Here is a 72,089-nt window from a genome sequence, read left to right as displayed (position 1 = left end):
ACTATAAAGTTTGACGGACTTGGTAAAGGATAAACAGATACTGCCCCCGAATCAAACAGAGTTTATCAAAGGCCTAGGAACCTCAACAAATACACTGATCCTATCTGTATTAATGGATAAGGCACTTTTAGCTAAACAGCCTTTGTATATTTGTTTCATTGACTTCAAATCGGCTTTCGATTGTGTGAACAGACACCGCCTGTGGAGAAAACTTAAAGACCAAGGTATCCCAATTTCTCTACTAAATATGATACAACTTCTGTACACCGAAACGTGGACCAGGGTAAGAATCGGTGATGGTCAAACACTAACCGACGAAATACCTACGACTGGAGGACTAAAACAAAGGTGCGTTCTCGCCCCACTGCTATTTAATTTATTTTTGGCAGATCTTTCTACTGCATTAAACGAGGTAAATGCGCACTAGCCCAGGTTAGCTAATAAGCAAATATCTAACCTGTTGTACGCAGATGATGTTATACTGTTAAGCAAAACTAAAGTTGAGTTGCAAATGTTAATTGATCGTATTTCAATTTATGCAAAAAAAATTCATATTCAAGGATCACTCTTTCTCCTTTTCTAGACTTCTTTCCTGAAGACAGCTTTCAATCTGAAAGGCTAGTTGGATGAGGTCCTGAAGTCTAGGTGGTATGTTGAATCTTACTAATTCATCTTTTATCTCATCTCTTAGTCCCTTTAGAAAGAGCGTAAATAGGGTGGAATCAGTCAAATCAATTTAATTTTCCTGACGACTCCCTTCAATCTCGAGACATATGTGTGCAGGTCCATGGAACTTGGGAGAGTTCAAGAATCTCCTCTTCAGCGATGAACTTGTGGTCTTGATTGTCAAACCTCAGCTTAATCTCATTTACAAAAGGCAGAGAAATTATCTAAAAGGGTTCTTGACTCAGTGACTAAATGTACAGCCCAGGACAAGTCATTCACAAAGTTGTTACTACCAATGAAACCCATCCCAGTCCAGTCAGAGGGATAGAGGTGTGGTTAAAAGGTAAAATGAACTTGACAAGTGTCCAGGAAATTCTTAAGTGTTCTAGGATTTTCATCATCTGGCTGGCTAAGTGGGGCTCAAGGGTGCCTTTCTGAAAACAGCCTATGACTGACAAAGGGATGGATTCTCACAGGTCAGATTCTGAACTTGCAGCATTAGATTACTGACCGCAGCAAATACGTCTTGGATGTGAGGCGCTTCATGAGCTTGATCCATTTGTAAGGCATGGTGGTATAACAATCTGTCTGGTCTAGAGCTGATGATGACTTCCTCATATGAATGTATAATCAGTTATCTCCAGATGGAGGAGTGGACGCCAGATTGGAACAGGAGTGGATGCTCTGGGAAATACAGCCCAGCAAGAAGCAAAAACTGGGATCCAAAGTAAAGACCATTAGGCTGGTCGGTCTGGAAAACAAGAAATCGAAGTGAAAGCTGGAAATCAAAAGAAAGCAATAGGTAGAAAACAATTGGACTTCACAATGGAGCTCCTTCTATAGTGGAGCAACAGGAAGTGATCTAATTCAAAAAGGTTCAGCCATCTTGTATTGGGTCAATTTACTAAGTTAAGTTGCACATGTTAAAGAATATATGCAAATTTCTAATTTAGTTTTAATTCCTGCATGCAATGTATACCATAAACCGACATGCAGGAATTCACCCCTAACACCCTGCACATGTGAAATGCACTGAGAAGAAATATGGCGACGGGCCAGGTCGCAATGTGCCTCGGGTCGAAAGGAAACCACACCAGGATGATGCACCTCCATGTTGGCTTCATACATGTGCTCAGTGGCTTTCCTCTCTTCCACATGACCCTCTTTGCTCCAGCACCCCATGAGAGATTTTGTGGTTTCGCTTGCTAACTGTGTGCTCGCTGAGTACTTGGCCAAAGAACCTCTCCTTGGCCATGCATGCCAACTGCCGCTCATGCCATAGCGATGATTGGGTTCATATTTTTCACATCTACTTCAGTATTTTTCCCTGGTCCTGATGAGCAAGGATTCACCTCCATGTCTTGCTGAGAACCACTTTTCTGCGACTGTTGCTGTGAGCCGGTTTCTTTCCTACTGGTTCTTCCAGAACCCTGCAAGTGAGAGGTGGGTTGTTATATGCACATTTTGCCCCACCCCAGTACTGAGCCTCCTGTCAGTGTGCTGGTCTGGAAGCAGGGTAATGTTCACAGCTTGTTGAATGGTCAACCATAGTGCCTGATGTTGCAAAGCTCAACTGATTAGACTCAAGCTGTTCACCACTTTGAACCGGATGCTCCTGTTACCAGCTACTCCAGCAATGGCGTTCCATTCCCATTGCAACTTTGCACTTTGTTAGTGCTCCAGGAAAGCTAAAAAATCATTTATGAGCATTGGAAGTAGTACTACAGGAGTTCTCTTTTATGTACTATTACATCCCTTTGTAAATTGGCCATAAATGTCCAACTCCCTGTTAGTAAAAGTGCTATGAAAGCACATATTCTTTTTTATTTCTACCAATTTTAAATGAATAGTCCCTCAACATTCTAGTTTTTTTTTCCCATTTTAGATATATTGGTGGCAATTCATAAAGGCATATACGTGTACATAATCAGGTATTATAGTTTCCTACTTTAAATACTCCAAAATGCCTTTGTGGTTAGAGCACAAAGTGTTTCCTGCCACATTCTCTCTTTACGGAAAAGAAACACCACCACAAGAATTTCTGTTTCTGTGGACCTCATGAGTAAAGTCTGAGCCATCTTCTTCTATCCCTAGGATCCTGGTACTAGGCAAGGAGGATCAGGTCCTCTGGAAAATATGGTCCTGCAAGACCAAGGCAATCTATTTTAAGGGCACACAAAAACATGTCTGATCCAGAAAAGGATGCTTTGATGTCTTCTCAGGTAGGCACATTTTAATTGGACCTCTACACTCATCTCATACTGTCTTGCAAAAATCTTAAAAGGTTTACAAAAGTGACGGCAAAAGCAGTAAAACTGAATACGTCAGCTTAAGTTATTCTCCAAGAGACCCAAGTCATTTATGAGATGTTACAGTTCTAAGACTCTTTCTCCATGTTAAGATCTCTGGTCTGTGGCCCCATGGAACTGAAACTACAATGGTTTCTACTTCCGTAAAGCATTGAATATTAAAGAAAAAAAGGAATTGCTGTTTCTCTGATCGACTCAACCATATTGACTCAACCATAAGAAAAAGCAATATCTTGGTTGATTGTTTCTCTGCTTCTCTGGAAAAGGAAAGCTCTTGAATGTATAGCATACGTTTGTGATAGTAGAGAATTTCCAGTGGAAATTGGTGGACTGTACGGATGTATTTTATTCTTAGTAGCTAAGAGTAGATCTATTGTTAGTAGTGCATGAGTTAATTCAAATGGGTCTCATAGTTTCTTATTATGATTTCAGGCAAGGTTACAGAAGATTTATCTCATTATATACTTTAATAGTTTGACCATTCCAACATTCTCATGATTATGTTGTCAAATGATAACATTTGATGTGTAAGAAACAATCCCAAATTTGCTATTTTCAAAATTCTTCCACTGAAAGATTTAGGCAGCTGATGACATTGTTAGTCTTTGACTCTTCTGAAGATGTTCAGGCCAGTGGATTCCAGTCCCATTTTTTCTTCAGTGACAGCAGCAAGGAAGACACCAAAGTCCAGGAATTTTAAAAAACAGTCTAGGTATCAAAAAGGGAGAGAGGGCCTCTCAGCTGCAGTGGGGAAGGCCACCAACTGTTCACAACCAAACACTAACAAGCTTTTTCCCATGGGTGAGCAGCAATTAAGGGGGAAATCACCAAAAATAATGCAGTGCTCATAATGTGCAGAATATGTTTGTTTTCAGATTAAATATCTAGCCGCAAGCATTCTAAGAATACAGACAAAAGCCACTGTAGACAAAAATACAATTGCCAGGCTAAATGCTCAAATTCAGCGCAATGCAAGGAAGGTTCAAGAAGAATATATGAAACAAGAATGGCAAGAGATTGATGATAACAATCAGAGAGGCAGAACAAGAGACCTCCTGAGGAAGATGAAGGAGATAAAGGAAAAAATCTGCTCACTTATTGAAACATTGAAGGGCAAAGAAGCAAAAAATCTCTTGAACGTAGAAGACATAAAAAGACAATGGAAAGAATAAACAGAAGAACTACACAAGCACTGTGAAATCATGGCAGATGTTTGAAGATCAAGCAAGGCTAAATGGACATTTAAAGCAAAAAGCAGCTAGAACAGATGCAACACCAATTGTATTGTTTGAAATATTGACGGACAACTCAACCAAAGTAATGATGTCTGTTCGTCAGCAGATATGGAAGCGGATGAATGGCCGAAGGGTTGGAAGATATCCATATTTGTACCTTTCACAAGAAAGGGAATGCAAACAATTTCTCAAATGACCTCACAATTGCCTTAATATCCCATGCCAGTAAGATCATACTGAGGTTCACACATGCAAGATTACAACCATAATGGAGCACAAATGGCCAAATGAACAAGTTGAATTCAGAAAAGGAGGAGGAACCCGTGACCATATATCTAATATGCAACAATTAATAGAAAAAGCCAGAGAATTTCAGAAAAAGTTTTTTTCTTCTTTATAGACTATACCAAACGCCTTCGACTGCATTGATCATGGAAAATTGTGAAATGTATTAATAGACATGGGTATGCCAACCCACCTGGTCAGCCTCATGAGTAATCTATACACCAACCAAGAAGCATCAGTGAGGAGGATGAGGGCTACAGTTTCTCCTTTGTCCAGTAAGGTGCGGATGTCGTCTGTTGCGGCGAGGAGGGCGGTTTCCGTACTGTGGTTTTTTCGGAAGCCGGATTGGGAGGAGTCGAGGATGTTGTGTTCTTCAATGAATGTGGCGAGTTGGCTGTTGATGGCTTTCTCGATGACTTTCGCTGGGAACGGGAGCAGGGAGATGGGTCTGTAGTTTTTGAGGTCGGTGGGGTCCACTGAGGGTTTCTTTAGGAGTGGGTTGACCTCGGCGTGTTTCCAGTCGTCGGGGAACGAGGCGGTCGCCAGGGAGCGGTTGATGGTTTGGCGGAGCATGGGTGCGATGGTGTTGGCGGCTCTGTTGAAGATGTGGTGGGGGCAGGGGTCCTTGGGGGCCCCTGAGTGGATTGACTTTATTGTCTTCAGTGTGTCTTCGGTGGTGAGGGCTGTCCAGTCATCAATCACTGGTTTCCGGGTGTCGGGGGTGGTTGGTGAGGGTTCAGTGTGTTGGTTGTCTTCATCGAAGTTGTCGTAGATGCTCTTGATTTTGTGGTGGAAAAAGATGCTGAGTTTGTCGCAGAGGTCTTGTGAGGGAGAGATGTCGGTAGACTCGCTGGTGGGTTGGGCGAACTCCTTGATGATGCTGAAGAGTTCCTTGCTGTTGTGTGCGTGGGTGGAGATTCTGTCTTCAATCGCTTTTTTCCTCATTTCTCTGATGAGTTGATGGTGGGCGTTGGTGGCGGCTCTGAAGTTGTTGTGGGCTTCTGTGGATTTGGTGTTTCTCCAGGCCTTTTCGAGGTGGCGGCATGTGCGCCTGGATTCTCGAAGTTCGGTGGTAAACCATCTGGCTTTCTTGGCACGGGTATTGTTGTTTTTCTTGAGGGGGCTACGGTGTTGGTGCTGTCCGAGATCCATCTATGCAGGGTTCGGGCTGCGGTGTTGGCGTCGTCGTTTTCCGCGATGGTTGGGGTGGAGTTGTTGAGTGAGGAGGTGAGCTGGTCATCGGTGATTTTGGTCCAGTTTCTTTGTGGAAGCAGGTGCTGGTGTCTGTGGATGGTGGGTGTTCTGAAGGTGAAGTGGACGCAACGATGGTCGGTCCATGGGAGTTCGGTGGTGTGGCTGAAGGTGATGGACTTTCCTGTAGTGAAGAGGGGTCGAGGGTGTGTCCTGCTGAGTGCGTGGGCTCGGTCATGATCTGGCAGAGTCCAATGTTGTGGAGGTTGCCAGGAGGCATGTGGTGTTGGGGTCCAGTTGATTGTTGAGGTGGAAGTTGAGGTCTCCCAGCAGGGTGTAGTTGGTGGATGGGATGGCCTGTGGGGAGATAATGTCCGTGATGGAGTTGGCGAAGGGTCCGCGGGGTCCAGGGGGTCGGTAGATGAGGGTTCCTCGGAGGGCGGCGATGGGGCTGGCCAGTATCTTGAAGTGAAGGTGTTCCTGTTCCATCAGTTCTGTGGACTTGTCAGGGAGTGTGCTCAGGCGGAGGCTGGATTTGTGGATGATGGCGATTCCTCCTCCTGGGTGGGTGGGGCGGTCCTTCCTGGAGATCTTGTATCCTTGGGGGATGGCGATGGCGATGTCTGGTCCCGAGGTGGTGTTGGTCCAGGTTTCGGTGAAGAAGGCTACGTCTGGAGTGGGCTGTCGAGGAGGTCCCAGATTTCTGTGGCGTGTTTGTGGAGGGATCGGACGTTGAGGAGGATGCATTGCAGGGTCTTCGGTTCGGTTGTGTTCTTGTGGGCGGGTTGTGCTGGATCTGTGTTCTTGGCAGTGCTGCAGATGTGCCGGCAGCGGTGACAGCTGAAGGGTCCATGGGTGTCGGCTGGTGATGCTAGCTTGCAGTTGTTGTTGCAGCCTGGGTTGAGTGCATCGAGTGCTGCTGGGTCGTAGCGTTGGCGGGCGGAGGTCCAGGGTTCCTGGTGCTGGTCGCTGACGGGTCGCAGACGGGCGCAGACGTGCTTGCCTTTGACGCGCCTTCGGTGCACCAGCGGCGCGCCCGCAGCCCGCGGCCGCGCAGTGGCCGCCATTAGGTAGGGGTCGGGGAGGGCTGAACAGCTGGGAGGCTGGAGCGGGGAGGGAAGCTGGATTGGGCCGGTCGCGCTTGGGGGGGAGGGGCCGCGGGGGCAGCAGCGGCAGGGAAAGGTAAAGGGAGGAAAAAAGGGATAAAGAAAAAAGGGAAAATAAGCAGAAATAAGGCACAAAAGAGCAGAGATGCAGAGAAGAGCAGAAAGGTGAAAGATAGAAAGGGTAGAAAAACGAGTGAAAACGAGTGAAGGAGCAGAGGGAGAGAAAGGGAAAATTGGCCGAAATAAGGCGCAAAAGAGCAGAGGTGCAGAAAGGAGAAAGATAGAAAGGGGAGAAAAACGAGTGAAGGAGCAGAAAGAAAGATAGGAGACAGAGGTCCACTGGACCACCAGGGGAGAGGCGCAGGGAAACCTGCTGGTGGAGGAGGGCCTCGATCACCAACACTCAAGAGTGCAGGGGCAGGGGCACCTCACTTAATGGTGGAGCTGCGAGGGTGGGAGAGCAATTTCACTGACAATGAGTCAGTGGTCTTGCTCACCTGTCCCGGCAGTGGCCGCCATTAAGTAGGGGTCGGGGAGGGCTGGACAGCTGGGAGGCGGGAGCGGGGAGGGGTGCTGAATTGGGCCGGTCGCGCTGAGGGGGGAGGGGCCGCGGGGGCAGCAGCGGTGGGGAAAGGTAAAGGGCGGAAAGAAGGGATAAAGAAAAAAGGGAAAATAAGCAGAAATAAGGCACAAAAGAGCAGGGATGCAGAAATGAGCAGAAAGGTGAAAGATAGAAAGGGTAGAAAAACGTGTGAAAACGAGTGAAGGAGCAGAGGGAGAGAAAGGGAAAATGGGCAGAAATAAAGCAAAAAAGAGCAGAGGTGCAGAAAGGTGAAAGATAGAAAGGGGAGAAAAACGAGTGAAAACGAGTAAAGGAGCAGTGGGAGAGAAAGGGGAAATGGGCAGAAATAAGGCGCAAAAGAGCAGAGGTGCAGAAAGGTGAAAGATAGAAAGGGGAGAAAAACGAGTGAAGGAGCAGAAAGAAAGAAAGGAGTAATTGTAATATCACCTCAGGGGCCTGAGGTTCACCTCCATCCCAAATTGAATGAAGGACTTTATCTTCCCATGGGAGACTGTCTGGTCAAGGGATGATTATCACACACAAAAATGGGAATCATAAATACACACTTGGCCCTCAAAAACACGAAAGCTAATAGCTGAAAAGTACTGTCCCATGATCATCCTCATTAAGAAAGTGGGTCAGAGACATTACTATTTGTGATAAGTTGATTCTATGAAGTTCCAAGTTAATACTACAGACTTGAAGAAACGAGTCGTCCCACTAATGCAGTCTATTAAACAGACCTACATAGAAATACTAAATACAGTGTACTCATTATTTGAGTGTAGAGGTAGCTGCAAAATAAGGGGTTACGGTGAGGGGGTACTTACACAAGCCCTGAAAAAAGTCAGTAACATTAAGAGGGATGAGCTACTGATCACTAAGAGTAAGGAAAAGAAAAGTGGCACGTTCCGGCTGATCACTACATTCTCTTGAAATGCAGGACAGCTTAAAAGGATATTACGGAAGAATTTGAATATCCTACTCACTGACACCATCATTAGGAAAGACTTGCCTACGAACCCCTTAGTCACTGTTAGGAAAGCGAGGGCACTTAAGGACCATCTAGTAAAAAGCCATCATGAGGGACATTCGGTCCAATCTACTCTGAAACCATTAAATGGATTCTATCCCTGTGGCCTGTGTACCTAGACGCATACAAAAATTCCTGACATGTTCTACATCCTATGCCGTTTACTGTTTAACATGTCCGTGTGGGCGAGATATATAGGTAGTACGACCCACCTAGTAAAGATACGCATTTTGGAGCATATGCGAGCCATCAATAATGTTGATGAGGCCTACCCCGTGGCAAGACACTTTGACAAGGTACACAAACGCAATAGGGATCTACTGTCTTACATCTGCCTAGATAGTGTTCCAGCCAGCATCAGAGGGGGGGATCAATTACAGAAATTGAGGCAATTAGAATAGCGCTATATTATAGATCTTCAGAGTAAAATGCCTAATGGACTCAACATTCATGAGGGATTGGCAGTACACTTGGGATGAGAGTCTTTGCCGACCCTTTCTCCCACTTTGATCCGTGAACTGAGTCTGGTGGCTATGCATGAAATTCATGAACCTGCTGTATTTATTTGATGAAATGTAATTTATGAGATATTTAGAAATAATGAAATACTGTAACTGAGATCGTTGAGATCGTTGAGAGAGAAAAAAAGCAAGTAAAACAGAAATATATCATGTTAGGACTAAAGAACCGTTATATGGCCCATATAGGGAGTCATTGAGACAAGAAGGCACCATTGGGGACGCATCAGCAAGGTTATGCCCATTTAGGGCTTTATTGTATAATAGATACCTATATATACAGGGTAATTCTTGATTATTATATAGACCTGCTTTTATTGTATAGAGCTTGGTATGTTATGTGTACGATATTTATCGTTATCAACTCGAAATTGCACGTTCCAATATGACGGCACTTTCTGTTATTGCTTTTGCGTCCTTTGTTGATGTCCATGAAATGATTACGTTTCGAGCGTCCCTACTTTTATTTTCCTTGCAATATTACATAGCGCAAACTCGACAACATATATATATGGTCTTTGAAACGCTCCTTGTACAGGGGGCTCGGCGATTTGGAGTCACGGGCATATATATATGCGATATATATATATACCGCTCCATTCTCCTGCACCTCCTCATGAAAAACAGCACTCTAAAGGTCTAGAGTTTCTCAATTACGGGGTACTTTAATCGGTAAGCAACAGACGCGTTTTGGCGTTAAGCCTTCGTCAGTGTCAATGACACTTCAACTCCTACAGACAAATAAAGCATTGCAAATTTCATGAAAACAGAGAAGGGACTCCACCCCTGTAGAGAATAAGGCGCCACCTTGTAATGTGTTCGAATACACTTATAGACATGTCATGTCTATCACAAATCGAAACCTTCTAATACAGAGGTATCATATTATGCAAATTAATACATTACACAGTATCTAGCCGTGGATCGGCTATTGTCCCTTGAATGTTCCACTGAGAAATTAAAGCTTTATAATAACGAATGAAACAGTAGTAATTTACAATCTTAAATCTTAGATTTACATCACCCTTTGTGAGAGCAGATAACCAATTTCTACTTATTTACAATTTCATTATTCATATCTAAATCCAAAGTATTTGATCCATCCCATGGCCCCATAAGCATGGAGCAAAAGGCGGAGATCACATACACTAAAAAAAAAAATTCTTTAAAATTATCTTCCATGTAGGAAGGTCACAAAGCTAGAGACCGAACATATTTACAGTTTGTTGTCAATTCATTTCCCTAAATGCACTGCCAATTCCTCCCCACTATTAAGACCTCTAGGGTGTTTGGTCGTTAAGTCGATGATATATCTAGATTTGAGCCTTCTCAATTGTCGTAGACGGTCCCCTCCCCTGACATTCATTGGTATAGTGTCAAGACCGAAAAATTGCAATTTATTTCTGTCCTTTCCATGTTGTTCTGAAAAATGTTGGGCCACCGGATACGCCGTATCGGCTTTGTTGCTGGTCTGAAGATGCTCCAATATGCGCATCTTTAATGGGTTGATAGTGCTCCCCACGTAGCGTAAGCCACATGGGCAGACTAGACAGTATACAGCGTAGGTAGTACTGCAAGTAATACATTTCTGTATCCTAACACATTTGCCTGTTTCTTGTATGTCATAGGTAAGGACCCTTCTGCTCGCTACACAGGCCTTGCATCGGCCACAAGGATAGAAACCCATCATCTCAGTCAAGGTGTTTGTCTTAATCCTGGGTTTTTCTAGATGGTTACTAACCAACTTATCCCTTAGTGATCTTGCTCTGTTGAAGGTCACCAGGGGATATGGAGGTATATCATCTTTAAGTGCATTTTCAGTAAGGAGGATATGCCAGTTTTTTCTTCGTCTAAATTTCCCTTCTTTGTTAAGCTCATTAGATAAAGATTTTTTCTTCAGAAGATCCTTTCTAGAGATTTTTCTCACCTTTTGAAGGGTGTTTTGTAGCAACCCATCATCATAACCCCTACGACTGAAACGTGAGAGACATTCCGAGGCAGCCGCCTCAAAATCCTGGTCTCTCGAACTGTTTCGACGTAGTCTAAGTAGTTCTCCATACGGTATGCTGTTGACCAACGGACGTGAATGGCTACTGCTGGCATACAGGATGGAATTGCCAGCAGTTTCTTTCCTAAATAGTGAAGTCTGGATATTCCCGTCATCAATGAACACCCTCAGGTCCAAATATTCTGCTGCCACCGGACTAATGGGCCCAGAGAGGTGTAAATTGTACTCATTTTCATTTAGGATTTCTACATACTTCTCTGCCGTACTCATTGCCCCCTGCCACACAATGAATAGGTCATCTATATAACAGTACCAGTGCAACACTCTACCACTATCCTGTCCTACACTGCAGCTCCTGGGCACCTGCTCCTCCCACCAGCCAACGAACAAGTTCGCGTAGCTGGGGGCAAAGCAGGTGCCCATCGCCGTATTACACATATTATATATATTTATATATGTATATATTTATATGTATATTGTTCACCAATATCCCCACAGGGAAAACATGGAGCACTCGGTGGTGTCCATACTGCAATTTATTGAGCCAGGCGCGTTTCAGCGGTTGGGCCTTTTTCAATGCCATTTTCACATAAATTAACAGTGCCCACGTTTTAACACTCCTGTCCAGGAATGCTAAAATGTCGGCAGTGTTAATTTATGTGAAAATGCATTCAAAAAGGCAAAACTCCGGAAACACGTCTGCCTCAATAAATTGAAGTATGGAAACCACATAGTGCTCCATGTTTTCTCTGTGGGGATATTGGTGAACAATACGTTCGGAAAGGTCACAATCACAAGGGAGGCACCTGCCTGTAAGTTTATCTGTCCGCCAGTGTCTTGAAGCAATTGTTGGATATATATATATATATATATATATTCACTGAAAAAACCATAGGTTTCACACCAGTTATAGTTAGCTGGAAATTTTACTGACATAAAACCATTGAAATTCCACATTATAGTTAGTTGGACTCACTATAACTTGCGCGTGTAATGCACTGCTGATGATGTCACATATTACATCACTCATGACATGGTCAGTGACAACACTCAATGGTTTTATGTCAGTTAAATTTCCAGCTAACTATAACTGGTGTGAAACCTTTGGTTTTTTCAGTGAATTTAATAGGTTTTTTAAATGCTAATTCCTAACTATAACTGGTGTGAAACCTATGGTTTTTTCAGTGAATTTCATAGGTTTTTTAAATGCTAATTCCTAGCTATAACGGATGTGAAACCTATGGTTTTTTCAGGGAATTTCATAGGTTTTTTAAATGCTAATTTCTAACTATCTATAAAGCCCCAAATTTTGTTAATAGCAAATGTCTATAGCTATAAAATGTAATATTTTTGAAAAATAGCGAATCCTATATTTTTTTTGTATTTAAAACAATTTTTTTAATGTATATATATATTTTTTTTAACCCTGGAGCGCTCCCGGGGTGCGCCCCGGTGAGCGCCCCGGAAATCGAAGTCTTTTGAAGCGCCCCAGGGTGCGCTCCGGAGAGCGTCCCGTTAGCGCTTTTACTGCGAATGAAAACATCATCGTGACGTATCGCGTAGCCGCGTCCACGTGATACGCACGGCGTAAGCGCACCCGGAAGCACACGAGCGAATACGATCGCGCAACGTAAACATGTGACCCGCTTACGCGACGCGCCCCCGGGCGTAAGCGCGTCGGTCATGTGACCTGAAAATAACACTTTTTATTGGTGCAGAACAGTTTTTGGTTTCATAATGATGAAATCCCTGGTCTTGTGACCTGAAAATAACACTTCTCATTGGTTCAGGCTTTTTTTTTCCAAATGATGAAAGACCCCACCTTTTTTCCTTATTCTGACTTTGTCCTTTGACTTAGGAAGACCTGTTTTGCTATCTTTCAGGTATATTTTGTACTTTGAAATGGCTTCAATAGCAGCAGCAGCTGGAGTATCTGCACCACCACCACCACCACAACCACCAAGAGGACCACCACAAGATTACATTGGTGGTCAACAAGAGGAGGAGGAGGAGGAGGAGGAGGGGAGGAGAAGATGGCTGCAAGAACACAATACCCCATACCAGCCAAAACCACAGATTGTATGGGAGTTTTTTTCGATCCCAGAGGGCAAGAAAAAAGTAAATGCGGCCAAGTTGACTTGCCTTATCTGTGGCGTGGAACTTTCCAGGGGAAACCCTAATAAGAAATACTCTTTCGGAAACAACACCATGATTCGCTACATGCAGCGCAGGCATCCAATCAACTATTCTGCTGCAGAGATGAGGGAACTGGCCAGTAACTTTCCCCAATCTTCAAGCTCCACCTCCCAAAGAAATCAACCCACTCCAACGGGACCAGAGGCAAGGGAGACGATCCCTTGCATTCAGCCACGGTTTGGGGATTTCCGTATAACATGTATACATTGTGGTAAGACCATCTCCTATGGTGAACTGAGCATAAAGCTCATCGTCCTTGCTGGGGACAACCACAAATGCCCCAAAAAATCCTAATTTTTTCTTATTTTTTTTCTGCTCCAGTTGAGCCATTTTCAATTCCCTGTTTTTACGTTTATCCCCATAAAAATACCAAAATAAATATAAAATAGTTCATAAAAGCCCAAAAAAGTACAAAATGTTCCAAAAACACAAAAAAAAATATAAAACAACAAAAAGAAGAAAAAAAACCAGTTCTTTTTAGAACTACCTCCAATTTATAAAAAAAAGGCTCCTTTTTTTAATAACTCTGTCATTCTTCTTTCCCCATGGGCCGCTCCCCGGTCCGCTCCCCGGTGCGGGTACAGGGCGCTCCCCCCGCGCAAATCAAAAAAATATATATATATTTTGCACCGCGGGGCCCTTTTATAGCCTCCACATCAAACCTAGGGGTTCAGGGGGGGTCTACCCTGCCCCCTTATGGTCATTTCCCCTTTTTCTTTTCCACCTCTTGTGTCTCTATCCTACCAAGACACAAGATGGTGGCCGGACCGGACTGTTTTGAATGTTTACAGACACCCGAGAGCCAATCAGCTTTCCGTGCGCACCTCGCGTGTCGCGCCCGCTGCGCTCCCCGGGGCTCGGCCATAGATATATATATATTATTTGAACCTAAATCACTCAAAATCCACTGGAGCACATATCTTGAGACATAGAAAAGGCACATCGGGCTACCAGTCCCTACAATTTTGCCAAGTTTGATGGAAATCCATTCAGCCATTCGGGCTAAAAGTGAGTTTGACCGCCCTATGGAAATTAACATGGGGAAAACACGTTTTGGGACCCCCCTTTTATCTCGGCCCCCACTTGACGAATCTCTCCTAAACTTTAAAGGAAGGACCGGAGCTCCGCGAGGCAAATTTGAGGAACTTTTCAGGCAGATTCGTCAACCAGCGCCAAAGTTATTTCAAATAGAATTTTGAGATTTTGCATTGAAAAAAATCCTAACTATAACTACCTACTGGCGACCGCCTGTAGCAAGGGCGAATGCCCGAAACGCGTCAGATTTTGTTAGGCTCAGCTTTTAAATAAACCTTTGTGCCTTCAATTACGCTGGATTCGTGTGGTTTTCCATGGTCATGTGAAACGGAGCTCTGGGAGGCTGCAGCTGTTGCATATATATATATATATATATATATATATATATATATATATATATATATATATATATATATATATATATATATATATATATATACATACATATATATATATATATATATATATATATATATATATATATATACATATATCCAAAACGCCTTTCCACCAACTGTCGCTCCTCTTATCCTCGGGTGCCTCCTTACCGCACGGTGGAGTGCGTATACTATACCAAACATACAGTTCAAATCCTCATGAACAGCTTCTCAATTAAGGACACTCCAGTCATTCTTGGTAGTCCCATTGCCATATTTTAATCATAGCATTCACATATGCCAAGTCAACAAACGCGTTTCGGCGTTGCCGCCTTCATCAGTGTTGACTGACTGAGACATTTTGTGTATTTAAATAAAGTTACTTCGTGACACGATGTCATGTTATTAAAAATAAACATAAAAAACGGCACTTCAATTTCATTCATTGTTATATGGGGGCCATCTTACAGAGTCTGAATACTTCATGAATCGTATATAAGAAAAGCATTTTTTCAACATTACATTTCATGCATTCATTGTTTTTTAATCAGTATCTTATAATTCATTGGTATTATTGCATCAGACTCAGAAAACAATACATTTTATGTCATAATGCCCTGAATGGGCATCCTTGTTGTTGTCACAAGTTTCTGCTTTTCACTAATTGCATTACATAGGTAACAGTATTCGGCCTAGGTGGTTGTGCCCGTTATGTCACGCACAATTAAGTGATTATGCCCCGAATGGGCTATCTCATGATACAAGTATTATGTGACCCATCAAGACTAGGCAAAGAGTCCTGCTGCTGGGGAGGGTGGATGGGGGAAGGGAGGGGAAAAAGGAGGTTTCGGGGTACGAAGACAATAGATATTTACATACTGCAACTGTAGATTTCGGGTGGAATTTCTGATTTACCCAATATGCACCCACATTTCTTCTTCATTGTTCAGCCCTACAGGATTCTTTGTTTGAAGCATTATGATGTACTTGTATTCCAGGGTTCTGAGTTTCTTAACCCAGTCACCCCCTCTTTCTGTTCTTACAAGCTGATCCAAAATAAAAAAGCTCAATAGATTACTATTGCTTTTATGCACTTTTTCATAGTGCCGAGCCACCGGATAACTTTGATCTTTCGTGTGTATGGCTCTCATGTGTTCCAGAATCATTCGTTTCGTTTGTTTGGTAGTACTGCCCACGTACTTTTTACCGCATGGGCACACTAAACAATATACAGTAAATTTGGAATTACAATTCAGTAATTTCGAAATTATCATCTTTTTAAATCTCCCCGGTACCTAATATTCTTTCACTTTATGTGAGTTCTTGCAGGACTTACATTTCATGCATGGGTAAAATCCCAAAGCAAGGGCCTTTTTTCTTTTCTTTGGTTCATGAAGACTATTCACTAGATGATCCCTCAAAGAATTGCTTTTCCGATAGGTGACCAGTGGGTAATCGAATAGCAGACTGCCCACTATGCCATCTGATTTTAATATGTTCCAATTTTTTCTCAGAATTTGAAACATCTCGGGCGATTTCCCAGTGAAATTGGTAAGCAATCTCACTTTTGTGTCTTTATTTTTAACCCTATCTACAAGCAATTCATTTCTGGACCTAGCATCACTTCTCTGTTCAGCTTCATTCAGAACACCTTTACAGTAGCCCCTCTGTTCGAACCTCTTTCTGGAGTCTGTTCTGGCTCTGATGTATTCCCCTTCAGTGGAACAGTTCCGCTTGATCCGCAGAAACTCTCCTAATGGGATGTTGTTGACCACACTTCGTGGGTGACAGCTACCTGCCTGCAGGATTGTATTTCCTGCCTTTGGTTTTCTGTATAAGGCTGTCTGAATCTTATTGTCCTGTATGTACACTCTGAGATCTAGATAGAATACCTCTTCCTTACTGATGTGACTAGTAAACCTAAGGTTCTGTTGGTTATCATTGAGGATCCCAATGTATTCCTCAGCCTCGCTCTGTGTTCTACGCCACACGATGAAAAGATCATCTATGTAGCGAGTCCACAGAGCTATTTTCTCAACCCATTTTTCATTAGTCCCCACCCAGGCCACGTGCTCCTCCCACCAGCCCACGAATAATTTCACGTAGCTGGGGGCGAAGCACGTGCCCATCGTGGTTCCCTGCACTTATAAATAAAGTTGAGCTGAAAACAAAAAGATGTTATTTTTCAGACAAAAGTCAGTGAGGTCAATGAGCATATGATTATGTGCTCTGTACTTCAGAGCCCGTCTGTCCAGAAAGAAGTTCATGGCCTTTAGACCATCCTCATGTCTTATAGAGGTGTAGAGGCTCGTGATATCCAGCGTTATCAGCATTAGATCCTCCTCCCATGTCACCTCTTGAATAATCCTTAGAAAGTCTTTAGTGTCCCTTAGGTAAGAACTCAGATCATTTACCAATGGTGCAATGAAATTGTCAATATAAATAGAGGTTTTTTCCAATAGACTGTCTTTTGCCGACACGATGGGATGTCCCGGTGGCCAGATTTTGCTCTTATGCACTTTAGGCAAGTGATAAAATGTCGCTATCTGTGGATGTTCACATCTTAGGTTAGCCCAATCTTTCATGTCCATTATACCCTCATCTTTCCATTCAGTGATTAGGGTATGGAACCTCATTATGCTCTCAAGGTATTTATCTCTCTTTATGGGGGTGTAGTGATCAAGTTTTTTTAACTGCGAAAGTGCCTCGTCCTCATATTGTCGTTTCTTTAAAATCACAACATTCCCCCCTTTATCACTTGGCTTGATCACTATATCATCATCCTCTCTCAAGCTCTTGATTATATCCCATTCCATTTTATTGAAATTTCTTCTTGCATCATTGAATTTCTTTTTTTGTAGATTTTTTATTTCTCCAATCACTTCCTCTTGGAAGGTATCTATTGCATCATGGGTACTTTTGGGGATGAACTTAGATTTAATAATCATCTTACTCTTACAGCCCTGTAGGGCGATTCCCCCTTCTTCCAAGATTTGTGTTGGTGAGATGGTAGGATCCATCTGGGAGTCCATCTCTTCCAATAGTCCTCGTGCTGTATTTACGGCTTCCAGATCCCTTCCTGTTAATGTATCCAGGTTCGTATCTTCCTCTATTATTGCAAGAGTGTTTTCTTTAGGGTGAAGTTTGTGTATTTTCATTAATTTGACCTTTCTCACGAATTTATAAATGTAAATTCGCATTTGTGTGTAATTGAACGCCTGTGTAGGGCAAAATGTCTGTCCCAACTGTAATATGCTTTGCTCTTTTCCTGACAATATCAGGTTGATTATAGTCTTTTCCATAGTATCACCTGTCATTCCAACCTCGGCTAGTTCCTTCTCCCCCCGCGTTTGCTGCGAGTCACCATTGGAGTGGAGCGATCCATTTGGGCTTTTCTTACCCCTCCTCGTTTTCCTCTGGTGGCCTCTGCAGGGTGGGTTCGTGCGGCTGGTCTTTGTCTCAGACCTCATATCAACTCGTACTCCTGAAAAAAATTAGAGGAAGTAGATGGCTGTTCTTCGCCACCACCGTTATCTTCACCTATTGCTGCCGTACTGACTTGTCTGCCTCCGTGCACTGATTCGTCTTCCGACACTTCAGATTCCTCTGTGCTGGGATACTGTCTGTGTCTGTGTCTTCACTAATTGTTGATTTTTCCATTGGGCATCATATTTTTTCGCAAACGTTAATATGCGTCCATTTGCGTAATCTTTCTCATCCCTAATGAACTTTGCTTGTTTTCTTGCTTTAATTACATTTTATAGTCAATGAGGCGTTGTTTCATTTATTTTTGCAAGTCTTCCCTTTTTTTCAAATCTTTATCTTCACTGATTTTTTTCTCAATTTCTTTAATTTCTTCTTGCAATTTCGCCCTGTCTCTCCAGGCGTGTTTTATAAGAATCTTCAACATTTGATGAGTCACCCCCGTCATGAGTGATGTAATATGTGATGTCATCAGCAGTGCATTACACGCGCAAGTTATAGTGAGTCCAACTAACTATAACGTGGGAATTTCAATGGTTTTATGTCAGTAAAATTTCCAGCTAACTATAACTGGTGTCAAACCTATGGTTTTTTCAGTGAATTTAATAGGTTTTTTAAATGCTAATTCCTAACTATAACTGATCTGACACCTCTGGTTTTTTCAGTGAATTTCATAGGTTTTTTAAATGCTAATTCCTAACTATAACTGGTGTGAAACCTATGGTTTTTTCAGTGAATTTCATAGGTTTTTTAAATGCTAATTCCTAACTATATATAAGGCCCCAAACCTATATTTTTTTCAGTGAATTTCAAAGTTTTTTAATAGCAAATGTCGATAGCTATGAAATGTAATATTTCTTTTCTTTTTTTAAATTTTTTTTTGCTCTGGAGCGCTCCCGGTGCGCGACCCCGGTGAGCGCACCGGAATGCGTACTTTTTTGGCACGCCCCGGGGCGCGCACCGGTGAGCGTCCCGTTAGCGCTATTGCCGCGAACGAAAACATCATCGTGACGTATCGCGTAGCCGCGTCCGCGTGATACGCATGGCGTAAGCGCACCCGGAAGCACTCGAGCGAATACGATCGCGCAAGGTAAGCATGCGACGCGCTTACGCGACGCGCCCCCTGGGCGCATAGCATAAGCGCGTCGGGTCATGTGACCTAAAAATAACACTTTCTATTGGTTCAGGACAGTTTTGGTTTCAAAATGATCAAAGCCCTGGTCATGTGTCCTTAAAATAACTCTTTTCATTGGTCGTTATCAGTTTTTTTTACAACTAATGAAAACCCCACCCATTTCCTTCATTTCTTCTTTCACTTTGGAGACAGCAAGACCTGGTTTTTTCTGTCCTACCATTTTGTGCAAAGAATGGCAGCTAGACCATCCAGCAGTAGTGAGGACTCGGATGGCTTCATTCAGGAAGAGCCTCCACAGCCCAAGATCAAGGAGCATTTTATTTGGAAATTTTTTTCAATACCTGAAGGATTTAAAAAGGAGAATGCTCCCAAAGTCGAATGCCAAATCTGCCATACTGTGCTTTCCAGAGGAGACGCAAAAAGGAAGTACAGTTTTGGCAATTCGACAATGATTCGCCACGTCCAACGCAGGCACCCCCAGAACTATGCCCGGGAGAGTGTCCGAGACCTGGCACGTAATACCCCAAGGGATGGTGCCTCTACATCTTCAGGAGGACCCACAACATCAGGGAGAGGACGTGCAGCGGAATTGGAGATGATTCCGAACATTCAACCTGTTTTAAGTGACATTACTATAAAATGCAAGCAATGCGATGAACTGCTTTGCTATGGTGAGCAGAGCATCAAGCTCATTGCACGAAAGAGGCAAGAACACCGCTGCCTTCCCCAGCCCTAATTTTTCCCCTTTTTTTTGCTCCTGTTGAGCAGTTTTGTTTTTGTTCTGAAAAAAACAACAAAAAGAAAAAAACAACAGTTCTTTTTAGAACTACCTCCAAATTATAAAAAAAAGGCTACATTTTTTTAAAACTCTGTCATTCTTTTTTCCCCATGGTACGCTCCCCGGTGCGCTCCCCGATGCGCGTACCGGGCGCTCCCTCGTGAAAATAAAAAAAAAGTACAATTTTTTGGGCCCCGCTGGGCCCTTTTATGGCCCCCACATCAAACATAGGGAGTCAGGGGGGGTCTACTCTGCCCCCTTATGGTCATTTCCCCCTTTGTTTTTGCCACCTCTTGTGTGTTGATTCTACCGAGACACAAGATGGCGGCCGCTCCGGACTGTTTCGAATGTTTACAGACACCGGAGAGCCAATCAGCTTTCCGAGCGCAAGTCGCGTAGCGTGCCTGGTGCGCTCCCTGGTGCGCGTACCGGGGCGCTGCCATAGATATATATATTTTTTTTTTAACCCAAATTATTCAAACTCCACTGGAGCACATATCTGAGACATAGCAAAGGCACATCGGGCTACCAGTCCCTACAATTTTGCCAAGTTTGGAGGAAATCCATTCAGCCGTTCGGGCTAAAAGTGAGTTTGACCGCCCTACGGAAATTAACATGGGGAAAACACGTTTTGGGACCCCCTTTTATCTCGGACCCTGCTTGACGATTCCCCCCCAAACTTTCAGGGAAGGACCGGAGCTCGACGAGGCAAATTTGAGGAAATTTTCAGGCAGATTCGCCAACCGGCGCCAAAGTTATTCTAAATAGAATTTTGAGATTTTGCATTGAAAAAAATCCTAACTATAACTACCTATATATATATATATATATATATATATATATATATATATGTATATATATATGTATATATATATATATATATATATATATATATATATATATATATATATATATATATATATATATATATATATATATATATATATATATATATATCAATTACTATCCAGAAAGCAATTTTGACTATGCTACCACAAGAGTGGATATATTTTTTTCATACGCAAATTAAAGCACAAGAAATTCTTTACCATCTTTACCATTAAATCAGGACTTGAAAATAAAAAATATCCAGTGGAAGTGAATTCTCTGCCAAAACTACAGGTCTCTGACGTAAATACGCTATTGACCATGCATGATCTGAGTAATGTGTTAAACAGAAATGATCAACAAGAGGAATCCACAGACTCTATTCAGCAAAGGACACGCAAAATTGATTTGGTACAAAAAGGTGCGGGTGAAAGTCCTTACAAGCCCAAATCTACATTCTTGCCATTAATGCCCAAAGACGCTGTTGATATTTTTCACAAGTGTGTCACGGAAGTTATAAAAAACTCCATCGTCAAGTCAACTACAAAAAAAGTAAGTTGGACTTCAATAAATTACAATATCAAAACCTAATGAAGAAGTTGGGCAAAGACTTGGAGATCATTGTGAAATAATCGGACAAGGGAGGAAATATAGTGATTTGGCCTAGAAAACAATATGTACAAGAAGCCATGCGCCAGCTAAACAATGAGTGTTGTTATGAGAAATCTACAATGAGGGACTACAACAAAGCAAAAGACTCTTTAAAGAAAGAACTGCAACATTGGAAACAGGAAGGGTTGATATCGGCTGATGAATATCACTATATGCACAATGGACACCCCGTTCTTCCTTTCCTTTACTTATTACCTAAAATCAACAAAAACATTATTCCAGTACTGGGACGCCCCATAATTTCGGCAATCAAGAGCATGACCGAACATGTGGGTGAATATGTGGATTTTTATTTACAAGAGTCAATGAAAACATTACCCTCTTTTGTGAAAGACACTGGTGATTTCTTAAACAAACTACAAAACATTGTATGGACAGAGAACTTGATTCTCATGACCCTGGACACAGAGTCGCTCTATACCAATATTGAACATTCATGTGGTATTAATGCAGTTAAACTTTTTTTATTCTAGGCCTTGCGAATATCCTATGCACAACAAAATGTTGGTAGCCCTAATCATGTGGTGTTTTGAGAATAATTACTTCTCATTCTGTAAGGATGTTTACAGGCAAATACAGGGTGTTGCGATGGGAGCCTGCTCCTCCCCTAGCTATGCATGCTTACACGTGGGCTATAGGGAGGAGCAGGTCCTCAAAGTACAACACAAGGAGGTTGTTAGTAACAAGATTGTGCATTGGTTGCGCTAAATCGATGATGTTTTTATTGTTTGGAATGGAGATATTGGGAGTGCTGACGATTGTATTAAGATAATCAATGACAACTGTTTTAATTTACATTTTACATCTCATATCAGTCCTACTAAAATTGAATTTCTAGATGTATGCATATACGCTAAGGATGGAAAGTTAGCTACAGCCGATTACAGAAAACCAACAGCAGGGAATGCAACACTCCATGCGACCAGTGCACACCCCAAGCACCTGATCAGTATCATCCCCTATGTGGACATTTTAAGATTGAAAAGAGTTGTCAACCCGCGCTCTCCCTTATGTGTACTCTACTACTTAATTTCTATCCATGTTTAGTACATTGTTTGTGTGCTGTTTGGTTGAAAGGCAGCCAGCCTTGATAAATGATCAACCTCTGGTGGATTCTCCACTAGTATTCCAAACGCACTACCTGATAAAGTATTGCTTTTAACAACATTTAATACATTTATGACTCATCCCAGTAATCACTCAAGAGAATTATTTACTACAAATATTCTTGTATTGTTATTCAAACAGTACATTTGATTATGCTGATCCAAAACATAATAAACTTATGCAAAAGGGGAAGACAAGGCAAAAACAAAAACAAGATTGGAAACTCTGAACCAGGATAAAATATCTACTGAATCAGAAAACATTGAACAGCCAACCACAAGCAATCGAACAAAAGACAAGGAAGAACGACCAAGAATGATTGCAACGTACAACAAAGAGAGTTATAAAATTCAAAAAATTCTCGCAAAATACTGGCATGTTTTAATGAAGGATCCAGATATAGGCACTGATATTGGAACTGGCCCTTTAATTTCATATCGGAGAGCGCCAAATCTCTCGGACCATTTGGTACAAAGCCACTTTTCGCAGAAAAAACAAACAGACTGGCTCCAAAAAAGGAGCAATGGCTTCACAAAATGCATGACGTGCAAAGCATGCAAAATAGGACAAAATACAACGGTCCTATCAGACCCATCTGGAAAAGACTTCATGATCAAAACAAAAATAACTTGTGAATCCTCGTTTGTGGTATACATGCTAAGATGTCATTGTGGAAAAGAGTACATAGGAAGTACTAAATGCCCTCTAAAGAAAAGAATTTTAGAACATATTCGGGCAATACAAAACAACGGCAACACATATGCCATGGCGAAACATTTGAAAACTCACATTGGTAAAACATGGCAAGACATCAAGTATTTGGGACTAGCATCCATCCCCACACAAGAGAGGGGGGGTGACAGACTGTTAAAATTGAGACGACTGGAGTCAAAACTTATAATCAAGTTTAAAACAAAGCAGCCAAGGGGGCTAAATGCAGATGAGGAAATGCATGTACACTTATAATGACTCAAAATGCTAATTATTGACTTTGATATGAATTCTGTGTGAAAGAGCAATGTAAATATGGCCTATGTGATAAAGTATTGGGTTAAAGTGTGGGACATAGGGCACTCAGCCCGACAAACAAACAACAGAACACCAGATATGTTGAATAGTCCATGATATCGTGCCTAACCATAAGCACCAATAGGACACTAACAATCATTTGTGTATTTGAATGCATGTTTCATTCAGGAAATACATGTTATGATAAGTTTCTTTGTGAAACTTTACCCACACGCATACCCTTCTCAAATGCAAAATGTTAAAAAACATACATTTAATGTGAAAAACTACAAGGCCCATAATTCCTCACTTTGCAAAAATGAGTGAGAGAGTATAAAATGTGGAAAGAGAAAAGGGACTTTTGTAGAACACTGCCGTGACCAAGAACGTTTGTTCGAAACGCGTAGGAGTTTTGCTTGAGACCTAAAAATAAATCTACCTTGAAAAGAAGAGTGCCGCGTCCTTGCCTTTGTTTTCACATATATATATATATATATATATTACCTACTGGCGGTCGCCAGTAGGTATATATAGTTAGGATTTTTTCTCTATGGGATTTTTGAAAATTCTATGTCTAATAACTTTGGCGTTTGTGGACGGAATTGGCTGAAATTTTCAGGAAAATGGAACATTTTGTTTCTGAGCAGCCCCTGACAATTTGGGGGGGTTTCATCAAGGGGGGGCCGAGAAAAAAGGGGGGTCCCAAAACGCGTTTTTCCCATGTTAATTTCCATAGGGCGGTTGGCCTCACTTTTAGCTCGAACGGCTGAATGGATTTGCACGAAACTTGGCAAAATTGTAGGGACTGTTAGCCCGATGTGCCTTTGCTAGGTCTCAATATATGTGCTCCAGTGGATTTTGAGTAATTTAGGTTCAAAAAAAGATATATATCTGGGCGGAGCCTAACCACACATCTGATCTGATTGGCTGTCAGCACTTCATCCAAGAAGTGTTGGCAGCCATCTTGGGACCAATATACATGATAGCACCTCATTAAAAAGCATTGTAGTTAATAGAGGGTTTTAGGACTTTAGTTACATTATAAATCATTTGTTGATGGTACCATACTCGTTTTAGGAATTGTGGTGGGTTCTAAGGTGATTTTACCATGTGAAAAAACCTTCTGCTGTGATATCATGAATATTGTTTGAAAGAAAACTAATATCTCATGATTTTCCCACAGTGGTTTGGAAGGAGATCTATAAGCTAAACTGAAAGCATATTTTCTGTAAATTCACATTATCTTTCTCAGTCATGTGAAAATGAAGTCTGACATTCTCAGTAAAACATGTACATCCAACAAGGACAGAGACTGTCAGTTGATTCCTTTGTGTTCTACTGCAGCCTCCTAGAGTGTTCTAAAGAACAACTAGAGCGCTAACAGTCCTACTTATTACAAAGGTATGGCACACCTGAAGCCATCTTGATTGGAATAAAGTGGTAACTCTTAAAACATTTAATTTAAAAAGAAACAACATGAGGGGGTATATTTTACCATAGAAAGTATGATTAGTGCTGCAGAATGAAAAATTAGGGCACATTTTGAGTGACTTCTCAAATCCTTTTCTATTTCATTAAAACATTCTGACATGCAGTCTCCCAAAATGGCCACCAGAGACAAAAGAGCCCAAATGTAGCCCAAATATCACCCAGATGTAGCCCAAGTATAGCCCAATGACAGAATGTCCCAGAGTGTTCTAAAGAACAACTAGAGCGCTAACAGTCCTACTTATTACAAAGGTATAGCACACCTGGAGCCATCGTGATGGGAATAAAGTGGTAACTCTTAAGACATTTAATTTAAAAAGGAACAAAATGAGGGGGTATATTATGCAATAGAAGGTATTATTAGTGCTGCAGAAAGAAAAATTAGGGCACATTTTGAGTGACTTTTCAAATCCTCTTCTATTTCATAAAAAAATTCTGACATGCAGTCTCCCAAAATGGCCACCAGAGACAAAAGAGCCCAAATGTAGCCCAAATATCACCTAGATGTAGCCCAAGTATAGCCCAATGACAGAATGTCCCAGAGTGTTCTAAAGAACAACTAGAGCGCTAACAGTCCTACTTATTACAAAGGTATGGCACACCTGAAGCCATCTTGATTGGAATAAAGTGGTAACTCTTAAAACATTTAATTTAAAAAGGAACAAAATGAGGGGGTATATTTTGCCATATGAATTATGATTAGTGCTGCAGAAAGAAAAATTAGGGCACATTTTGAGTGACTTCTCAAACCCTCTTCAATTTCATTAAAAAATTCTGACATAGTCTCCCAAGATGGCCACCAGAGACAAAAGAGCCTAAATGTAGCCCAAATATCACCCAGATGTACCCCAAGTATAGCCCAATGACAGATGGCCCAGAGTGTTCTAAAGAACAACTAGAGCGCTAACAGTCTTACTTATGACAAAAGTATGGCACACCAGAAGCCATCTTGATTGGAATGAAGTGGTAAATCTGAAAACACTCAATTTAAAAAGGAACAACATGAGGGGGTTAATTTTGCCATAGAAAGTATGATTAGTGCTTCAGAAAGAAAAATTAGGGATCATTTTGAGTGACTTCTCAAATCCTCTTCTATTTCATTAAACAAATTCTGACATGCAGACTGAAACATGCACTTTGAATACCAGCAGCAGACGTCCCTGGTGAGCAGTAGCATTACTACAGTGATCTAATGTGCAACTAGAGTGCTAACATTCAGAATTTATGGCAAATGTGTGACACATCTGAATGCCTTCTTGATGGAACCAAAGTAAACAAGCATTGAAAATGCAATAGATCTCGCCCTCGTTTAAGTTAAAGCCATTCTGTTTGTAATGAGGTGGCTTTTTAGCTTTGCTTTTATTAGTGTTTTTTCAACTTTCATGTAAATAACGCACCGTTTTCACCAAATCGACTTTGCCCAAGCACACCCTTCCCTTCGGCCAACAAATCCCAAAAATTCGGCACACCTGCCGATCCACTCTCCCTACAGCTCACCCAAGCTCCGTCCCTCTAGCGCAACTGGAACACCCCAAATTCACCTTCTCCATGCGCACCAAAAACTCCCATTGAATAACATGGCAATTCGCTACTCCGCACACAAATTGCTCTTTAAAGCACTTCCACTGCTCCGATCCGCTTCAAACTTGGCTGGACACTAGTTCCAGCGATTCCCTAACATCTCACCAAAAATCAGCCCAATCCATCCACTGGAACGGGGACGAATTTCAACCCGAATACGCGCCCCCCGCAAACACAAAAAAAAGCCATAAAACGGCCAAATCTCGACCAAAAACCGCCAAAATCCCTCAAAACCTTGCCAACACCAATACGCACGAAACTGAACCGGCCCCTCAGCCCTAGGCTCCGGGAACCCTACTTAATTGACCCAAAAGCCCTAAAAAAGCAACATAATACACACGAAAACGCCCTAACAACCCTAAAATGCATATAAGTATATGTATGCATGCATTTATGTTTGTATTTATATAGATATACCGATGATATATGTTTATATATGTATGTATATATATATATTCACTGAAAAAACCATAGGCTATAGACCATATATAGTTAGGAATTAGCATTTACAAAACCTTGAAAATTCACTGAAAAAACCATAGGTTATAGACCATATATAGTTAGGAATTAGCATTTACAAAACCTTGAAAATTCACTGAAAAAACCATAGGTTATAGACCATATATAGTTAGGAATTCGCATTTACAAAACCTTATTTTACTCACACAAAACCATTGAAATTCCATATATAGTTAGTTGCACTAACTATATATCGCGCACCCGCAATCCACTGCTGATGATGTCACATATTACATCATTCATGACATGGTCAGTGACATCACTGATGACATCACTGATGACATCTCAAATGACATCACTGATGACATCACTGATGACAACATCCAGTGACTGTATGTTTCTGTAAAGTTAAAATATGTCTTACATATTGAAGAATGAGTGGATGTATAAGTGTCTGGATGAAGGATTTAGTAGGTGCATGACTGACTGTATGAGTGAGTGATTAAATGTGTCTCACTGAGTGCATGGGTTAGTGACTAAACTGTCTTAATTTGTGCATCATTATGTCTGTTGTTCTGTAAACTGTTGCATGTGTTGATAAGTAGCTATATGAGTAACTATATGGGTTATTGATTGGTTGCCCAAGTATTTGTATGGGAGACTGAGTGTGTGTGTGGGTGGCTGGGAGGTGTATGACTCTGTGCATAGATGTGTGAGCAGTTGCTTCACTAGATGTATGGTTTCAAAAGTGCATGTGGAAACAGCTGTATGGGCGGTTGACTGTGTGCATGAGTGTATTGGTGAGTGAATGGATATCTCAGTGCTACATGTCAAAGTAAGTACATATGTAAAACACAGTACATGTGAGAGTTGACATATATAAATAACTGTGCATAAGAGCCAGTGAATGTGTGAGTGGCTGTATGGATCATTGTGAACTTGTATCAGGGAATGTATAAGAGAGTAAATATGTGTTAGTATATGTTTGAATAAGTAAAGTTTGTATAACTGTATAGTTGAGGAAATGGAGGTGTGATTGATTCTTTGCATGACTGACTAGGTGTGTGAGTAACTCCATGGATGAGTGACAGTCTGTGAGTGTCTGTTTACACTGATTGTATCTAAGGTTATATTAGAGTCTGAAGAGGTTCATCGTATTATCACATGAATGATATCATCAGTGATGTGATCAGTAATGTCAAATGAGATGTCATCAGTGATGTCATCAGTGATGTCATTTGAGATGTCATCAGTGATGTCATTTGAGATGTCATCAGTGATGTCATCAGTGATGTCACTGACCATGTCATGAATGATGTAATATGTGACATCATCAGCAGTGGATTGCGGGTGCGCGATATATAGTTAGTGCAACTAACTATATATGGAATTTCAATGGTTTTGTGTGAGTAAAATAAGGTTTTGTAAATGCGAATTCCTAACTATATATGGTCTATAACCTATGGTTTTTTCAGTGAATATATATAAATATATATATATATATACATATATATATATATATATATATATATATATATATATATATATATATAAATATATATATATTTATATAGCGCAAAACCCTGCAATACGCCAACTTCCTTCGGAGCGATAGATACAGGTACGGACCACTCGAGGGACTCCAATAAGGTTTCTCAGTGCTTTTATTAATTCAATGGCATCCAGTCAGCCCTGGCCAGTGCCCCAAGCATGACTCGTTTCGACAGACCCAGTCTGTCTTGATCACATGTAGATATTTATATTTCCAAAAGTGCTCCCCACGAAACCCCGGGAAGCATTAAGTGGCACGCCCATATAAATATGATGAAGGCAGTAGCCGAAATGCGTCCTGCGAGACCGTGTCCTTGTTTGAGATGAGTGAGAAATATATGAGTGAGAAATATATCAACTTTGGTTTGGTGCTGGCTGATGAATCTTTCCGAGATTTCCTAAACACAGTGTGCTGTTACATCTCACTGTGCATGAAAAGGTTTGGAGTGATCCGACAAGCGGGTGCTGAGATAAAGGGAGGAATTCAAAACAAGTATGTTTGCCATGTTAATTTCTGTAGCAATATTGTTATTTGGTGTAAATCTGTTCAGTAGTTTTCAAGATGTTTAAAGAAATTCAAATTTGTATAGCTAGGGTCGTGAAGCCTTCGTAAATATTGCAGATCTTGTGCAGAGATCTGATTGGCTGCCAGCACTTTAACCAGAATGTGTTGGTAGCAATTTTGGGACTTGACCTCAGCAAGTCCCAAAAACAAGTACAAAAATAAAGAAAAGGGGGCAAGGTAGGAATACCCTGAACCCTAGCTCTGGCAGTGGCATCCCCCAGGGATCCCACCACTGCAAAAAAGCATGTTTTTAAAATTGTTTACTGCAAAATCTCGAGCATTCGCAAATTCACAGCAAAAATAAAGAAACATATGTACTATCTCCTGCGCTTGTTCTTTTTTCAGCCCCCAGTGGGCCAGGTCCCGGGTGCATGGCAAAATTATTAAAGGAAAGAGGAGGAGGTGCATGCATTCCGCTGGGTAGTTTAACCACTGGGGATCACCACCTCTCTGGGGTTTATTTTTATAATTAGCGGAATTGCACAGACAGCCCCCAACTGAGGCCTTTAAAGACTCTGGGGACCACCATCTCCCTGGCACTTATGCATTAAAAAGGCATAGGCTGCAGAAACCCGCCTCCTACTTGCTAATTACCCCCACGACCGCCACCTCTCCAGGGCATGGACAAATGAAAAGTGGGAAGACAGCCACATGGCCCTCCCCCCTCAGCCATTTATAGCCCCGGGAATCACCACCTCCCAGGTATGGCTCCTGCTATCTCCTGAGATGCTCACCCTCAGGAGATAGCAGTTTGCTTTCGCTTGGCAGGAGCAGTGACAGCTCCTGCCAAGCAAGAACAAACAGTAACTCTGCTTCTAGTTAGCAGGAGCAGGAACACTGCTCCCTCTAGCTGGAAAACAAAGTTTTCATCTTTTTTCCTGCCAACTGTCAAGCGAACAAGAAAACAGATGACAAAGTTTCTCCCACACACAGGGAGGAGCATTGTTTTCTGCTCCCTACGTATAGAAACATTGCCGGCTCCTGCTGGAGGCCGGAAGCTGGAAGTTCGCCCCACTGTCCCTAACTTAGTACACTGAGTGTCCTAGTTTGGCCCCGGGTGATGGTGTCTCTGAGCATGAAATAAACCCAGGTGGAGGGCCATGTTGCCAGCAACCCCCATTAAGTTTTGGCGTGGCTGTTCTGGCCCTGATGCTGAGTTTACAGAAATTAAACCTCAACAGGAAGCACTTACAAATATAAACATGGCAGGTGCCCCAATTGAAGCTTCAATTCTGTAAAGGAGAAATGATCCTAACTTCCTTGGCTTGGCAAAGGCAAAGCAAGTGTATTTTTTGTGGTAGTTCCACATTGTAAACTATCAGAAATCCTAGGTGAAGGTGAATGCATTGTTGATCAGAGTGCAAGCTGTAGTGACTGTGACTGTGGCCTCTTGTGATGAGAGCAGACTCCATGATTCTCTCTTTAAATGACTACCAGTATTCAATTGTGCATAATCACCTGAAGCTGCGACCATTTGGGCCGCCCTATCCACTTTAGTAGTGTACAACAGTCTTCCCACATTTTGCCAGGATGATACCTTACAATGTTGCGCCCTAGTGGGATTCCTGCCGATTTTGGTGATGCCTTCTTGATGCCAAAAAATATGAGGACATTTCCACTGTTAGGATTCGGTCCCCAGTCCTCTTTCTATGACCATGTCTTTGCTGTCACATGACACGGCAGATGCATATAAAAGGTAGTCCTACCATAGTGTTGGTGCTTGTTATTGCTAACCTGTGGGTTCCCGCTATCTTGGTTCCTGTGAAGCTTGTTGGCTGTTGCTGATTCTCACGGGCTCGTGAGAATCGTTGGAGTATTGCCTTCTTCCTTCTCCCTCTTCCCTTGTCCTGAAGTCCCGCTGTTGTTACCTGCCTGTTCCCTCCCTCCTGTTTCCTGAACGCCCGTTCCCTTGTACTTCATAGTTAGTTAGTTAGTGTGCTTCCCCTGTTTTGAGTTCCCCTTTCTCTTTTTTGACTTGCCAACGACATCCAGGGGCTCCTGTTTGTCAGACACCGTATGGGTGTCTTTTTTCTTTTGTACCCGAGACGTTGTAAAGAAGACTGACGGACGCTAGGCGTTCGCGCTGTAAACACGTCCTGTGATAACCGTTCCGCCTCGTTATGGGCGGATCTGACGTTTGAGTAGTATCCCGGCTGGGTATTGCCCTTCAGTCCTCCCGAGAAACGAGTCGGTATCGATTCTCGGCTCCCCCGTTTTCCCCCCCACAATCCTTTCAGAGACACAGGGGTTTTTTGTTCATGCCCGTTATTTCGGCATGCTTTTTACCCTGTGAATACATACACGCCCAAACCAAACACCCGAATTACTAGTCCTGTTTTAAGGCTATTACAAGAGAAGTTATCTTGGAGTATTTTATACCCTGGGCTAGACCCCCCTCGGAGCAAACCCTGCATTCGATTCTGGTAAGTGCATGTGTGGTGAATTGCTGGATATGGTCATTTGTTACAGAGGTAGGATTGGGGACTGAGAGGTTATTGTGAAGTGTATCTTTTGTCTCCCTGTTTATGCAGGTGCGGAAGCGAGGAGGAGGGTGTTATTTTGAACTACGCTCTACAGGGGTGGAAGGTTTGGTGCCTTTATATATATTCCACCCCCTTTTCTGGGTCATCGGTTTACTCATCTGTACCATCTAGTGAGTGACCGGTGAGTCGGGGAAGTGGTTGGGACTTACCTCGTTCCTGCAGTGTGTGGGTTGGGCAGGAGCCTAACAGAATAACAAGCCCACGTTTAAATACACTGCCCGAACTTGGATGGATGTGGAAACAGGGGCCATGGCAGGGGCTGAAGCCCCCACCATGCTTGATGTAATGGGTGCCATGGCTGCCTTACAGGCTCAGGTGCAGGACTTACGACAGGAGAACGTAGGATTGAGACAGGAGTTGGGCGCAGTAAGGGCGCGTGAGCACGTACAACCAAAAGGTCAGGCGCCCATTATACAGCCTGCTACGTTCCAGTATGGAGGGGTGGGACAGAGAAATCCTGGAGGCGGAACCCCTGTCGGTATCACTGTGACATCCCCTGTTCCTGTTCCCCTGGCTCAGCCTGAACGATTCTATGGAGACAGTGGGAAATTCGGGATGTTTATGAATCAGTGTCAGTTACACTTTATGTGTAGGCCTGGTGCCTTTCCAGACGATGCGGCGAAGGTAGCCTTTACGCTTTCATATTTGGCTGGTACTGCTGCCCAGTGGGCTATACCCTTAGTAGAAGGCAAAGATCAGGTGTTGCGTGATTATGAGGCTTTCAAGGAGTTGATGCGAGGGTTATTCGCTAAACATGCATTCATGCAAGCCAGTGATTCTGAATTGCTGAAATTGCGACAGGGCAGACAGGACCTACTAACATATATAGCGACCTTCATCCGGTTGATATCTGAGACTCACTGGCCTGCGGAAAAGCGGACTTCATTGTTCTACCAGGGTCTTAACGATGATTTGAAGGATGTGGTGTCGCAGGTGGTGGATCCACCAGAGGAGTGCGCCGCGTTCATCGACCTGGTGGTTAAACTGAACCACCGGCTTTCTGAGCGACGTGGGGATCGTGTACGTTTTCAGGTGTCCCGAGGAAACTTTATGAAAACTGAAGTTAAACAGCCCCTTGGGGAACAGAAGTCTGTACCGGAACCAATGGAGATAGGGGGAGTAAGAAGGCCTTTGACCCCTGAAGAAAAGAAAAGGAGGAGAGACAAGAATTTGTGTCTCTATTGTGGACAGGGGGGCCATTTTGCAAGAGAGTGTCCGGTTAAACCGTCAGGCGTAGGGTATGGAAAAAAGGTAGCATATGTACAGGTGGGAAGGTCCCCACTTACTGAGCACTCAAGGGATCAGTATGAGGTGTTGGGGGCAGTGGATTTGGCGCCCAGACATTTTGTCATTTCAGCCCAGCTCTTGTTGGCAGTGCAAAGACGGGTACCAGTATCGGTGCTATAAGATTCGGGTGTCATTGGTAATTTTATTGATATCTCCCTAGCAGAGAAGTTGGGTGTTCCTTGCCATTATAAGAAGCAACCGGAGCCAGTAAGAGCGATCGACGGGACTGAATTGTCATCAGGTTGCATCACCAGACAGACTGTGCCTCTGCGGTTGTTGTGTGAAAATGGACACTCGGAGAGGGTGGTGTTTGATTTGATTGATGCGCCATCCTTCGGTCTGGTGTTAGGGGTGCCTTGGCTCCAGGAGCACAATCCCAGGATTGATTGGGTGCAGCGTCTAGTAACTTTGGATTCACATTACTGTTTGAGGCATTGTTATAGCGAGGCCAGTGAGAAGGTCCCTCCGTTGTTCTGTGCAGCCGTGGAGGAAAGTGGGGTCCCAAGGCAGTATGCAGCTTATACAGATGTCTTTGACAAGGGCTACGCACAGAGCTTACCACCACACCGGTCTTTTGACTGTAGGATCGACCTAGTGGAAGGGGTTCCTTTGCCCTGTAGTCGTATCTATGCACTATCAGAACCTGAGGAGAAACACCTCAAGGAATACCTGGATGAGATGCTAGGACTGGGGTTTATTCGTCCTTCTTCTTTGCCCGTGTCTTCAGCGATCTTCTTTATACCGAAGAAGGAGGGGACGTTGAGGGTTTGTGTGGATTACAGGACATTAAACAAGGCCACAGTGAAGAACAGGTACCCTCTTCCTCTCATCCCCGTGTTGCTGGACGAGCTCCGCAAGGCCACTGTGTTTACAAAACTGGACTTGCGTGGAGCCTACCATCTGATTCGTGTGCAGCCTGGGGATGAGTGGAAGACGGCTTTTAAAACCAAACATGGCTTGTTTGAATACTGTGTGATGCTGTTTGGCCTGTGCAATGCGCCAGCGGCGTTCCAGTATTTCATTAATGAAGTTCTGAGCGAGTACCTGGATAGGACCGTCATTGTGTACTTAGATGACATCCTTATCTTTTCGGAGACAGGAGTAGACCATCACGAGCATGTGAAACAAGTACTGCAGAAATTGAGGGAACATCGGCTATATGCCAAACTCGAAAAGTGTCAGTTTGATGCGGTAGAGGTGGAATTTTTGGGGTTTCTGATATCAGCCGAAGGAATACGTATGGACCCAAAAAAGATACAGGCGATCGTGACCTGGCCTGTGCCATCCACTGTTAAGCACATACAGGTGCTTCTGGGGTTCGCCAATTTTTACCGGTGCTTTATCGCTCGTTTTTCTGAAATCGTGGCGCCTATGACTCGTCTGTTGCGCAAGGGGGTCCCTTTTTCGTGGTCCCAGGAGACTCAGAGTGCCTTCCGGTTGTTATTGAAGACCTTTACGACCGCTCCTGTGCTGGCCCATCCTGATCCTGCCTTGCCGTTCTATGTAGAGACAGATGCTTCAGCTGGTGCGGTGGGTGGGGTACTGTCGCAGAGAGAGGAGGGTATGGGCCATATGCATCCTATTGCCTATTTTTCGAAAACATTGTTGCCTGCCGAACGCAATTACACTGTGGCGGAACGTGAGTTGTTGGCCGTGAAACTGTCCTTCGAGGAATGGCGTCACTATCTGTGGGGGGCCAGACATACGATCACGATCTATACGGATCACAAGAACTTGGAGTTCTTTAGATCAGCTCGGGCATTGACACCAAGACAGATGCGATGGGTTTTGTTTTTCAACGAATATGATTTTATCATAACATACAGACCCGCTGCTCAGCAGATAAAATCTGACGCACTGTCTCGGATTCACATCGACCCGGAGGAAGTGAGATCAGGGAAGGAGAGTAGACCTATGATCGATAGTGGGAAGATTGTTGGAGTGGCTTCGGTGGAAGAGTTTTCCTCTACTGTGAAAGACCTGTTGCGCAAGATGGATTTGGGCCCATGGTTACAACTGTCTCAGGTGGTGTTCCGGGATGGGTTGTTATATCAGGGGGATAGGGTGTTTGTTCCACCCGATCTGAGAGGAAAGGTGGTGGAGTGGTGTCACTCCTCCTCATTGGTCGCGCATCCTGGAATGGGTAAAACAAAGGAGTTGTGCTTGAGGTGGTTTTGGTGGGAGACCGTGGCACAGGATGTTCAGCGATATGTGTCTGCCTGCCCTGTTTGTGCTATCAATAAGCCCTCACATAGTAAGCCCTCTGGTCTGTTGCAGCCGTTGAAGGTTCCTCCTTCCCCTTGGCATACTGTCAGTATGGACTTCGTCACTGACCTTCCTTTGGTGTCCGGATTCACAGCCATTCTAGTGGTGGTGGATTTGTTCACCAAGATGGCGCACTTTATACCACTTAAAAAGATTCCGACAGCGAGGGAGATGGCATTGGAGTTTATGACTTCGGTTGTAAGGTTACATGGATTACCTACAGCAGTAATATCGGACAGGGGAGCGCAATTCGTGTCCCATTTCTGGACGGAGCTCTGTCTGGTGCTCAAGATGGATATACGATTGTCATCTGCGTATCATCCTCAGTCAGACGGGCAGACGGAGCGTACCAACCAGACAATGGAACAATATTTGAGATGCTTGATTACGTCTCTGTCGTGTGATTGGGTGACGGCTTTACCCATAGCCGAATTCACCTATAACAATAGTGTACACACGGCCCTGGGAATGACACCGTTCTTTTGTTCTATGGGATACCATCCTAGAGCTCTAGCAATCCAACCCACTGGGCACATGCCAGCCATTGACGAAGTGTGTAAACGATTATGTGACATCTGGGAAGTAGCAAGGGGTAGGCTACAAGAAGCCAAGGCGGCTATGAAGGTACAGGCGGACCGTCATAGGGTTTCGGCCCCTGGTTACAAGGTGGGCGATCAAGTATGGTTGGTTTCACGTAACCTGCGACTACAGGGGTCACGCAAACTGCAACCCCGGTATGTAGGCCCTTTGCCGGTAGTACAGGTGGTCAACCCTGTGGCTTTGAAGCTGTTATTGCCATCGGATTATAAGATCCATCCAGTTTTCCACACATCGTTGTTGAAGCCCTTTCTTCCGTCAGATCAGGTCTTGCCCCCTCCCGCCCCTGTGTTGGTGGATGGCCAGGAGGAGTTTGAAGTACAGGCTATTCTTGACTCTAGGCGTAGGAGGGGAAGGTTGTATTATCTGGTGGATTGGAAGGGCTACGCCCAGGAAGATAGGACTTGGGAACCAGCTGGGGGGGTGCATGCGCCTCGTTTAGTGAGGCTATTCCATAGACAACATCCCCGGAAGCCCCGGCCCGTGGGGAGGGTCATGGGGGGGTACTGTTAGGATTCGGTCCCCAGTCCTCTTTCTAGGACCATGTCTTTGCTGTCACATGACACGCCAGATGCATATAAAAGGTAGTCCTACCATAGTGTTGGTGCTTGTTATTGCTAACCTGTGGGTTCCCGCTATCTTGGTTCCTGTGAAGCTTGTTGGCTGTTGCTGATTCTCACGGGCTCGTGAGAATCGTTGGAGTATTGCCTTCTTCCTTCTCCCTCTTCCCTTGTCCTGAAGTCCCGCTGTTGTTACCTGCCTGTTCCCTCCCTCCTGTTTCCTGAACGCCCGTTCCCTTGTACTTCATAGTTAGTTAGTTAGTGTGCTTCCCCTGTTTTGAGTTCCCCTTTCTCTTTTTTGACTTGCCAACGACATCCAGGGGCTCCTGTTTGTCAGACACCGTATGGGTGTCTTTTTTCTTTTGTACCCGAGACGTTGTAAAGAAGACTGACGGACGCTAGGCGTTCGCGCTGTAAACACGTCCTGTGGTAACCGTTCCGCCTCGTTATGGGCGGATCTGACGTTTGAGTAGTATCCCGGCTGGGTATTGCCCTTCAGTCCTCCCGAGAAACGAGTCGGTATCGATTCTCGGCTCACCCGTTTTCCCCCCCACAATCCTTTCAGAGACACAGGGGTTTTTTGTTCATGCCCGTTATTTCGGCATGTTTTTTACCCTGTGAATACATACACGCCCAAACCAAACACCCGAATTACTAGTCCTGTTTTAAGGCTATTACAAGAGAAGTTATCTTGGAGTATTTTATACCCTGGGCTAGACCCCCCTCGGAGCAAACCCTGCATTCGTTTCTGGTAAGTGCATGTGTGGTGAATTGCTGGATATGGTCATTTGTTACAGAGGTAGGATTGGGGACTGAGAGGTTATTGTGAAGTGTATCCTTTGTCTCCCTGTTTATGCAGGTGCGGAAGCGAGGAGGAGGGTGTTATTTTGAACTACGCTCTACAGCGGTGGAAGGTTTGGTGCCTTTATATATATTCCACCCCCTTTTCTGGGTCTTCGGTTTACTCATCTGTACCATCTAGTGAGTGACCGGTGAGTCGGGGAAGTGGTTGGGACTTACCTCGTTCCTGCAGTGTGTGGGTTGGGCAGGAGCCTAACATCCACCAAATAGAGAAGCACTTGCTTCATATAGCTAAGAGAAAGCACCCTTGTTTAGTGGATAGTCACCTATTTATAGACACGTTGTCTTTGGTATAGGATCATATTATGACGGAGTTCTGGATGAAGACGCACAAGGAACAATCACATTGCTGAAAGGCACACAAGGTTGCTGGAGAAATTTCCTCATGGTCCATTGTGCAGATGCATTGTGCCAGATACATCAGACATTTATCCAACAAGGTAGCACTTACTAATTAACAAAGTAGAAAGTACTCGAGTTGGATAGACATTTTGTGCAAAGCTGTGGGCTCTTGTTGGCTAAAGGGGCAGGGGAGGTTCTGTTCTGGCCCAATCTCTGACACAGCGACTGATATACCCATACATTTAGGTATCCACTCACATACCCTTTGTGCCATTCTCATGTCAACTAACAGACCCAGCCTCTCACTCACCTACCCATACAGCCACTCACACAGCCAATCACACACCTACAAAACCACTCACACACCCACTCACCCATTCACCAACCCGTACAGCCACTGATCATACCCACTCACAAAGGTTACAGTTAGGAATTTGTTTAAAAAATCCTTAGACATTTAGTACAAACTCCAAAGGTTACAGAGTTCATTATAATTTGGAAATAACGTTTAAAATGAACAGCAGACAAACTTAGAGGTCTAAATCAGAAACCTGATCTGAATAACTTTCAAAATACCTTCATGTCTTGAAAAATACATCAAGATAAAGAAGTGGCTAACAGATGTAAACAACAAACAAACCAGATCGCCAAAAAAGAGGCCATCAGTAATTGTTAGTCAAAACCCATTATGGATTCCCATCAATAATTTGTATGGATCAATGTTTTCATTTGGTAATCCTGCCAGGGTATTCTGTCTCTTGATCATTGAGACATGTGGTATACCCCCATCGTTGGCATGGGGTAATGACCTACAATCACTAGATTAAACCAAATGATGATGATCTGATGGGAAAGTGCAGTGCAAATGAATAAATGTGAATGTGATGGTTAAAACAGGATAGGGAGCTTTAACAAAGATTACTTTATTGGGCGTAAGCCCCTTCCTAGTTAAAAACAAGAACAGTGCAACAACATAAGCGCAGTTTAAACAAATACTGCGAAAGGACCAACATGTTTCAGCCTGATAGGGAAGGAGCCTAAGGCTTTCGTCAGGGTCTCTGTTCTCAAAAAATGCTACTGCCAAATTAGAGAAACGTGTGAAAAAATTATAGCAAAAAACACACAAGTGAATGTACAACAGTAAAGGATATATTTCTCCTATATCTGTTTCTATTCCTCCTTGACACCTGGTGTGATCTATAAACAACAAAAGACAAGTGTGGAGCCTTATTAGGTTCAAATGGTCTGTTAACAGTAGTCATTTGATTATAAATATTCAGAATTTTTTAAGTACTCACCCAGTGTGCCCGGGGAAAAGACCTCACCTCTTCCTGGACCTGGCTCAGGTAAATGTGAGACCCCACTCTGTAAGGACAAGACAAACCCTATACTTAGTACAGATAGAGCGAGCCCCTTTTACCCTGCTCTTGTCTATTCATAGTGCTTGGGGGACACCAAAGTGTCTTGTACATAGAGCCAGACTTCTAGGTATAAACTTGTCACCCAAGAAAGTCCTCGTTATCCTCTAACAACTCTCTAACTAGACTATTACAGCAACTATATTTATGCCGTATTCGTAGAATTAAAAGTGTTTGTCAATGCAGCAAAAGATCTTAAGTCCCCTTTTAGAAACTGTCAAGCAAGAAAGGGGGTGTGAAACTTATGCAGATACCACCAATCGGTAGTTGGCTTGTTTATCGTGATTAATGTTAGCCAAATCTCGTTAGAACAAAACAAAAACACCCCAGAGTAGTTCTGGAGCCTACCTGTCTGTCGTTGTCCCAAACAGTAACTGAGTCAGGGGGAGGCATTGGGCTGTCCAAGAGAGCCTCTATTTCATTCGTGGAGGAGAGCTCTCAAAAGCCAATCAACTCGCTGCGCCCTCGGACTCGAGAAGATATTCTTAACAAGGTGTAAGTATCATCCCTCATCGGATTGCCAAAAAAGGTCAAAAGAAACCAGTAGCATTTACCAGGATATGATAGTTATAACGCATTAAATTATGTTTGCCGATAGCAATTTCACTCGCAAGCTCTCGCGAGATTCCCGGCGAACTACAGGATGATGTCACCAGAACAGGAAGGAGTAGTTCTAAGCAACTCCTGCTTCCAGCGTGTATTCCCGCGAGACATGTGGCAAACTACAACATGATGTCAGCAAACCAGGAATAAGTAGTTCTAAACAAACTGGCCCGATTGCATGTAGGCATTGTGTTTAAAAACTGAACAAACGAAGATGGTGAGAATTTCATAAACTCTCTTGTTGTTTGAGAGTCTGCCATTCATTGCAGTATTATACTTCTACTTGTATTGTGTACTCCTTTGTAACATGCACACGTCACTTTCCCTCTTGTAATGTATCATTTGCTACCTCTTGTATTTTGTTTGCTTTGCTTTTGATACATGCACAATTGCCAAAATTGCCTCATGTAAGGTAACGTTTGTTCTTTTGTTTTGAGTATCTGCCCTTTAGTGCAGTATTATACCTCTATTTGTACTTTGTACGCTTTTGTAACTTACACACATGTCACTTTTTAGGTCTCGCCTATTAATCCCGCAACGGATAATAGGACGAGAGTATAGAGGCCAAACCAAGGTCTGAAACCATCGCGGATATCCTATAGTTCGTGTGGCATTTCTCATCCCCCCTAATTATTCACCCCTGCTGTTGCTGCCCATGGCCGGCCGTACTTTCACTTTCACAGCCGCCAGGCCGTGTCTCGCATTTCTCCTCCCCCCTAATTATTTTCCCTTGTTTGCTTAGAATGTTTACGCTCAAAACTTTATGAGATTTGCTTCCACAATTTTCAATTCACGGCATTCACAACGGATTAAGTGCTTAAAAGGTTTTGACACACTCTGCGTTAGTGGAACATAAACTTTACAGTTTCACACAGCAAAGGAATGTTCTCGTGGCTGTTGAGGTGTGGCCAGGCAGTTTCTCTCTCTCAAAGAACCCACATTTATCATTCTAGGATAATGCAAACATGCATCCACCCCCCTCAGCCCCGCCCCTCACACACACACACGCTCAGTGCTAGTACAAAATGTTCCTGTGAAGCCATTTGCACATGAATGCAGCTTGTGCATACCAGAGGCTTGTGTCTGGGGGAAGCTCGTCTGTAGTTTACAAACCACAAACTAGCTGTGCGCCATCAAGATTGCTGTTTAATTCTGAAAAGACAGCATTCCAGAGCCTTTGGTATGGCAGGTTGTGAATCAAGAGATGGTAGAGGTATTTACAATGTCTATTTAAAGGGGTAGCATCGCCAAAAATATAAGAACTAAAAAAGACTTCCCTTTCTTGGTTCCGATTTGCACGCGCCTTGTGTGATCCGTGTCACCCGCTTTCCGATCCTGCTGAACTGATTTGTGATTTACAAGTCCATATTTGATTTACTGTGCAATAAAAGGTGAGCAACTTTTATTCATCAAGTAACTCTGTTATTGTATAATTTGCCCCAATTTGGGTGTATGCTATATTTACACCTGAGATACAATGGGCCGGTGTGAAAGTGTTCGTTAAGTTGCCCAGTGAGTGTGATATTCAGCAATAGTTGCGACAATCTAGGCCAATGTTCAAGCCCTTTAAATCTTTATTTCTCTGCAAAAACACAATAGATCTTGTCCCATAGCCAACGAATTGTGCTTTAGGCGAATGCTCGCCATTAAAACTAATTAAGAAAGTAAAATCAGCGTATGTACAAAAAGAGATTTTGTGCTGTCTTTCTGAGACATACTTCTGGTAAGGCTACTGCTTTCATCCCTACCTGGTTGTGTTTTTTCTTATCACTCGTTTCACATTGTTCTAAATATGCTCCACAGTAGTTCATTTTAGGAATGAATGTGCTTTTATTGCATTTATTAAGTGTGCTCTTCAGGTTTGCAACTTTAGTTACAATAAAAACATCCCTTTGCCTCTGTACTACTTCTCATACAAGGCTCTCATTTTGAGTTGTCTGGACTTCGGGTCTATGCTTTTTATTCTAAAATGTTGCATTTTCAGAACAAACTGCCTTTTTGAGTAGGTAAGGAAACGAACAAACTCTTTTCCATTTAATTTGCAGCCAAGTACAGTGTAGCACAAAGTGATATAAAAAGTGGCACTGGATATTGCACCACCGCAGCATCACTCAGCACCACCACAGCACCACTCAGCATCACCACATCATCACTAGGCGCTACTCCAGCACACGACAGCATCACTCAGCACCACCACAGCATCACTCAGCACCACCCCAGCATCACTCAGCACCACCACAGCATCACTCAGCACCACCACAGCATCACTCAGCACCACCACATTATCACTCAGCACCACCACATTATCACTCAGCACCAACACAGCACCACTGAGCACCACCACAGCACCACTCAGCACCACCACAGCATCACTCAGCACCACCACAGCATCACTCAGCACCACCACAGCACCACTCAGCACCACCACATTATCACTCAGCACCACCAAATTATCACTCAGCACCACCACGCACCACTCAGCACCACCATAGCATCGCTCAGCACCACCACAGCACCACTCAGCACCACCACAGCAACACTCAGCACCACCACAGCATCACTCAGCACCACCACAGCACCACTCAGCATCACTCAGCACCACCACAGCATCACTCAGCGCCACCACAGCACCACTCAGCATCACCACAGCATCACTCAGCGCCACCCCAGCATCACTCAGCACCACCACAGCATCATTCAGCACCACCACATTATCACTCAGCACCACCACATTATCACTCAACACCACCACATTATCACTCAGCACCACCACAGCCCCACTGAGCACCACCACAGCACCACTCAGCACCACCAAAGCACCACTCAGCGCCACCCCAGCATCACTCAACGCCACCACAGCATCACTCAGCACCACTACAGCATCACTCTGCACCACCACATTATCACTCAGCACCACCACAGCACCACTCAGCACCACCACTGCATCACTCAGCACCACCACAGCAACACTCAGCAGCATCACTCAGCACCACCACAGCATCACTCAGCACCACCACAGCACCACTCAGCACCACCACATTATCACTCAGCACCACCACAGCACCACTCAGCACCACCACAACATCACTCAGCACCACCACAGCACCACTCAGCACCACCACAGCACCACTCAGCATCACCACAGCATCACTCAGCACCACCACAGCACCACTCAGCACCACCACAGCATCACTCAGCGCCACCCCAGCATTACTCAGCACCACCACAGCACCACTCAGCACCACCACAGCATCACTCAGCACCACCACAGCATCACTTAGCACCGCCACAGCATCACTGGTTCAAATATGTTCTGTTCAAGCTTTAGTACAAATGTCAAAAAAAGATATTAATATTTCACTTCTGTTCTTGTTTCCTCTTGTAACGTATCGTTTGCTACCGCTTGTATTTTGTTTGCTCTTGATACTTGCACAATTGTCACTATTGCCTTATGTAACGTAACGTTTGCTTTTGTAACATGTTCACTTGTAAATTTTCCTCATGTTTCACGACTGTTCCTATTGTGAAGAGCTCTGACAACTTGGGGTAAAGTCTACGCTATGAAAACGCATAAAATAAAAAATAAAAATAAAATGGGGTATCAGGACCATGCGAGGAATAGTGACATCATCTGACCTCCCTAGAAGAAGGCAAGAAAGCTACCCTGATAGTTCATGACCTTTCAGCGGACTACCATGCCATAGACCATAAGATTCTACTCTAACCCTCAGCAAATGGATGGCTGTGTTTTAGACAGCCTTAGAGGAAGTCCTGTTTTCACACCACAATCAAAGAAAGCAAATGTGCATCAGATCTGAAGGATCATTGACACAAATGGTTGCATTTGGGTTATCCTATGAAGGCCCTGTAATGCACATTTATTGTCCAACATTTACAGGATCCCATTGGCGTTTCTTATATATTTCACTTTCTCCATAATTTCAACCTTCTTCTGAAGAACTCCAACTCATACTGGATGACTTGGAACAGCTTACAGGTCAAGTGGGCAAAAGAAGGGAAAAACAGTTGTACTGGTCCCCAAGATCCAAATGACATACTCCTCCTACAAAATATCCTTTCTCCTGATTAGTTATGAGTGTCTTTTTCCTCCAGATAAAACATAATTATTATAACAGTTTTATTTACAAGTGCTTCATTATTGAAATATTGAGGAAAATATAAAACTAAAATAAATTATTTAAAAACATTGTTAGAAAAAACACAAATGAATTAGCGCTTCAACTACAGGTACAATTGAAAGTCTGAGTTTGAATAGAACAACTTAAAATCTCAATATACTATTTTCCTTATACATGTATACCCTTTCTATGTAGTTAAGTGTCTATATATTTATTACTTTACTACTACTGTAGAAGAAAAAAAACCATTTGACTGTCTCCAATGCACTACTCTTTGTCTCACCCTGTACATCGCTCAATATATCCTCTACCTCCATTCTCTGACTCATCCCAAACATCATTTTACTACTATTATCTCTAAAGTAACCCTTTCTAGACTCTTCTCTCCTTTATCCCTCCTTAGCTCACCCCAAACCTCATTTTGCTACTATGATCCCCAAAAATAATGCTTTTTAAATTCTTCCCTCATGGATCCCTCCTTTGACTCATTCCAAACATCAAGTTATTGCTATGATCTCCCTAATCCCTTTCTAAATACTCTTTCCTCCTCAATCTATCCTTTTACTCTTCCCAATACTCTGTTCTCCCAAGTAACACTTTCTATACTCTTCCCTCTTCTATCTTTCCATAATCCCATTAAATCCAACTAACATACTTGCATGCCCACTGCTAACTCATATTTCCTTATACTGATTCTCCAATCATCCTTTTAGGCTTCCGGAGTAGCATGCTACTCACCGAAAAGTGGTTTGAAATCTCATCATGGGTAGTAAGTGCCATATAAATACAATTATAATAATCTGCTCCTCTTAGAGCTTCTTCCGTTGATAATGTGGTCTTGTTCAATGACATCACTATCAGAACCGCAAGAAAAAGTAACATTGAGGCATCAGCTTCTGTTTTACAATTTTTAGAAACTAACACCAAAATCATATGCCAGGCCTTTGGTAGTTATGGATCCAGTGTTGTAAGATCCTGTCATGTATGCTTTTCTACCTCCAGCTTTCATTAAACCTGTTGATAGACACTTGGAGAAAAAGTATAGCTCTCTTGTATGTGATCCTTTCTTCTTGAGTGATAATCCACCCCCTCCCTCTCTGGTATTGTCTGCAGCTAAGAAGCGTTACAATGCTGTTGGCTCTCCCTCCGATGCTCCATCTCAGAAAAAATGCAAAAGAATGGACCCAGTCAGAAATACAATCCTACAACAGCTTGATAATGCAAGATCCACAGCTTTAGTAGAACTATAACCTAGAGCTTTGGAATTCCCAGAGGCATTACATTGAACTGGCACTGAGGGGCAATAGTAAAGGATTTAACGAGACTCTGAAAGGAGTGATGGCGACATCTGACCAGATGGTCGATACAAGCACAGATTCATTTGATTTGTCATCTCCTCAGATTTGCCACAGCCTTTTGATAAGACTGTCTTCCTGGTTAAGACTTTGGACCTGATGAACACACCTATTTTCGGGTCTCAAACACTGTGATTCACAAAATAAGTGTGTGTGACCACAACATAGGTTTTTACCATGTATTAATTCCATTGTAGGAGTCAGTAACCTTTCACAAATTCCTAAAATGGGATTTATTGCAAATGATACCAATTTACAAATTTGAAAGGGGTGTATTATTGGTGTCCCTTCCAAAGAGCAAATCAGTATGAGATCTATCAATGGTTTGCAACCGTAATGCAGTCTTCCTTTCGGACCCCTTGCCCTTTGTTAACTTTAAAAATAAGTTTGTTGGGGAGAAGGCAGTGGTTCAGGGGACTGGTGCCAATTCTTAAACAAACATTTGAAAAAACGTACTTTTTTCCCAAGGCAGCCTGTTTCCTTTAACACCTTCTATGCTCATGACGAGCTCAGCTCATCATGAGGCACGGTGCTCGTGTGCTCATGACGAGCTCAGCTCGTCATGAGCCGTGGAACGCTCACACGCGGGAGAATTCCCCTGCTGTGCGGAACGTTCCACAGAAACGGGTGTGGTCATGACGAGCTCAGCCAGTCATGAGCACACGAGCACTGTGCCTCATGACGGGGGCGCTGTGCGTGCCCCCAGCACAGCAGGGCGAATTACCCCCACTGCGAAGGGGTTAAGGAAATCATGCTGCGTTTGAATAAAGGTTTACTTTAATGAAATGTGATCACAGACATGGTAGTCTGCTGACCCCAGCAAGTGACCATGCCTGTGGCGACATCCAATTGGAGTAAGTCACAATTTGCTGTATACCACATTAATATTCATGAGGTAGGGCAGATTGCAAATAACTCTGAATGAAAGTTTTACAAACTGACCTATTTGTACATAGGTTGGTTTGCAAAATTCAACACAGGTAGCGAACATACTGGTCGCAATATGTGACCAGCATTTTGCGAACAGTGGGTTTCAAGAACAAAGACTCCAAATAAGAAATCATAAATTGTGAACAATAAAGATTTGTAATTTGCAATTTCTTATTTGGGATGTACTAAAGTGGGCTTAGGAAAAGTAGTTGAACATTGCGCACACACTTCATCCGAGTGCATTGATATTTTACGACCCAACGTATCTACTAATAGATCGGTTCACAAAATACAAAATAGTGGTGGGTCGCAGTTTGACCTAGCTCATCAATATTCATGAGGTAGATTGCAAATTGTTACCCACTACAATAAACCATGTATGTGATTGCTTTTAAATTAAATAATCTTTTTTTTTAAAGCAGCACATTTTCCTTAATGGAAAGGGAGATGTGTTTAAAACAATAATGAAAGAGTTACAAAAACCTTTTTAGGTCTCGCTGGTGTTAGCAGCGCGAAGCGTTGCTTCCAGCGAAAAGACCTTATGTTGTTTACTTGCCGAGAATGTTGGACAAGGGATGGGTACGCGCAAACCCTCAGCGATTTCACCTCGTGGACGCGCACGTCCAGCCCTGCGCCGTGCACATCTCCTGTCCCATATTCCGAGCAAGTCCAGTCCCTCGCCTCTATCAATCGTGCACACACACACACACAGCCACACTCACATCACGCATGCACACACACACGCACACACACATGCATGCACACACACGTTGGCACACACGCAGGCACACACACGCATGCACACACGCAGGCACACACACACGCATGCACACACACGCAGGCACACACACACACACACCCCTCCCCCTTACCTCACCGGGCTCTTGTCTCTGCGCTGGTGTCATCTCTGCATCATCTGGCACATGTGGGGCTTCTCATGGGAGCCCCGCAGAGCACTCAAGCTCCTCTGTGAGCACGGCACAGGGCTCTCCCCTTAGGCATGGGAGCCCCGCAGTGCTATCCGCTGGTCTTCACCCAGGCCCCCTCCTGGGACCCAGGACTTCAGCTGCCGCACTTCGCTTTGGCCCTGGGGCTCGCTGCTCATATCGAAAGATAGGAATGGCGCGCATTCGTGGGAAGCTCCCGCCCTCCCAGGTCTCCTCACAGCCCAGATACTGAGCTTGTTGTCAATAGTGGTCTTCGGTGCTCTCTGCGGTGGCTGCTGTCTCTTGGTTTTGGTATTTATTGGAATTGGTACTTGCTTGTTTTTAGCGGTGCCAATACCCTCCTCCCCGGATGTGCCCTTCTGCGTCGACGGTGCCAGTGACTGCTCAGCTGCCCCCACTCTGGGATTGTGTTGCCTACACACTACTGCTGAGCTGTGCGCTATTCTTCCATCCGGCGGTGTGCCATGAACCTGCTGAGTCGAAGCGCCCCTTCGCTCCGGATCTTTGATGCTGGCTGGATCTTTCTGACCTGTCTCAAGTCCGAGATGTCGGCGCGTGCTCCCCTTATTAAGCCGTGACATTTTCCACGCTGACGGTTTTCATCTATCTTCTGAGCCGACGGTGCCCCCCCATCTGCTCAGCTGTGCGCCCTGAGATTGCGGAGCTCCCACCCGCTGATGATATATGTAGTTTTCGAGCAGACGATGCTCCCTCTCGCTGAGCTATGTCCCCTGTCATGGCTTTACGTCCCGGTTTGACCTAACGCAGACATGCATGCCAATATTTTATAACAGGAAAGTGGGAGACTAAAACAAACAAAAAAAACGGGTAATGCATTTTTCCTATTGAGTTTTATCCAAGCAGAGGTCATTTTAAGCGAGAGACCGCTAAAATAAAGCCACTTTTGGCTTTAAAAATCGTGAGTCTCCTGTCTAAAGCGGGTGTGTTGGCATGTTTCCCTACGCTCTCCTACCAGGGGCGGATTGGCAATGTGGGCATTCGGGCATGGGCCGAAGGGCCGGTATCTCCATGCTCTCTGTGGGCCGGTTTTTTTTTTCTCACCTTTCCCAGCCGCACAGTGAAGCTGCATTCATTTCTCTTTCTCTGTCTCCGTGATCTCTGTGGACTGGGAAAGGGGAGGGAAAAAAAACGTCCCACAGATGGCACAGAGACAGAGACAGAGAAATGAATGCAGCTTCACTGTGCAGTGATTATCCGCTGTGGCCTCTACTTCACCCCCTGCCCAGCAAAGCAATCACGCTGAGGGTGGCTGGAGAGGGGGTGATTGTTTGCAAAAATCGGCCTCCCTGGGGGCCAGGTGTTGATCAGGCCTTTGAGCCATTTTCACCTCGGCCCCCCTGGGGCCAACGCAGCACATAAACAGTGTTAGGTTTTTGTTTTGTTTTGTTCTTAATTCAATGCGATTTTATATAGCACGAACTTTACCAGAAGGTGTCAGAGCGCTTTACATAAGAATCAGTTGCGAAACATAAGGACTTAGGATTACATGCGTTACATAAAAGATACAAGCAGAAAAAATTGCAAATGTACAAGATGTAAAGTCACACAAGGAAGAGATACAAACAGAATGAAAAATTGCAAATATACAAGTAGTAAAGTCACTCAAGGAAGAGAAACAAATGGATATACTCTAAGAGTCACATAGGAATGGTAGAGAGTACATAGGTCTACTGCATACACTAGTGATTAGAGTTATCTCTAAATACCTAAGGAAGGGATACGAATGGATATACTCTAAGAGTCACATAGCAATGGTAGAGAGTACAAAGATCTACTGCATATACTAGTGATTAGAGTTGTCTCTATATACATAAGGAAGGGATACAAATGGATATACTCTAAGAGTCACATAGGAATGGTAGACAGTATACAAGGTCTACTGCATGTACTAGTGATTAGAGTTATCTCTATATACATAAGGAAGGGATACAAATGGATATACTCTAAGAGTCACATAGGAATGGTAGAGAGTATACAGGTCTACTGCATGTACTAGTGATTAGAGTTATCTCTATATACATAAGGAAGGGATACAAATGGATATACTCTAAGAGTCACAGAGGAAGGGTAGATAGTACAAAGGTCTACTTCATATACTAGTGATTAGAGTTCTCTATATACATATATATATACACAGATAGTAGATTTTCTCAGGCAGAGTTCCATTAAGTGGGGTTGGAGGGGGGATGCAGTCACAGCACCAACAGCACCAAGGGAGGGTGGGAGGGATACAAGGGTATGGAGAAAAGGCAAAACAGAAAAGGGAAGAAACATTTGAGGATCGTCAAGGGGGAAACGAGGGAGAAGGGTACAAGACGAGGGAATGGACAAGATGGCTGGTCGGGGTCCAGAGAAAAACAGCCGAGGGAATAGTGGGCGAGGAAGAATGGGTCTCGCTGTGAGGGCCAGGTGATCTTTGCAACTTGCACCAACTTCACCTCAGCCTCCCCCTGGCTACCATGGATGACCCAGCAGCTGTGTTTTGTGCTCCCCTGCCAGGACATTGCCCTGAGGCCTGGAGGGCTGGGGAGGGCTGATTAATTTACTAATTGCAGGGGCCTTACTGTTGTTCATGTGCTCCTGAGGTGAAGGTATGGGGAGGGCTGAGTAGGTTAGTAATAGCAGGGGCTTCGCTGCTTATTAGGTGCTCCTTCCCTGAAGGACTCGAATAATTTTGTGACAGAAAGGGGCCTTGCTGTTTGTTTAGTTGCTTAGCATGGCGCCATTGTCACCTTTCCCCCATGTCTCCTGTGCAAGAACAGTATCCTCTCACTTTAATTCATTTCTGTGCCAAACATCTTAAGGATTTTGGGGGCCCTGGGTCAAACATATTTTTGGGCCCCTGTTCGGAACAGATTTGAATTTATAATCCAATTTCTGAGCGCCCCTTTCCTAAAAACATGTTGAGCTGCTCTCCTCCAGACCGCCTTCCAAGGGCCGGGCAGCTTCCTTCATGAAGGGATTGCCGAGGCCGGATCCTGTCGGTGGCCTGATTTTGAGACGTAAATCTATATATATATATTTTTTTTTATTTTCTTGCTTGCAAAGACGAATAGCCTAAAATAGCTTATGTAATTTATATTTTTCTTTCACACCGTGATTTAGAAGATCCGATGTATACATGGATTTCAAAAAGGCTATGGTTACAAAAAATAAGGAATGGCAGGACCTCCACCCTGTTCCCCTCCTTGCCCTACTTCCCAATCTACCTACCCCCTACCTGCCAACTCACACAGTGACACACAATATCGGCTCTAATCACTTGGGGCCCAATGTAGGTCACCCAATACCGGTCGGTAACGGCCGATTTCGGCCGTTACCGACCGGTATTTGGCTTTTGACATGTAGGTTGCTCGTTATTTACAGAATCTGTATATTTGCCGATTTGGTAAATTTACCGCTTTGTTATTTTTCCGAATCGGTAAATATACAGATTCTGTAAATCCATATGTAGGTGGCACGGTTTGCAGTGCCACAGGCCCTTAGGATTTCTTAATTTACCACCCAATACTATTAGGTGGTAAATTAAGAATTTCTGTGTACATGCACATCTGTGCCTAAGGGCATGTATATGTGTCACATGGCACACAAGCCAGAAACAGGGGTGCAACAGGGTGTCAAAGTGACACCCTGTCCCCCTTGGCAATTCGGTACTTTACAGATTCGGTAAAATACTGAATCGGTATTTGGCATAGATTCCTATGGGCTTCAAGGCCCATAGGAATCAATGGCAAATACCGATTCGGTAATTACCGAATCGGTAAATACCAAAACTTACCGATTCGGTATTGAATTCGGTAAAAATACCCACATCCCGATTGCCAGTTCTTAAATACTGAATCGGTATGATTCGGTATTTAAGAATTGGTAATCTGAGATTACATACATCGGGCCCTTGGTTTCTTGGTGAGAGAGCCAATATCACAAGGCAGGGAAAACAAGCTGAAAACCGGTGTAAACAGTGGTTTTCCAGCTCGTTTTCTGGGGCTTTGAGCTGCCGACGTCCATGTAGGGGGTGTGGACATAACACCGGACATCGGCACCAATCTCAGCGAGCTTTTTTTTTTGAGGGGGGGAGGGTAGGGTTCAAAATTGCCTCCTACTTCTTGGCATGAGGCCCGACCCCCTTCAAGGGGATTGTTCTTCCATTTGGCAAGTATGCTACCCACTGCTGTGAGTACACAGCTGACCTCCTCCTGTGCTGCCTGAAACAATTCAACACATGTGATTTATTCAAGACTGTAGAGGTGCCATGCATACCTTTCAATTCTGCTCTGCAGCATGAGTTGTCCCCAAAACCGGGACATGCATTTAAAATTAGGAATCTTAGGGCATCATATCACCCTAGCCAGATGGGCCATCCCTGGGCAGGTATTCACAATTAGCTGCAATTAAATTATCCGTTGACGCCCCATCTGAGGAGTAAGGCAGCCTTCTGTTTTCATCGACTGTTTTTCTCCTGAAACTGATATAGGTGTTGTTTTATTTAAGATATATGCAATAGAAGAGCCTCCTGAAAAATACCATGTGTGTATGCATGCATTTTGTTGATGGGATGCTTCTGAGCTAGCATAGAGCGCGGGTCACAGTCACCCAGCAGTGATCCATTAATCAGCCCTTCCCAGCCATATGCTTCACAAAGCAACACACAGGCCAGGCCTGGCTAAAGCAGATCATCTTACTGGGTGAAATAGGTGATTGCTTAAGGCATAATTTAAGGAAGGTGTCAAATTCAAGGGAACACTGCATTAAAAATAGTTTAAATACAGTTGCACCTACCCAGGGTTTTAAGTGGGAGACAAAAGTGTTGGGGGGGGTTCTAAAAGTGGCATGGCCTATAATAATTAAGGGTGTGACTTAAATGCGTACACTACAATTTTGTGATCCCTGTAGTGTGCCACCTGAATAGTGAATTCGATTCAGGACAGGGTTTTTAGAGTGAGGGAAATACTGGGCGCACTGCTATTGGTTGAAGCGGAGAAGGTGTTTGTGCTAGTATATGAAAACAATAGGTGCAGACAGGTGAGGGGAGAAGCCCTATAACCCCTCCAAAAGTGTGTGTTGTGAAACACACGCTATACCAAAGTAAACAAAAGCCTGTTGCACACTAAATTATAAAAGTACAGAAGTTCGGTGTCTCAATGGACACTTTAAAGTTCAAGTTTCCGCCGTCAGAGAAAACACCAATATCTGTGTAATTCGGATCCTCTTTTATTGTGTTTGAATGGCCAGCCGACACGTGTTTCGTCGCAATGGAATACAGTAATTCCGCGACTCCTCAGGGCTGGGGAAGATACAAGATAAAACAGATGGAGTGCATGGCAGAAACACAATGTACATGATAATTGCTTTGGTGAACTCATTCTGTGAAAGTGCCAGGACAATGTGAAGATCGTGACAATGAGCAAACAAACTGTAGTGGATGAACACGACACCGTACCCTCATGCCAGTGTAGGTGTAGAAAGGTAGAAACACAAGCAGGACTGTGGATCGATAGTGAATGCCACATGGTAAAACATTGGTTCGAAATTTAGTCAAACGTCGTGTTTCGGTGACGCAAAGGGAAAAAGTGAGAGTTTTGGTGAAAACGTGTGTGGTAAAAGGATCATTTTTCAGAAGGGGCGAGAAAGTAAATGATAAAGGAATTGAGGAAATTCGTAGATTTTATTACTCGTTCTATTCAGTATCCTTTAATATAAAGGAGGGCGTGCGTCCTACCTGAAGTTAATGGGTGGCCATTCAAACACAATAAAAGAGGATCCGAATTACACAGATATTGGTGTTTTCTCTGACGGCGGAAACTTGAACTTTAAAGTTTCCATTGCGCCACCTGACTAGTATTTTGATGTTAGATTAAGTAAAACACGTGAAATATAAACAGGACCTAAATCACAGACATGTAATACGTTACCTATTTTACTTTAATTGTTCAGAAATCAATCACTGTCATTCACTAGAATATTGAGGACATAAATATAGGACCTGATAGAAACCCATTTCATAGTCTTTTTTTAATTGCCAACAGATCAGAGATCCGGAGGGACCTGACCCAAAGCCCTTCACCTACGACCAGGTTTGCCTAGGGAGCCAACTGTTGATGGCTAGCCTAGAACCACCCTGATTGCTAATTGTGTGTGGGCTTTGCCGGCCTTGTTCTAAACCTTATCATAGTTTGCTTATATTATGATTGCTTGATAGTGCACCCTGAAGTATTTTGGTGGGGTTATCTCGTGGGCACATACACTGTGATGTGATAGGCCTTCAAAATTAGTGGTGTTTTGTCTTCTTTTGCAAATTCTAGGGTGCAGACTGTATTGTGTTCTCCCTCATAGGCCCTTTGTTCTTCAATGGCATACCTTCCATAAAATGTGTAGACGGTTTGGTCAGAAATCCCATTTTCTTTCAGATTAAACTGCGTAAAACTCCAGAGCAAAATCTGTTGATTTATGTGTTGTTTCATTGGCAAGATTTGCATCCAGATGTGTAGATTCAATCTCTCTAGTTACAGCTATGGTTGAGTATGTGCCAACAAGAATTACAGGCATGTCTTCTAGAGCAGTGTTACAGATGTGTTCTCTACAGCAAGAAATCCCAGATGATTCCTCTAAATGCAGGATTTTCAATAAAGTCATGTACATCAAAAAGTGCAACAGAAGTATGTTTACTGCCAGGCGTTCCTGTTAAGTCCTCTAGATTTGATTTCTTTTGATTTAATTACTTTTTTTGGAAAAGCGCGACGCATGCTCGAAGGTGTCTTGGTGCTAAGCGTTTACTGTCAGATCCTCTAACCAGCCATGATCAAAACTACAGTGACAGAGCAAAAAGCCAGATTTTCAACTGTTTTCTAAAAACCTATAGGTTGGCTTGGCCTCTCATATGCTACGTTATATTTGTCAAGGCCTGGCCTCCGAGGACGTCACAAGGCACAGGTGTGCTAAATATTGTGGGATTGACCATAGTAGTGTATTAACCTTGTATAGTGCTGTGAACTTGGGTGCCTCATGGTGTCTGTGTGAATTATGGTTTTGGGTGGGTGTTTAAAATGAGTCACAATCTAGAGCTCTGGGATCGAGATTGAAAGCACCAGGAGTTTCTCACAGTGCCTGTCAGAGGGACTCAAAGTTGTACAGACTAAATCCTTATCCAATCGTCTGTCCCTACAAATCGAACACAGCAATGCTCAGGTGTGCCAATTGTGTAATTCTGTAAGAAATCGCGTCAAGGAGGCACACAGCAGGGAAAATAAAGAGAGGGCGAAAGTAAAAGAAAATGCAGTTCTTACAGGCAAGTGAGTATGCTGTGTGTGTGTAGTGGGGTGGTGAAGAGCAGGAAAAACAAGGAATGGAGTACTTGCAGGACATTTGAAAGGAGGGTGCACTTTTGATGTTAGATTGTTCATAGCTAAGGGAAGGATAGAGGTTTCCAGCTTTACTGCAGGGCCGAGGGCAGCAGTGCGTGTGTTGTGCAGTAGAGCTTAGAATATGCCGTTTGTCAGCTATTAGTATTGTAAATAACAATGCCTTGTATTTGTTTTAAAACCCAAAACATAAATAGAAGGCATTGTCATGTACAATGCCAATAGCTCACAACCGAGTGAATGCGAGACCTATTGCATTGCAAATGCTTGTTTAGAAGTAGGCAGTGGTCCCAGTAAAAGTTCTCTTTTACCAGATGAGTGTAAATGATACATGAATTAGCATCAGGAATGAGATACCAGCCCGTACTTTCAGTAAAAAGAATTCATACAAGAAATCATGAAAGCACATAATGCTTGCTAGGCTGACCTCAAACCACCAGGATCTATTGTACTACTTTGATTTCAACATTTCAAAGTTATAATGTGCAGAATAAAATCATAAGGTAAAGGAGACAGTGCACGTTGTGTGTGTGTGCTAATGTTGTGCAACTGTGTGGGCTGGCAAGCATTTATCCAGCCTTTGCCAGCGAATGCGTTCATATTAAATTTGGCAGCATTATTTCAATTGAGGACTAGGAAACGGATATTGGCATTGGAAACCGGTTGAGCAAGAAAGACTTTTAGCCAAACACGTGAACTAGTAAGTGCTTTCAGACCCTTTATTTACTGAATATTTAATTACAAGATATAATGAAAGGAGTCTTCTCTAAAGAAAAACAAAATGCATTATCCAGCATAACTAACTCTCTTGTAATGTAACTTAATTTCAACACATTCGTCTGCACCTATTATCAACAGTGATGGGGCAGGCTATACATTAATGAACCCCCGCACTTTTCCAGATGTAGAAGGGTCTGGCTATCATCAGAGTGTACAATAGCAAATAAAGTGACCAAAGTTCAAGGCTGAAAAGGTTGGATGATAGTGAAGAACATTAGGGCATCACACCCTTTGACGTCTTCTGCCCCATCCTTTTTACAGAGCAAATCCATTCCACTCCCAAAGAGGTGCCAAAGTCGGAGTATTAATTCTGTTGATATGCTTCCTTGGTCCATTGCCGTTGATGGCCTAATTTTTTCCTTGCTACTTCCATGGAGTAGCCTTGCATGGGGCCCTTCGTGACCTTTGCCTGACCCCAAACTACTCTTTTGATTTTGTTCAAATAAACTTCACTCTGAGTCCAGAAAGTTGGCATGGCCACTTAACTTAAGTGGCAGGATGTCTCTATGGAAAAGACTCAAAAACAAGCATTCAATTGAATGGTAAAGTAGATGCTTCCCTGTGTATATTGGAAACACCTATACAAATGCATCCTCACAGTGGGACCTCAGTAAGATGCAGATCTTCTCACCTGTGAGTCATAGTTTACCATTAACAAAAATAATCAAGGCACTGATTGATTTTTGAGTAGCCAAGGTGGACCTTGGTACTTTATTGTTGTTCTCTTCCACCTTCCCAACTGGTTGGGAATCACAAAAAAGGATTCTTAAAAAGGAAAGCTATCACCTAAAATGTGTCAGTTGAGCTCAGATGCAAACGCCTTCTCTCTCCTATGTCTTACCCTTAGGCAGGCCATACCAACTTTTCTTGCACATTTCTTTTCTTATTTTTCAATCCATTGGAAGGAGTCTGCTCCAACTGACTCCCATTTTTTGGTGTCTTTGTTCTCTTGCTGTCTTTCCTTCATGGAATATTTGTAATATATTTTACGATCTGTTAACTAAAAAAAAAATACTATACTCCCTCTGTGACCCTTAGACTGTTAACGAGACACATAATGAGAATTTGAAGGTGGTGGATAGTTCTCCTTGACTGATTAAAAACAAGTTTGTTTGGGAAACTTGTCAGCTGCTTCTTGTTTTTTTTTCTGTTCTGGAATTTGGTAGAAGTTGCTGAAAAATAAGCTCTTTTCCATTGCTGTTAGTGTCTCAGTGATATATGGCAATCTCTGTCACGCGCTTTCTTCTCTTCCTTGTATTATTCGGTGTTTACTTTGGAGAGAGAGAGAGAGTTCAGGAGCTGAACCAACTAAAATGTTGAAGGAACTTTGGCGAAACGGAAACTGAAGCTGAGGGCTTCAATCGGCCTGACAGGAGGCAGAATGCCTCAAATATACATGAATGGTTGAAGGAAGCAATGAAGGAAAATTAACTCACATCACACCACACCTCTGGGAACTACACAGGCTCTTAATATGTAAATGCACTAAGTTCAAACTCCTCACACCCACATTCCAGGTGCTACACAATTCAGGCCCCACCAACCTGAATGGTAGCATCCCCTTCAACCAACCACCCAGATTCCTCTGCTCCACATCACTATTTTTGCACACATCTCACACATATACAGAGCCAGATCAGATGGATGGGCATTCACTTACATCGCTCCTAGAGCATGGACCGACTTCCCACTCCACAACTGAGCCACCTCCTCCTCCCTTCTTGAATTCTGCAAGAAGCTGAAGACCTGGTCTTCAATTAACCAAGCTATCATAGGCAGGGCTAGCCACATATCTGTCTCCATCAGGCTTTAGACCCATGCTCAGTACTGGGACAACTCTAATTTTGATATCTGACCAAATAAGACGCTATCTTGACATGAAACTTCCATCATTGCGTGTTGTGTTGGACCTATCTGCAGCATTCAACACTGTATCCCATCCCAGAATGCTGCAAAGGTTGTAGGAGATATGAATCTATGGCACAGCACTAAAATAGTTCAAGGATTTTCGAACCTGGGCTATTAATATTGGTTCTTATAAATCACGATCCTTACATCTAGAGAAAGAAGTGCCACAGGGCTCATGTCTTAGCCCTATGCTCTTTAACATCTATGTGGCCCCCCTTGCTAAAAAAGTCAGAGCTTATGGTTTCGAACCACTGTTGTATACAGACGATACACCGTTATTTATTACACTTGGTAGAGATCTGAACAATGCAAAAGCACGCTTTTCCGCAGGTATGACAACCACTGCAACCTGAATGACAGAAAACAGTCTCCAGTTGAATGCCAGTGAAACCAAGATTATACTCTTTGGCAAGGCCCAACAGCTTTGGATAACTGACTGGTGGCTCTCTGAATTGGATGCTGCACCTACTCCTAAATTTGTTGTAAAGAATGTGGGAGGTCGCATAGATAAAGCACTCACTATGAAAGAGCAGGATTGGACCACCACTGGAATCTATTTTTACATGCTACGGAGAGTTTTTCCTCTTTTCCCACATTCTATGAGGAAAACCTTGGTTCAAGCATTAGTCATCAGCCGCCTGGATTATTGTAATGGCTTATTGGCTTCCATCAACGAGACACTGCTAAACAAACTGCAAGATTTCCAGAATATTGCAGCATGTTTTATCACCAATCATCCACCCAGGACGGCTTCTTCATCCCTTTTGCTCTCTCTCCGTTGGCTGCCGTAAAAGAATCATTTTTAAATCTGCTGTCTGACACATAAATCCGTATACGCCAAAGGCCCGAGCTATTTGCCTTCAAAGTTCTCTTATTACCGGACAGATGGATTGTTAAGATCTTCTGACAAAGTCCTGTAAACAGTCCCTCCGATAAGAAAGTCTCGCCCAGGAGGCAGGTGTTTTTCTTTCCTAGCCCCTTTGTTTTGGAATGAGCTTCCACTCTACCACTCTATCTCCATCAATGTACTGATCATTTTAAATTCAGAGGACTCCTTAAGACAGAGATGTTTGTGGCTTAATTAGTTCTGATTGCCCGCCTATGATCCGGGCTGCGCTGTGATAACCCCTCCGAGGTGATTTGTGCGTGTTATTAATGAAACAAGCATAATATAACATACACTTTCTCAGCAACAGGATGAACTTGCGGATGAGAGGGGCTATACAAATACACCTAACATAGCAATGATTTTTATCATGTGCATTGCAAAAAGCCTGAATTGTTTTTTAGGGGGAGGGGGAGTTATGCAGAAGAAACAAGTGTAACAGTCAGGGGCGTAACACAGGCCCACGCAGCCCCCGCAGTGCGGGGGGGCCTCGAGCTGCAGGGGGCCCCCTCGAGGATGTAGCTCGGCAGAGAGCCAAGACAAGTTCTTCTTGTGGATAATATCTAAAAGTAACTTGCCGCCGTCACATGGAAATGTGCAGCCTGCTTGCGCTTTCACTTTCGTCCGCTCGAATCAACCCACCCCCCACCGCCCCAACCGCCGCTCACCTCAGGGCTTCGTGGTCACAGAGTGTACTCTGGTCTCCGTTGCACAGGGCTAGGAAGGAGTCACACAGCAAGTTCTTGTGGATAATTCTAAAAGTAACAAGGTAGGTTTGTACAGTGGCGTAACGAAAGTTGAGGGGGCCCCCCTGCAAGGTACATGGAGGGGCCCCACTCTGGATTTAATCTGGAGCGCTCAGTCCTGAGTACTGTGCTAAGGGGCCACGCTGCACCCCTCTCCCCCACACCGCAGGGTCCTATGTTATGCCGCTGGTTTAATTCCACTCTGTAAAATAAGATGAGAACTTTGGGGATAGAAAATATTTTAGCTGATTTACACCCTGGTCCACTGGAATTATGTAGCAGGGGAGTGCCAATTATGCAGCAGCGTTGACTATATTATGCAGCACGAAAAGGAAAATATTCAATGTAATGCTGCACGTGTGATAGCATTACTTCATTATTTTGTTATGTTTGCACTTGTTAACACTGTCTGGGCATTGGTTACACCTCATTAGTACCAGTTTAACACCCAAATATAGCAATAAGTAACAGAACGGTAACCAGTCAACCTTTCTGAAGGGTCTTCCACTGCACAGCAACACATACTGTGTTTTTAGTAACTTTTGAACAGTTTGAGCTAGAAACATATTTTTGTTAAAATCCGCAGATTATGCAGCAGACAATGGATTATGTGGCAAATGTTGCAAATCCATAATTATGAAAAAAATGCTGCAGCGGCATAACCACATAATTTCAGGGATCCTGATTAGACCCTGCTGTTGATGTGGGGTGGTTAGCTCGGATTTTGGTAGCAGGTTGGTGGGTGAATCTGTTTCAGCATTGAGGTTCTCGATTTTTATTTTTTACTCAGGCATGATTCTTTTCCCTTTCAGCCTTGTATAAGGCCCACTGCATTAACATTAAGTAAAGTGTGGTAGCATATATTACCTGTCAATATTGTGTTTATATCTGGGCTGAGTAGACAACCATTCTGCTTTTTAAATCCTTGTGCGACTTTGTAGGTGTATTTTTTTTAATCACTTTTTGATTTGCACCATTGGTGTTGAAGGGGATTTGTTTTCCTTTTTATCTTTTTTAAGTCGTCATTCATCCTTGGAGCTTTTGTTGCGTAGAGAAAGTGTTGTTCATCCAAGCATATAATCTTTCTACTGTGGTTATCTTTTAACGGTTTAAGAAAGTTGTAAGGTGGATATTAGATTATTTATTGTCAATTTGTTCCATTTTCCTTTCATTGGGATGTTTTGGGGGGTTTCTCATAAGTCTTTGGGTATCTATAATGTTTTTGTGATCCCTTGCCATCATAATGTATATGATATTTTTTCCAAGGAATGAGGATATATATTTGATGTTGACTGACTGGGTTGTTGAAGACTGCATCAAGAGTGTGTCCTACTTCATATGTAAGTACGGAGATGAGCTGAGGGAGTTTGTGAGCTGACATACCTGTTGTCATGCTATTTTTTTAGGCATTTTTTTAATATGCCAAAAAATATGTTGAATTCTCTAAGGATTTCGAAGTTTGAATATTTCATGGATACGTCTAATATGGTGTTTATGAATCTGTCTATGAATGCACTGTTCGTGGGGGCCTATACAGTAGGAAAATGTATGGAAAAGATATGTATAGGATTAAATTATATTAGAAGTGACTCACAGTTTGAAAGCCATAAATCCTCAATGTTGATAGCTGCAACTGATCTTTGAATATGGTTTTGCCTTATGAATTCTGGTGATAGGCAAAATATGGTGGGATTGCCTGGTGGAGCACTGTTGCCTTGGCATTGTCTCCTGTCCCTGTGTTTCAATATTGAAAAACATGTCTAAGACTGACTCACTTATTGTAAAAACCCGGTATTTGTAAAGCCTGAAATAATCACCTGTAATGGTCTCAAGGCGCTGAGGGCCAGCGGGGAGATTAAGTGAGCTATTGCCCAGAGTCATATGGTGCTGAGCAGATCTGCCTCCAGCACTGGGCAGTGTTTTCTTTATGGATTATGAGTGCGCCCCTGTGAACCGATTCATTTTAATCGGTTACTGTCACAAGCCAAAGCATGTGATACCTTTAAATTGGACCTTTCACGTAGTATCTGATTCATTTGTGTCGTGCATCGGCTGTCGTTTAAAAGCCCCATTTTTTAAGTAAGTTGCTTAGATTTCACCCGGTATGATTAAAAAAAATTGACACAATGTGCAATGCTTGCGCAAAGTGCAGAAAACCCTCACCGTGACCAAACCATTCCACGCTCTCCCCCTTATTATAAACGTCCTAAAATCCTAGAGATAAACTCGCATGAAACCCATGTATGTCACAGTATAAGATATCGACAAGCCCAGAGATGACACAGCAAAATTCGTGGCAAAATGCAACATTTAAAAAAGGAACAAAGCAAGGTCCAGATATAAAGCCAAAAAAGACAGCTGGCAACATTTGACAATGTAAGCCACCAACACGACCAGCATTGAAGAAACATCTTACTTGACAGCATTTGAGTGTACGAGAAACATAAAACTTACAAACTTATAAATATAATTGTAAACTACGAGACAGCATATGACAGTGCACGACACCCAAAATGATAGAAGCAGACATGACAACCTGAGAATAGTAGAGCCATATATATATATATATATATATATATATATATATATATATATATATATATATATATATATATATATATATATATTCTCCAGTTTGGCTCCAGTTTAGCAAACCCCTGGCGCTTCTTACTCCGGTGCTGTATTCCACGGCCGAGCCCAGCCTTAAACAATTGCACACATCTCTCCTCAGGAAGAAGAATTGAATACGCACTCACAGAGTCATTCCAGTTTCCCTCGATTTATTTTCATTTGGCATTCAGTATATATATATATATATATATATATATATATATATATATATGAGCAATGCAGCAATTTCTTCTGACTAAAAATCAAGTCCTAAATAGAAGGCCCTCCTGAAAATACTTGCAGATGTAGTCACAGCGAAAAGGCATGAATGTTCAGTACTGCATCATTTTGCATTTTGTTGTTGGCTACCCTTTGCATCATGTATGCATTTACCATGTATCGCATTGCATAGTATTCTTTTTGCCTCCATTGTTTTGATAATGTAGTCTTTCCTGCCCTTTTCGTCATTGAATGGATTTTGTGTTCAGATTTCCACAGCTATTTAAAGGCCCATTTCCGTGAGATTCCATTCAGGCACCAGACATGCTCCTACAAAACACGCTGTCCAGCAGTGACAGTCAGAACAAATAATACTCTGCCAGAATCTCTAGACACTTCACAAAAGGACGTATCATGCCTCCTCACTCACTGGTTGCTGCAACTCTTAAGTTGCGGCCGGCTAATCTGCATACTCCCAGTGCTATTAGAAAGAGAGCATCAAATACACAAAGGTCTGATCTGTGCAGCAGGGCTGGGATAATCCAAACAAGCATTGGCATAGCCAATAGGTCTCACCTTTGGGACATATTAAGTGTTTAGCCATGAAACAGTTGATGTTGTTGCACCAACGATATTGTGCTGGATTACCAAACACTTATAAGGTCCAAACCTTAGAAACTGCTTGGGCTGGGGGTCCCTGACTTCCAATAAAGACTTATTAGGGGTCCCTGAATTCAAGTGATGATTCCATGGGGAGTCCACAGAAGTCAACATGCTAATAACCCCTGCTGTAGGTCAAACATTTCATCTCATCTCTAACTGTAAAAGAAGCTTATTCCCTTACAAGTGACAGAAATGCTAAAACTGTGGCATCTCTTTCTGCCATGCCACTCAGAACCATGTCACTGAGCACTGTCTACGTGCATTGCCTATGCTAACGAGTCTCCCCACTGTTTTTTTCGGACTCAAGTCTCATAATTAGGTTTTTAGTAGTGCAGTTTCATGGTATGCTGTTCCATACTCTAATTTGTGATGGTCACGTTAGCAACAATGGCCTGGCCATAGGAACTTTAAGTACAGTCAGTGCTGTTAGGTCGAGTATTATTGGCAGCACACTAAGGGCGCTATTGGCAGCCGTTGCTGTCCATATATCTATTAATGCTCAAAACGTATTAAAAGCAAGTAAAAGTCGCGGTACTAAGTAATAAACCCCTCCACCGTTATGGTGTTCCTGTTTTGCTGCGGTGGCTGCGAGGTGATAATTTCTGCTGAGCACCTGCCATCCAAGAGCAGCGAGCATTAAATGAAATGAGGCCATAAATGTATTTAACTGCTTGCAAACCATGAGGCTTCACAACTCGATATTTTGCACTCAATTATTGAGGCATTGTACCAGCCTTTACATTTTTAAACGGTGCATAGAGCTGTAAAAAGCAAATGCTAAACATTTTCTTAGGTGGTAGGGCATTCATTGACAGGCTCAGTCCAAACTCTCAGTCATCCAAGCTAGGGGTGCAGGCCTGGGGCGACCACTTATAACAGAGAATTCATCTGCCAGGACTTAGAACTCCCCAGACGGACTTAGTCATCAAGAACTTCTTTGCGATATTGTGGCCAGTCCTGTGTTGCAGGCTCTCTCAGGATGAGGCTGGGAACTGGTCTCTGTGCATGTCTGTGCTGGAACTGGGGAGAAGTGCACGTGATGGATTGAGTTTTGAATGTTGGAATCCCCTTGCTACAGGGAGGGGAGGGGCCAGTCACTCCACTGAAAGATTCCTATACAGGCTGCCCATCACCTCGAACTGGCTGTGCTGATTAGCCTTGTGTTCATTATTATGGAAGAAGAGAGAGGACAGGTTGCTTGCTGTTGGTTGTGATGAGTCACTTCGTGACACAGGTCAACGCACAGCTTAATCTGATCAGCTGTGCGAGCTCTGTCAGGTGTAACGCTTGGAACTCTTCTTCGTAATTCCAAGGAAATGTAAATGTGTGGAAGCTTGAGAGCAGAAGACGGTGAAATATTTCTTGTAGCAAATTTCATATGTTAATTTACAAAATATCAATAGGAAACAGTACTATAAATACAATAAACAAAAAATAGGTGCTATTGTCGGTCAGACCGTGTTAAGCACAAACTTCACAAACGAGAACAGCAGGGTAGAACACAGGTCCCAGATTTCCCTAACTGTGTCAGAAATGTTAACCCAGGTGTTAAAAACACATACTTAACTGGGCGCCGCCTACATCTAATATCTTTGTATCAGTGTTCTTTGGCCGCTTGTAAATAATATAAAGAAATGGTTACAGTTTGAGGTAAACTTGTTATGACACCAAATTAAGAAAAAAACTTTTCTGAATGCCATTGCATATTTGATATCTTATTGGTTAGATGTAGGCAGCTGTGCTGTTTGCCACACATCAGAGCGGATTACAGCCATCCTCCATTGAGGTGAAAATGAGAAATCGCCATACATGTGTCCGATAATAAAAGATTATTCATTATTCATTATTTATTATTATTCTGGTGTCTGTTTCTCCTAGTTGTTTAATGATATCTTCTTGTGCTGCCTGAATGGCCGTGTCTTTTCTTCGTTTGTAGGAATTGATTGTGTATCTGCGTGTCCCCAGTTGTAAAAAAGTAATTTGACACACAGCGATGAAGTGTTAGTGCACAAAACACGCGTGCCCGTCACGCTGGATTCCTTCAATGGAAGAAAGGTTTGGGAAAGCATTTGCGAAGAGGGTTTTATTCTCCACACAGAATGCCCACGCTTGCTACCCCTGCCCCTCAACCCGCCCCCCCAAAAGAAAACACTATCCTCCTCAACGCAATTGAGTACGTTAGCCCACTGAGCTATTCTTTTAATTATTTTCTGGGCAGGCTGATGCGCCCCATCACACAGCAGGTGTCGTGGCCAAAGGTTATTTACGTGCCCTTCGGGAAGTTTTCTGACGTTGGCAGGTCTTTTTGCCCTTCAGTGTCACTGTTGACCTTTGCAGGTGCTGGAATGGGGTGTGAATGGCTCTCAGCTCTGTACAGGGCCCGCTCACGCTCCCTTTCGAGCGGTGTTCATTTAAACGCAGCAATGGCAGCCTCAGGGAAGGCTTGTCATGGAAGTGGCCGCCCACCCACCAACCTGCTGAAGTGCCCCGGGAGCCCATGCACCTTGTGACTGTCGGAGAGATGTGCATTATAGAGCAGTCAGTGAGACCCACTTTACGAGGCTGCAGTCCAGTGCAAACTTCACTTTTGAGCGAGACCCCAGTAAAATACAGGGCTGCCAGCGAGTGCACTAGTTACCAGTGAGATACACTACAGGTCCACAAGCTAGTGACACCCTCTTTGGTAGCGAGACTGCCTGAAAAGAAAACTGACGCTCTCCAACCGCAATAGTGTTTTTCACGCATTTTCCTGAGATACTGAAGATAACGTATTGTTTGGAAAAATATTTACAAACCTACCTTGTTACTTTTAGAATTATCCACAAGAACTTGCTGTGTGACTCCTTCCTAGCCCTGTGCAACGGAGACCAGAGTACACTCTGTGGCCACGAAGCCCTGAGGTGAGCGGCGGTTGGGGCGGTGGGGGGTGGGTTGATTCGAGCGGACGAAAGTGAAAGCGCAAGCAGGCTGCACATTTCCATGTGACGGCGGCAAGTTACTTTTAGATATTATCCACAAGAAGAACTTGTCTTGGCTCTCTGCCGAGCTACATCCTCGAGGGGGCCCCCTGCAGCTCGAGGCCCCCCCGCACTGTGGGGGCTGCGTGGGCCTGTGTTACGCCCCTGGGTTTGTAAATATTTTTCCAAACAATACGTTATCTTCAGTATCTCAGGAAAATGCGTGAAAAACACTATTGCGGTTAGAGAGCGTCAGTTTTCTTTTCAGGCAGTCTCGCTACCAAAGAGGGTGTCACTAGCTTGTGGACCTGTAGTGTATCTCACTGGTAACTAGTGCACTCGCTGGCAGCCCTGTATTTTACTGGGGTCTCGCTCAAAAGTGAAGTTTGCACTGGACTGCAGCCTCGTAAAGTGGGTCTCACTGACTGCTCTATAATGCACATCTCTCCAACAGTCCCAAGGTGCATGGGCTCCCGGGGCACTTCAGCAGGTTGGTGGGTGGGCGGCCACTTCCATGACAAGCCTTCCCTGAGGCTGCCATTGCTGCGTTTAAATGAACACCGCTCGAAAGGGAGCGTGAGCGGGCCCTGTACAGAGCTGAGAGCCATTCAAACCCCATTCCAGCACCTGAAAAGGTCAACAGTGACACTGAAGGGCAAAAAGACCCGCCAACGTCAGAAAACTTCCCGAAGGGCACGTAAATAACCTTTGGCCATGACACCTGCTGTGTGATGGGGCGCATCAGCCTGCCCAGAAAATAATTAAAAGAATAGCTCAGTGGGTTAACGTACCTCAAACTGTAACCATTTCTTTATATTATTTACAAGCGGCCAAAGAACACTGATACAAAGATATTAGATGTAGGCGGCGCCCAGTTAAGTATGTGTTTTTAACACCTGGGTTAACATTTCTGACACAGTTAGGGAAATCTGGGACCTGTGTTCTACCCTGCTGTTCTCGTTTGTGAAGTTTGTGCTTAACACGGTCTGACCGACAATAGCACCTATTTTTTGTTTATTGTATTTATAGTACTGTTTCCTATTGATATTTTGTAAATTAACATATGAAATTTGCTACAAGAAATATTTCACCGTCTTCTGCTCTCAAGCTTCCACACATTTACATTTCCTTGGAATTACGAAGAAGAGTTCCAAGCGTTACACCTGACAGAGCTCGCACAGCTGATCAGATTAAGCTGTGCGTTGACCTGTGTCACGAAGTGACTCATCACAACCAACAGCAAGCAACCTGTCCTCTCTCTTCCTCCATAATAATGAACACAAGGCTAATCAGCACAGCCAGTTCGAGGTGATGGGCAGCCTGTATAGGAATCTTTCAGTGGAGTGACTGGCCCCTCCCCTCCCTGTAGCAAGGGGATTCCAACATTCAAAACTCAATCCATCACGTGCACTTCTCCCCAGTTCCAGCACAGACATGCACAGAGACCAGTTCCCAGCCTCATCCTGAGAGAGCCTGCAACACAGGACTGGCCACAATATCGCAAAGAAGTTCTTGATGACTAAGTCCGTCTGGGGAGTTCTAAGTCCTGGCAGATGAACTCTCTGTTATAAGTGGTCGCCCCAGGCCTGCACCCCTAGCTTGGATGACTGAGAGTTTGGACTGAGCCTGTCAATGAATGCCCTACCACCTAAGAAAATGTTTAGCATTTGCTTTTTACAGCTCTATGCACCGTTTAAAAATGTAAAGGCTGGTACAATGCCTCAATAATTGAGTGCAAAATATCGAGTTGTGAAGCCTCATGGTTTGCAAGCAGTTAAATACATTTATGGCCTCATTTCATTTAATGCTCGCTGCTCTTGGATGGCAGGTGCTCAGCAGAAATTATCACCTCGCAGCCACCGCAGCAAAACAGGAACACCATAACGGTGGAGGGGTTTATTACTTAGTAACGCGACTTTTACTTGCTTTTAATACGTTTTGAGCATTAATAGATATATGGACAGCAACGGCTGCCAATAGCGCCCTTAGTGTGCTGCCAATAATACTCGACCTAACAGCACTGACTGTACTTAAAGTTCCTATGGCCAGGCCATTGTTGCTAACGTGACCATCACAAATTAGAGTATGGAACAGCATACCATGAAACTGCACTACTAAAAACCTAATTATGAGACTTGAGTCCGAAAAAAACAGTGGGGAGACTCGTTAGCATAGGCAATGCACGTAGACAGTGCTCAGTGACATGGTTCTGAGTGGCATGGCAGAAAGAGATGCCACAGTTTTAGCATTTCTGTCACTTGTAAGGGAATAAGCTTCTTTTACAGTTAGAGATGAGATGAAATGTTTGACCTACAGCAGGGGTTATTAGCATGTTGACTTCTGTGGACTCCCCATGGAATCATCACTTGAATTCAGGGACCCCTAATAAGTCTTTATTGGAAGTCAGGGACCCCCAGCCCAAGCAATTTCTAAGGTTTGGACCTTATAAGTGTTTGGTAATCCAGCACAATATCGTTGGTGCAACAACATCAACTGTTTCATGGCTAAACACTTAATATGTCACAAAGGCGAGACCTATTGGCTATGCCAATGCTTGTTTGGATTATCCCAGCCCTGCTGCACAGATCAGACCTTTGTGTATTTGATGCTCTCTTTCTAATAGCACTGGGAGTATGCAGATTAGCCGGCCGCAACTTAAGAGTTGCAGCAACCAGTGAGTGAGGAGGCATGATACGTCCTCTTGTCAAGTGTCTAGAGATTCTGGCAGAGTATTATTTGTTCTGACTGTCACTGCTGGACAGCGTGTTTTGTAGGAGCATGTCTGGTGCCTGAATGGAATCTCACGGAAATGGGCCTTTAAATAGCTGTGGAAATCTGAACACAAAATCCATTCAATGATGAAAAGGGCAGGAAAGACTACATTATCAAAACAATGGAGGCAAAAAGAATACTATGCAATGCGATACATGGTAAATGCATACATGATGCAAAGGGTAGCCAACAACAAAATGCAAAATGATGCAGTACTGAACATTCATGCCTTTTCGCTGTGACTACATCTGCAAGTATTTTCAGGAGGGCCTTCTATTTAGGACTTGATTTTTAGTCAGAAGAAATTGCTGCATTGCTCATATATATATATATATATATACTGAATGCCAAATGAAAATAAATCGAGGGAAACTGGAATGACTCTGTGAGTGCGTATTCAATTCTTCTTCCTGAGGAGAGATGTGTGCAATTGTTTAAGGCTGGGCTCGGCCGAGGAATACAGCACCGGAGTAAGAAGCGCCAGGGGTTTGCTAAACTGGAGCCAAACTGGAGAAATATATATATATATATATATATATATATATATATATATATATATATATATATATATATATATATATAGCTCTACTATTCTCAGGTTGTCATGTCTGCTTCTATCATTTTGGGTGTCGTGCACTGTCATATGCTGTCTCGTAATTTACAATTATATTTATAAGTTTGTAAGTTTTATGTTTCTCGTACACTCAAATGCTGTCAAGTAAGATGTTTCTTCAATGCTGGTCGTGTTGGTGGCTTACATTGTCAAATGTTGCCAGCTGTCTTTTTTGGATTTATATCTGGACCTTGCTTTGTTCCTTTTTTAAATGTTGCATTTTGCCACGAATTTTGCTGTGTCATCTCTGGGCTTGTCGATATCTTATACTGTGACATACATGGGTTTCATGCGAGTTTATCTCTAGGATTTTAGGACGTTTATAATAAGGGGGAGAGCGTGGAATGGTTTGGTCACGGTGAGGGTTTTCTGCACTTTTCGCAAGCATTGCACATTGTGTCAATTTTTTTTAATCATACCGGGTGAAATCTAAGCAACTTACTTAAAAAATGGGGCCTTTAAACGACAGCCGATGCACGACACAAATGAATCAGATACTACGTGAAAGGTCCAATTTAAAGGTATCACATGCTTTGGCTTGTGACAGTAACCGATTAAAATGAATCGGTTCACAGGGGCGCACTCATAATCCATAAAGAAAACACTGCCCAGTGCTGGAGGCCGATCTGCTCAGCACCATATGACTCTGGGCAATAGCTCACTTAATCTCCCCGCTGGCCCTCAGCGCCTTGAGACCATTACAGGTGATTATTTCACGCTTTACAAATACCGGGTTTTTACAATAAGTGAGTCAGTCTTAGACATGTTTTTCAATATTGAAACACAGGGACAGGAGACAATGCCAAGGCAACAGTGCTCCACCAGGCAATCCCACCATATTTTGCCTATCACCAGAATTCATAAGGCAAAACCATATTCAAAGATCAATTGCAGCTATCAACATTGAGGATTTATGGCTTTCAAACTGTGAGTCACTTCTAATATAATTTAATCCTATACATATCTTTTCCGTACATTTTCCTACTGTATAGGCCCCCACGAACAGTGCATTCATAGACAGATTCATAAACACCATATCAGACGTATCCATGAAATATTCAAACTTCGAAATCCTTAGAGAATTCAACATATTTTTTGGCATATTAAAAAAATGCCTAATAAAATAGCATGACAACAGGTATGTCAGCTCACAAACTCCCTCAGCTCATCTCCGTACTTACATATGAAGTAGGACACACTCTTGATGCAGTCTTCAACAACCCAGTCAGTCAACATCAAATATATATCCTCATTCCTTGGAAAAAATATCATATACATTATGATGGCAAGGGATCACAAAAACATTATAGATACCCAAAGACTTATGAGAAACCCCCCAAAACATCCCAATGAAAGGAAAATGGAACAAATTGACAATAAATAATCTAATATCCACCTTACAACTTTCTTAAACCGTTAAAAGATAACCACAGTAGAAAGATTATATGCTTGGATGAACAACACTTTCTCTACGCAACAAAAGCTCCAAGGATGAATGACGACTTAAAAAAGATAAAAAGGAAAACAAATCCCCTTCAACACCAATGGTGCAAATCAAAAAGTGATTAAAAAAAATATACCTACAAAGTCGCACAAGGATTTAAAAAGCAGAATGGTTGTCTACTCAGCCCAGATATAAACACAATATTGACAGGTAATATATGCTACCACACTTTACTTAATGTTAATGCAGTGGGCCTTATACAAGGCTGAAAGGGAAAAGAATCATGCCTGAGTAAAAAATAAAAATCGAGAGCCTCAATGCTGAAACAGATTCACCCACCAACCTGCTACCAAAATCCGAGCTAACCACCCCACATCAACAGCAGGGTCTAATCAGGATCCCTGGAATTATGTGGTTGTGCCGCTGCAGCATTTTTTTTCATAATTATGGATTTGCAACATTTGCCACATAATCCATTGTCTGCTGCATAATCTGCGGATTTTAACAAAAATATGTTTCTAGCTCAAACTGTTCAAAAGTTACTAAAAACACAGTATGTGTTGCTGTGCAGTGGAAGACCCTTCTGAAAGGTTGACTGGTTACCGTTCTGTTACTTATTGCTATATTTGGGTGTTAAACTGGTACTAATGAGGTGTAACCAATGCCCAGACAGTGTTAACAAGTGCAAACATAACAAAATAATGAAGTAATGCTATCACACGTGCCGCATTACATTGAATATTTTCCTTTTCGTGCTGCATAATATAGTCAACGCTGCTGCATAATTGGCACTCCCCTGCTACATAATTCCAGTGGACCAGGGTGTAAATCAGCTAAAATATTTTCTATCCCCAAAGTTCTCATCTTATTTTACAGAGTGGAATTAAACCAGCGGCATAACATAGGACCCTGCGGTGTGGGGGAGAGGGGTGCAGCGTGGCCCCTTAGCACAGTACTCAGGACTGAGCGCTCCAGATTAAATCCAGAGGGGGGCCCCTCCATGTACCTTGCAGGGGGGCCTCCTCAACTTTCGTTACGCCACTGGTAACAGTCTATTATGCCTTGTGTCTGGTTTCTTAGCCAATCACGAATTACTATGTTCTCCCCTATCCAGGAGAGGGAGGAAGGTTCTGACGTTTAACTCTATTGTTACAAAGGCATCTTACACTCCAATTTGATTAACCAAATAAACACATATATGAAAGCTGAGGGACCAGTGTATCTTGTATTAATATCCATAGTGGGGATTGTGGATCCTCCTTAATTTAGCCCAACTACCCCCAACTCACCAGGTTGTAGTAGGCTGACAATGGCGGCAGCAATGTGTTAATAGCTGCCACATGTGTTTTACCTTTAACCTGCGCAGAGAGAGTTTTCTGCTGCCCTCTCCATTCTAAATTGGTCTGCCAGTCCCTTGCAACCAGATCATTACCTACATCCTGTTGTGTCTGGAAATTGCATCAAGTATATCATTGTACAGCAGAAGGGCTAAGGAGGGGGTGGGTCTTGATTAAATGTTGACACAGCAGACTCCATTTTGATTTCCTCTGTGTAGCTGGAGTGCAAAATGTAAGGAAACCTGCCATTCACTAAATACATATGCTGCTGGGCTCCTTTAATGCACACCTGTTCGTCTTGAGGTGTTATCCCATCATATTGATAGGTGGAGAGTGTGAGCCTTCTACCTCTTTTGTGCCCATGTTTTCAGCTTCTCTGGGAAAAACACCCACATCACTTCGTCTTCTGAATTTGAATACAATGCCTGTAGCTCTCCTTCAGGGATGGAATTAGCAAAAGGAGCTCACCTGCCTGAAATCAGTTCCCTAACTGTGCCTATTGTAATTATAAGCTCTTTCTGGAACCATAGTTTAAGAATGTAGTTGAAACCCTGAACTAGTGTTTCATGAATTCTCACTGTCTGGCACTGAGACAGGGCCGAACTGAGAACTCAAAGCAGTCCTGGCAATTTTTGCAGACCAGGGGCCAGATGTAGGAGCCCAAATACCGGTCAGTAACGGCTGAATTCGGCCGTTACCGACCGGTATTTGGTGATTGGGATGTAGGGGCATCATTTTACAGATTCGGTAAA

Source organism: Lissotriton vulgaris, chromosome 1_1 (assembly GCF_964263255.1).
Source record: "Lissotriton vulgaris chromosome 1_1, aLisVul1.2, whole genome shotgun sequence".
Taxonomy (NCBI): domain Eukaryota; kingdom Metazoa; phylum Chordata; class Amphibia; order Caudata; family Salamandridae; genus Lissotriton; species Lissotriton vulgaris.
Note: the sequence above shows the minus strand (reverse complement) of the source record.